Here is a 70898-nt window from a genome sequence, read left to right as displayed (position 1 = left end):
ACCATAATTATTTTGCTAATCAAGGCAAGTTTTTTTCAAATGTTGGATGCAATTTGACGTGAATTTTTTGCATGTTCCAATATTTACAGATCGTATATGACTGCTTAAATCAAATTCTTGCTGAACATAGTCTAATCATATTTCAACCAGATTCTAAAGATTAAGGAGAGTCACTGACCCCAAGTCAACCCTCACACGCTGCCTCATTTCTTGTGTATTAAACCTGGAAAGATCGTATCTGGGTTGCAAGAACAAACTTTAGATTTTGTTCCACTGAATTTTCAATTATATTAAAATGGTTATTTTTTTCAAATGGAGGAAGTAATATTTGAAGGGAGTAAGAAATTGAACTTTAAGATTAAGCCTTTTTGGCCACTTTTATGTCGTTTTAACATAAAACTACACGGAAAATTTCTTCTCGTTTTCATGTTCCTCGATATAGTGTTTCTTAACCCGTGATCTATGTAGAGCTTATGGTGCTTGCAAGGGCACTGGGAGTATTTTAAAGGAGAGAAACAGTAAATTGAATTTCCTTTCGCTTGTTAAACTGTTTTATTTATCCCATAACTACAAGATTTTGTACTTTTTCTATATTTTCAGTTTTCTAGTAGGGAGCAGGGGTTGAGCCCCTTTTATCTTCCCCAATGAGCATCATTGATTGCATGACAGCTTTTTTCAATGGCTAACGGTCATCAACTTATATTGTGATGGTTGTGCATGAGTCAAAATTTATCTGAATATCGTCACAAAAAATTGAGTGTCAACAAATATTGAGTGTCAAGAGTATACATATTTAATATCAACAATGCATAAAAATCTTCATTAAGAAACAAAACCCGTTATTCTCACTGTCTATCTCACTGAATGTAGTCATACCTGATATAAAAATTAACAATTACGGACACCTACAGCACCTGTAACGTGTTTGGTACTTGTCTATTATGTAAAACACACTCGAGCAGTGTAGTTTGGTTAATGCTAATGAAAAAATAAAATATAATGAAAATAAAATGCTTTAATAGCAAAATTATGAAAACTAAAACTTGGAAACATGCTCCCAGAACATAGTGTCACGTTTCCAAAAATGTTGCTTCTCGTAAGAGTACAAAGTCATGGTGTGTCCATTGACACAGTGTTTTGTTTCGGGCCAAAAATCCTTTATCTTAGAAAAATATAACTGCCTTGGCAAGTCCCATATCTTAATTTGAATATCCATGGTGAGTCACTATATTCTAACACTAGTCAAAGCAAACTAACCGGTGTCCCTCAAGAATTGCCTTAATAATGAACTTTTCTTTGTCTTTGAGATGGTCAGCCGACGCCAAAGCTCCCAATTTTTATTATTCACGAATGACCTTCTTAATTTTGCTATAAATTATTCTATTTTCTTAATATTTTCTTATCACCGAACTTCACTCTTCGAGTGTGTTTTATATAATAGCCAAGAACAAAATGTTTTTGAGGGGTTAAGCGAGTTTTGCTATGTTCAACTTTCAAACGCAATTTTATCATTGACCCAACAGAAAATAAGATTTGAGGCACACTCTTTTGAAATGAAAGAAAGGCAGGGGCTGGGAAGAGTATTTTTTCTTATTTGAATGATAAACCTCGCCAAAGATACAAAGAGATTACCAGAAAGGGCTTGGGAATTATGTTTATTGTTCCATTTTATCAGTCACGCACTCTAAGACGGGAGTTCTGCAATGGCTGAGAAAGAAGGAGGTGCTTAAGCCCTCATCAAATAAACATATCCAACCACTTTTTTTTACTTCTAACAATTGAAAAATACGGTTTTTGGTTTACAGCCTTTACTTGATTAAATAAAAAAACAAGTTTTTTTAACTGAAAGTAAGGAGCGATACTAAAACTTAAAACGAACAGAAATTACTCCGTACATGAAAGAGACTGCTCCCTCCTCAAAACCCCGCTCTTTACGCTAAAATTTGACTCCTTTCTCTCAACTCTACTTTTTAAAACAGTAAAAACTTTAGCCTAAAGAGCGGGGCGTTGAGGAGAGATCAGTCCCTTTCATGTACTGAGTAATTTCTGTTCGTTTTAAGTTTTAATATCACTCCTTACTTTCACTTAAAAAACTTGTTTTTTTATTTAATTTCTGAATGCTTTTGAAATAATGCATGACCCGATTTGGGGAAAAAAGGAGCGGGGAGTAGGCCTAGTTACCCTCCAATTTTTTGCTTATTTAAAAAGGCAACTAGAACTTTTATTTTTTACGAATGTTTTTATTAGTAAAAATATACGTAACTTACGAATTAACTTGGTTAACGAACTTCTATATTCGTATGTTTTTATTACGTATATGAGGGGGTTCATCCCCTCGTCAATACCTCCCTCTTTAAACTAAAGCTTAAATTTTGTCCCAATTCCTTAAGAATGACCGCTGAATCACAAAGACCGTAGAATAAACAGTAGAAATTAATAAAATTACTTTAGCGTAAAGAGCGAGGTATTAGGAGGAGGTGAACTCCTCATATGCATAGTAATTTCTGTTCATTTTAAGTTTTAATGCTGCTCCTTACTTTGAGTTGAAAAAACTTTTTCATATTCTATTTTTCATTGTTCTAAAAAAAAGGCTAAAAAATCCTGCGCCCCCTACATGAAAATGTTTTCCCCCTTGAGAAATACCTCCATGGAAAGTTCCCCTCGCGTAACCCCGTCCCCTCAACCCCTCCCCCAACCAAAAAATCCCTCTTAAAGCGTATGTACACTCTCCAATAACCATTACTATATGGAAACACTGGTCAAAGTTTGGAACTTGCTGCCCCTCCCACGGGGACTGTGGGGGAGTAAGTCATCCCCAAAGAAATAGTTAATAAGTTTTTCGACTATGTTGAATAAAATGGCTATCTCGAAATTTTGATCCGGTGACTTTGGGAAAAAGATGTCTGTGGGAGGGGGCTTAGGTGCCCTCCAATTTTTTTGGTCACTTAAAAAGGGCACTAGAACTTTTAATTTCCATTAGAATGAGCCCTCTCACGACATTCTAGGACAACTTGGACGATACGATTACCCCTGGGAAAAAAAACAACAAACAAATAAACACGCACCCGTGATCTGTCTTGTGGCAAAAAATGCAAAATTCCACGTTTGTGTAGATAGGAGCTTGAAACTTATTCAGTAGGGTTCTCTGATACGCTAAATCTGATGGTGTGATTTTCGTTAAGATTCTATTACTTTTAAGGGGTGTTTCCCCCTGTTTTCTAAAATGAGGTAAATTTTCTCACGCACGTAACTTTTGATGGGTAAGTCTAAATTTAATGAAACTTATATATTTAAAATTAGCATTAAATTTTGATTCGTTTGATGTAGCTATTGTTAGAAAAGTTCCGGTTTTTAGAGTTTCGGTTAATATTGAGCCGGGTCGCTCCTTGCTACAGTTCGTTACCACGAACTGTTTGATAATTTCAAACAAAATTCACCCTTCTGGGATTTGAGGAACAACATTTTCTTTTCTTATAATATTTGATAAGAATTCTTGTCCCTATCCTCTACTATTTTGTCAATTAACGCCCCACACTATGCAAAGGAAAAAAATTTACTGTACAAAGAGATTTAGTTGGAATTAACTATACTTTTGATACTAATTTATGTACTGAATGTCAATAGACCAACTGATCACTGTCTTGTCGTTCAGATGACCTGTTTCATAACATGGCAGGCAATTAATCAGACAGTACTCTTTTATGCAATTCGCTCTTGTGTTGGAGAAATTTTCGGTCATCCCTTTCATTGTGACAATCTTTCTAGAAAAGGTAACTAGAGGAAAATTTTTGACGAACTAAAGCTTGGCCACATTTCTGAGTCCAAAAGGAGTGAATAAAACCAAAATGTGCTGGAAGCATTGAATTGTAACATAAAGTTTCAAAACGCATCATGTTGTACCAGAACCTCTAAATTCTATCAAACACAGTACAATTATGTCGCGTTGGCAATGCTGCTGATTCAATTATATTCTTCTTTTGAAAGAGTAAAGGAAACGGATAAGTTCTCCCAGTTTTTACACTTCATTGCAAGTTTTGGTAGACAAGAAAAATAGAAGGATTTTTTAATTAGCTCCGTCAGACATTCTTCAGCATTGTAAGCCTTAGTCTGTAAAAGAAATAACATGGCTGATCAGCATCCGTGGAAGCTGGACTCTGCAGTGTATCAGAGCGTATCAGTATGACCTAAAAGTCATACAATCTAAACGAAAATCACACCATCAGATTCAGTGTATCAGAGAACCTTATTGTAGAAGTCTCAAGCTACTATGTACAAAAATGTGGAATTTCGCATTTTTTTTGCCAGAAGACTAATCACAGATGCGTGTTTATTTGTTGTTTTTTTTCCCCAGGGGTGATCGTATCGACTCAGTGATCCTAGAATGTCACAAAAGGGCTCATTCTAACGGAAATTAAAAGTTCTAGTACCCTTTTTAAGTGACCGAAAAAATTGGAGGGCACCTAGGCCCCCTCCCAAGCTCATTTTTCCCCAAAATCACCGAATCAAAATTCTGAGATAGCCATTTTATTCACCATAGTCGAAAAACCTAATAACTATGTCTTTGGGGACGACTTAATCCCCCGCAGTCCCCGTGGGAGGGGCTGCAAGTTACAAACTTTGACCTGTGTTTACACATAGTAGTGATTACTGGGAAGTGTACAAACTTTTTCAGGGGGATTTTTTTGGTTTGGGGGGGGGGGTTACGTGAGAGGATCTTTCCATGGAGGAACTTATCATGGGGGGAGAGACTTTCAATGAAGGGGGCGCATGATTTTCTAGCATTATTTAAAAAAAATGAAAAATATGAAAAGTCTTTTTCTACTAAAAAAGAGGACAAGAAATTATTACGCATATGAGGGGTTTACCTCATCGTAATACCTCGCTCTTTACGCTAAAGTATTTTTAGTAATTTCAACTATTTATTCTACGGCCTTTGTGGTTCAGGGGTCATTCTTAAGGAATTGGAACAAAATTTAAGCTTTAGTGTAAAGAGCGAGGTATCGACGAGGGGTGAGCCCCCTCATACACGCAATAAAAACATACGAATATAGAAGTTCGCTACGTAAGTTAATTCGTAAGTTACGTATACTTTTTACTTATGAAAAGTTCGTAAAAAATCAAAAGTTATAGTTACCTTTTTAAGTAATCAAAAAACTGGAGGGCAGCTAGGCCCCCTCCCTTGCTCCTTTTTCTCAAAATCTTCCGATTAAAACTATGAGAAAGCTATTTAGCCAAAAAAAAAAAAATTAATCTGCAAATTTCGTTTTAATTATTTATGTGCGGAGAGCCAAGATCAAAACATGCATTAATTCAAAAACGTCCAGAAATTAAACAAAAAAAAAACAAGTTTTTTTAACGGAAAGTAAGGAGCGGCATTAAAACTTAAAACGAACAGTAATTACTCCGTATATGAAAGGGGCTTTTCCTTCTCAACGCCTCGCTCTTTACGCTAAAGTTTCTTACTGTTTTAAAAAGTAGAGTTAAGAGAAAGAGTCAAACTTTAGTAGCGTAAGTAGCGAAGTTTTATGATTATGCGAGTACTTCAATATTCTTTAGAAGAGCCAGTGAGATCAACGTAAAGGAAGCTAAGTATCTACTCTATGAGAACCATCTTATTATAAACTTTGTTTTCTTTTTTATTCGCATAAAATCGGAGAACTCCGCCCGTGCCCTTATTCCCATTAACTCAATAAAAGAACTTTGAGTTTGAGGATGGTCTTTGCGCAATCATATGAAAAACCAATTCTGTACTTGACTGAAATTCATGTTTACTCAAGTCTACTTCATAAGTATATTGTAGACTAATATGTTTACATATATCTGATTGATTACCCAAAATCCTGGCACCAGCCAGCCTTAATTAGTTTCATGGCGCCGAAAAAAGAAAAGAAAAAAGGTTTGTACTCATAAAAAGTGATAGCCTTTTTAGCTCAGTCACTAAGGTATTTTCTTGTTTTATCAAATATTTAAACTTCGTAGGAACTGCCATAATAATAATAGAACTAGCCAAGTTTGGGATAGTTCGTAGACGCTTATTATGGCTTTGCTCTGTTTTTTTTTCTAACTTCTTTTTTTCTAACTTTTTTTTGCTGATGTCTATTTTCAAAAAAGGGGTGAAGAAGTGATGGTGCTCATTTCTCATAAATCATTATCTAGCTCTACTACTGTCTCAATCAAAACTCTGCTTACGGAAGGAATGGGGTTCAGAACGACGCAAATGGGGAATTTTTGAATTAAAATTAAATAGTTGTGGGCATCAAGTCATGGCTAATTGTAGAAAAAGCCAAGACAGATAGTCCAATTGAGTGAGAGGTAATTCTGGAATTAACCTCCCCCCACCTTATTAGGATTGCATAAAATTGATGTTAATTCATTTGTTAATAGATATGTCTATCTAATATCCGTTCACATGTCATTTACACAAATGGGGTTCATACAGGTCCTTTACAACTCGTTTCAGTACACGTGGAAAATGTGAAATTTGACGAATAATGATTAGTCAAGCCGTACTAATGATATAGCAAGATTTCCACTTCTTATTGAGTAACTAATGCTGTCGAGAAGTTCAAAATAACACAAGAAAACGTTTAAATTGTCTAAAAAACGCCGACTTGAAGCAATAGACGCGTTGGTTGCAGCATCTGTGAAATTTCTATGAGTGATCTGATCTTAAATTTAAGAATCAGCTTTGGCATTTATCTAAGAGTTAATATATCTCTTAATTAATACAATAGCTACAATATTCCTTCAAGAAGACCGATAAAACACACTTTTCAATTAAAAATTAAATTTAGCAGGGGATTAGTAAGGAGAAATGGAAACGATTTTTTGAATTATCCTTGAATCTGAATACATTTAGTACTTAAAGGGCTATTAGATACATTAAGTATATTATTAATGGGGTACCTTTCTTTTTCTGGAAAAAGGGCACCTCAAAGGACTGATAAAAGAAAAGGACTAAATAAATTTAAAGACCATATGCGAGCATTAAGAAAAAACACACTTAGTAACATAGAAGATGGGCCATAGAAGATAGCATGATCTATGATTAGAATTGGTGGGTCTTGGGATATTTTTTCACGTACTTTCAACTATTTCATCAGCTTCCTCCCCCTCACTCAACTCTGTGTAAGGACAAGCGTACTCGGGATTAAAAGTCACTGGTGTAAGTAACTAGTTTCGGTAATAGATTTGATTTACCTCGGCTGTTGGACAATTTCATTTGAAATTGATGAGACACATTTCCTTGTACCTGTTTGGCACCGATGATTTCAAGGTTGCCTAATAATAAGAGAGAAAAAAAAACGAGGAGTGATTTTTTGGTCAATCTCAAGGACTTTTCCCCTCTTCAAGCAATATTAGCAGAAAGTATACTCTTTTTTCTTTTAAACATGTGATCGTAAGACAAATGAATATAAGGTTCACATGTTTCCTATGCAAAAACTGTAGCCTACCAAAGAACTGATAACTATAAGAACCTGGCATTCATGGTTTTTACTGACTATAGTTCTTTTTAACACTCTTGCGTAGTTCCGTCAATAGTCGGCCGCCAAATCTTCAAAGCTGAATGTTTCAGAGAATTAGTCTTCACTGAAAATCATAAATCCGTATATCAGTATAAAATAATTCCTCATGTACAAGTAATATTGTTGCTACTGTGAATGTCCGAAATCTTGTTAATGTCAACATTCACCGGTGAATGTCCGAAATTCCCTTTTCTCTGCTTGGATATAGTCAGCTTTTTAAGTCTTATGCAAGCTTTGATGGTAAAAGTTCGGTTACAAATCTTAGAAATGGGTTAAAAACATAAACTAACCTAGTCTAACCTAACATGTTACCATCACAACTTGCATAAAACTGAAAAACTTGACTTGCAACGCTGACTAAATTTAAGGGGAAAACATGGTATTTCGGACGATCACCGGTGAATGTCGACATTCGCAAATTTCGGACACTCACCGTAAGATTGCGGCTAATGGTTGTTTGAACTAGCGGTAAGCGGGGTTTAGGCATGGGATTTTTCAAGTGAGGTTTTGCTGGCATAATACGTTCTCATATAATTTTTTTAGCACATTCTCAATATAAAGTATGAATCATTATGTTAAAACGAAAAATGATGAGATTTACTCTTCTGTCCTAGAAGATTTTCCAAGAACTAAAAAAAAACGATTAAATTTTTTTTTAAAAAACACGTGCCAACAGATGTGCTTAAAAGTAAAATAATTTTTCTCTGCAATTCAGATAAGATGAAATTTTAAAGACCGGAAATGGAGGTTCGGGTACGTATGACGTATCTGCTAACTATTTAAGGACAACTTTCTATATCATTATCGCCTCGCCATTCAATTTTAAACCCCACAAATTTTCCAAGTAGAAAGAAATCTAAATGTGCTTTTAGGGCATTTGGATAAAAAAAAAGATTTGTTCAAGTTTTTTGATGTTTTTGTTCATGATTTGTTAGTGTATTGCGAATCCGAGCCTCCATCTGTATCTTCTGTTGGGTTGAGTTAAATTAAACAACGAAATGTCCTACTGTTAATTAATCTATATACACGTGCTGACCTAAAGCAGCTCTAGAATAGTAGTTTGGTTTATGCACACTCCGAAAGGTAACTGAGAAACCAAGAAGCTTATACACGTGTTAAGATTACAAGTCCAGCAAACACTTGTAAAACCACTGTACAATCTATTATAGCTCTCTGGTGAGAGGTAGGAAATAAACTTAAAGAATGATGGGGGGAGACCAGCCCCCTTTTGCTATGAAAGGAATCGAGAATTTTTGAGCAGTACAAAAAATTCTGCAAAGTACAGCGTCTGAAGAAATGTGCGGAACTGATTTAAAACCACAAACACACTGCATAATAATGGGCTTCGGCAACACGCCTATCTAAAAATACATTTCTGAAGGAGGGTGTGTGTTAATTTATCAATGTCTTATGGTAACTCAATAAGGTGTAACCGATGGTTCTTGATACGGTGAATATACAACGAATTATATTAAAAAAAAACACACACACACACTTGATTGTTTAATTTCAACCCGTTTTACCTATTCTATTTGGCTTTGAATGTACTCATAATTAGTAGTTTTGTTTGTTTCTAAAAGAGGTTGCATCTCTCATTCCAAAATTTACGAAATAATTCGGATTTGGAGTTTTTCGTATCAAATTTGCTTTCGATTTAATTTGGAACCAAAGAAAAAGCCTTCATCTCTTCTCTAGTGCCAATCACACAAAGCTGGAGGATCACAGAAGGGTGGGGAGGTACTTGGAGGTTGAGACAGCCAATCTGTAAAAAGGTACCTCCTATACAGAACGTAATTCCTTACAGGATTTCAGGTTAACGCGCTGCAAACTACCTATCTCTTCTACTTAACGTATCTTTGAAGAATAAGTGAATTACTTAATTCAGGGCCCTTCCCCTAGGTCTCTACGGGTTATATCTCTGAAAAGGTGCTTTTGAACTTCTTAAAAACCTTAGACATTGAAGAGTTATGGCTCTTACGAAATTTTTAGCCAATACGGGATGCCCGGGGCAAACAAACTGTTATATCTCTGCAAAGGTGCTTTTGAAGTACCTTAGACCTTAGACTTACCTTAGGTATTTAAGAGATATGGCCCTCAAAAAATTTTGTCAGAAGCCAATGCGGCTACGGGGCGCCTGGGGCAGAGAAACCGAAGTGACTAGAGCTGGCTGCTCTCTAGTTACCCTATAACCAAAAATAGAGCCAGAAGTAGAACCCAGAGATAGAATCAGAATCGATTCTCGATTATATGAGCCTGTTTCCAAGATTATAAGCCCATCCGCTATGCAAAAACAGACTGAGAAAAAAAATACATGGTAGACAGGGCTCTTTGCACAGTCAACTGTACTGAAAACAGACAATTTGTTTTCATTGGTCAGATCTGTGAAGTTAGACAAACATTCTGTTTCTCGCTCTAAATTTCCAACAGTTCATTTCTTTTACTTTGTCTCTTACCGTCTTTTACTGAGTTACTGGTAATTCTTATTAAGTTTCCCAACACAACAATTAAATCCACCCAAGAAGTAGGGCTTATCCATGGAGTGGGAAAAACCTAATTTGCGTAATTTGAAAAAAAATAAGAGAAAGAGGATAAAGAAGAAGAAGAGAAATAGAAGCAGTCCATACTCAAAACCTAATTTTTGGTACGTCAAGAAAGAAAAAAAAGAAACCCTAAGACAATATACTCATAATTATAAAATAAAAAATCTCTAATACTGTGCGTAATTACATAAAAAAAAAGCTTTTTTCAAATGAACGTAAGCAGTAACATTAAAACTTAAAACAAGCAGAAATTATCCCATTATACCCTGGGGGTAGCCCCCCATCAATACCTCACAGTCTACGCTGAAGTTTGACCCTTTATCCCAATTCTCCTTTTTAAAGTAATAAAACATTTTACTATAAAGAGCGATGTACTGAAGAGGGGGCAGCCCCTTTCATGAATAATTTCTGCTTGTTTTAAGTTTTAATGATTTCCCTTGCTTTAAGTTGAAAAACTTATTTTTTATTTAATTTCTTTTATTTTTCAAATAATACCGGGAAATCCAGGACATGCCGCATGGTAGCAACGCGGTCATGACATTTTTATTTAATTTTTTCCAGGGGGGGGGGGTAGCTCCCCTCATATACGGAATAATTTCTGTTAGTTTAAAGTTTTAATGTTGCTCCTTACTTCCGGTTGACTATATTTTTATTTAATTTGTAAAGATTTTCATGTAATGTCAGGAAATCCCATTTCCGTGGTGTAAAATTTCTCCTGGAAAGTTCCCCCAACAAATTTTTCTTCCCATGATGAACTCTTCCCTTGGAAAATCCCATTTACAAAATCTCACATCAGAAACGCTCAAATTTTGGCTGTTAATCGTGATTTCTTGACATAGCAGGAACAACTCGTTAGTCAAGAATTACAACAATCGGCCTTAACAAAGACTTGCTCTTCTCATAATCATGTGGAAGACACGGGATTAAAAGGTCATGGCAAAGCAGGCCAAGATTAAAAAAAAAAAAACACCTGATACCGATACATCCAATACCGATACACTCAATACCTTTACATCCGATACGCCCAATGCCAACACGCTTTATACCCTTACGCCCGATAATTCTTACGTCCCTTTCCCCATGGTCCATGGAGAGCTATATCATCATCATAAGCATTGCTATCGGACCTTTGAACTATATTAAACAAAATTGCTATTTCGAAATTTTGATAAGACGATCTTGGGGAAGGGGAGGGGACAGCTACCCTCCCATCTTTCTGGTTACTTAAAAAAGCCACTTAAACTTTTAATTTCCGTTCGAATAAGTCTTCTTCCAATATTCTAGGACCAATAATTAGATACAATCACCCCCGAGGAAAACAACCAAAAAACAAATAAACAAGCATCCATGATCTCTCTTTTGGCAAAAAAAAAAAAAAAAAAAAAAAAGAAATTCCACATTTGAAGATGGCAGGTTTAAACTTCTACAGCAAGGTTCTTGGATACGCTAAATGTGATGGTATGATTTTCATTAAGATTATTTTACTTCTAGGGTGTGTTTCCCTCTTTTTTGAAAATTAGGCAAAAATTCTCAGGCTCGTAGCCTGTGATGGGCAAAATTAAACTTGATGGATCTTAAAATATATTCAGAATCAGCATAATAGGCCAAATACTTACATTTATAAATTAAATTTATATTAAAATTTAATATATAACAGACAATTTCTTTTACTGTATCTCTTACCGTCTTATATTAAGCTATTGGTAACTTTTACTAAGTTTCCCAACACAATAAATAAATCCTCCCAAGAAGTAGAGCTTATCCATGGAGTGGGAAACACTTAATTAGCATAATTTGAAAAAACTAGAGGAAGAGAAAAAAAAGAAGAAGAGAAATAGATGGTTCCTTACTGCAGTCTAGACTCGAAACCTAATTTTACGTACACCAAAAAAGAAAAAAGGAAACCCAAAAATTATATACTCGTCATTCTAATACAATATATCTATAATGCTGGCCATAATTAAATAAGAAAAACAAATTCTTTCAACTGAAGGTTAGCAGCAACATTAAAACTTAAAACGAGCAGAAATTATCCCATTCCACAAAAGAGGCTGCGCTCTCCTCAATACCTCACTTTTTACGCTAAATATTGACTATTTGCCTCCACTCTGATTTTAAAGTATTAAGAACCCTTTAGTGAAAAGAGCGAGGCATTGAGAAGGGGGCAGCCCCTTCCATGCAACGGAATAATTTCTGCTCGTGTTAAGCTTTAATATTGCTCCTTACACACAGTTGATAAAACTTGTTCTTTTATTTAATGTCTGATCGTTTTTCAAATAATGTCGGTAAATCCATGATAATGGTATCGACATGGTATCGACACTGCCATGATATTTTTATTCATTTTTTTTCTGAGTGGGGATGATCGCTTATCATATATAGAATAATTTCTGGTCGTTTTAAGTTTTGATGTTGCTTCTTACTTGCAGTTGAAAATTTTTTATTTAATTTGTTATGGTTTTTCAAATAATGCAAGGAAATCCCCTCCCCTGGTGTAAAATTTGTCCTGAAAAGCTCCCTCACACTAAATTTTCTTCCTATGAAAAATTCTTCCCTTGGAAAATCTCCCCTCCCTTGCAAAATCTCGCCTCAGAATCGCTCAAATTTTGGCGGTTATTCATGATTTCTTGGCATAGCTGGGAAAACAGCATTGGTCAAGAATTGTCATGATCAACCTTAACAAAGACCTGATATTCACATAGTCATATGGAAGGCAAAAGATTAGAAAGTCATGGCACAGAACACCATGGTTAAAAAACACCCGACACCGATACATCTAACACCGATACCGATACGTCTGATATCCCTTACAGCGCTTTCTCCAGGGACCATGGGGAGTCATATCATCATCAAAAGCATCGCTACTGGATCTTTGAACTACGTGCATTAGAATAACTGTCTCAAAATTTTTATCTGACGATCTTAGACTAGGGAGGGGGCTAGCTGCCCTCTCATCTTTTTGGTCACTTAAAAAACAACACTGGAACTTTTAATTTTCGTTCGAATGAATCTGCTCCCGATATTCCAGGACCATTAATTTGACACAATCATTCCTGGGGAAAACAATCCACAAGCAAGTAAACACGCATCCATGATCGTTCTTTTGGCAAAAACTTTTGGCAAGATTTCATATTATTGAAGATGGTAGCTTTAAACCTCTACAGCAAGATTCTCTGATGCGCTGAATATGATTGTATGATTTTCATTAAGATTATTTGACTTATAGGGTGCGCTTCCCTCTTTTTTGGAAAATTAAGCACATTTTTTAAGGTTCGTAGCCTTTGTTGGGTAGAATTAAACTTGATGAATCTTATTATATATTTGGAATCAGCACAATAGGCTGATCCTTTTAATACATCTACTGATATCAAAATTCCGTGTCTTAGAGTTTTGGTTATTATTGAGCCGTGTCGCTCCTTACTTACAGTTCGTTACCACGAGCTGTTTAAAAAATAAGAAAATTGGGAAGAAGAAAAGCATTTGAAGAGTTGGATGTTGTGAAGCTCAACTGTCTAAAAGAGACAATGCAACGAACCAGGACGACAAGCCATTGATCACGTAGTGCCCCGCCCCCGAATCTTCACCTTAAGTGCTGATAAGCACAGTGTCCTTAATTGAGGTGTTGGACTATGTACTTCCCTAATTTATTTAGGATACTCTATAATTTCTTGTAAATACCTTAATTAGACCGTGCTTTTAGCGAAATTGTCTTTCTTAGTATTTTTGTTGAACCATTTCTTATTTGGTCCCCCACTCTCTGGGTTTGAAAAAAAAAATCGCATCTCTTCTAAATTTTTGTAAACCGCCAAAGATGAGTAAGCGTGTGAATATATTTTTTTTTCCTACATGTGGTTTTTGAGGATACCCCCCATGAGCACCAGCAGGGAGACAATGACTTTTGGAAACAAGATGCCATTGAATGGCCGTCAACAAGATCCCATCAAGATCCCATCAATGGAAAAATGGGAGATATTACCCTCTCAAGCTCCAAAAGAATATCCTGACGGTATTTGATAACATCCTAACTGTTTAAATTTCCTAGTGACACACTTGACCCTCTCCAAATCTCCAAATTTTGTCCTGATAGGAAAGTGAAAGTAATATTTTGTGTTAGATAAATCTGCGATAAGAAGGGTTCTATCACTAAGCAGTAATTATATTCAGGCTCAATCCAACTGAAGGAAGGACAGAGATTAACTTATGCTTCCTTCTCCCTGAACCATCGTCTAAATATACCTGACTGTTAACAAAAAGTTAAAAAACCACTGATACTCCTCCATAATTGCCCATACAAAATTTTCCCCCGGGCAATTCCATCTTTGCTAAAATTTCCCTCCCCCCTGGAAATTCGGTTAAAAAAAAATCTCCTTAGCATACTATCATTATAAAAACGACTTGCTTTTTATTTAATTTCTGATCATTTTTCTGGTCATTGCGGAAATCTCTCTTATGTGGGAAAATTCCTTCCGGAGCCGCCTCCCTCCAAATAGAAAATTTTGGTCGCGCAAAATTTTCCACGGAGAATTTCTACCGGTGATAAAAATCCAATGATTATTTTTTTACAGCTGTATTACTCGATCTTTTATCTATAATGACTTTTAACCTGACTTAGTATTGTAGTAATTCAAAAGAGCCTATTTGACGTATCGTCAATTCGAAGGAAAAAGATAAAGGAAAAAAACCAATTGTATGACTTTTATATCTCCAATTTTTTTTGGATTTTATTAATATTTTTTTGTTGTTGATATTTTTTCGCTCCTGTTCTTTCCCGGCCACGGAGCCTTATGGGGGAGATTGTCTTGAAGCAATTTTTTGTTTATGGATTTTATTGTTAAATAAAGAACTCAGAACTCAGAAATCAGTTTGGTTGTTCTTGGCTCCAGTTTCAACACGGTACTGAATGTCAATGTAGGAAACAAAATGCATTTTAGAATAGAATACCAAGACTCGCGAGCGTCTTGAGAACAACATAAGATATGATGAAACAGCTTGAACCTATGGATGCAGCGAATGGAGCTGGCATTCATGCAAATTTATTTTTTGGAGGGGGGTGACTTCGGAAAAGTTTCAAAATAGATGAATTTAAAAATATAGGACAAATTGAAAATATTTGAAATTTTGGGAAGAAAGTACGGGCCCAGAGGACACTTCCTCCCCTGTGTGCTCAACCACTATAGAGTTCAGGTGGATGGGATGTAAATCTTAACTTTGGAAAAAACATCAAACAATGCCTCTTGAACAACTATTATCTTCTTAGAAAGATGGCTGATAATTTTTAAACTTTACTAAACATTGAGAAATTTTGAATATTCTTTTTCTATTTTTCGTCGTTCGTATTTAGTCACCTACTCTGGCAAGCCTAACTTTTCGTATGTGGTACTTGTTAAACATCCCGAAAAGACTCAAGAAGCAATAATAGGCTAATCAAAATAATTACTTAGAATAATCCTAATGAAGTATACCAAAATATGATGAAAATATTATACTTTATTAACAAAGTTGTTGAAACTACAGAAGAAAATTATGGAAAGCAGGTTGCTCAGAACGCATTATGTTAAATAGCTAACCAACTCTACATTAAATATTTAGTTTGAAGTATAAGTGCATCGTGGCTTTCTCATTGAGACTAGGCTAATTATAACCGAATGCGAACGACAAACCAGTTTTCCTCAGATCACACAGATCAAACTTCTTGAGCGTCTTAGGGTGTTTAACAAGTACCTAGTGTGCTACTAATTGAGTTTTTGCGTTTTTATTTTGTAATAAATTATTGCACCATTGCTGCTATTAAAGTAGGTATGTAATTTAAGTAGCTACCATATACAATTTCTAAGACAAAATACTTCAACTTAAGTTTTTTATTTTTATAAAAGTAGACATGTGCAATAAAACTTTTCCGAAATTCAGACTTTGGAATAATTCCAGGTACATTTATCTCCTAGCTTAATTGCTAAGACTATGTCCGTATCTCATCCAGTGCTTTAACAACATATACAATAACATCTAAGTAAAGCGTTATAACAACAATACACTGATTAATCAACTTTAAATGAATTATAAGACAAGTACGAAATAAAGGCCAGAAAATGTGTTTCATCGAAAAAATGATTCATGAAAAAAAGATGAATACATCATGCACACTAAATAATTCGAACACTTTGTACTCCGGGAGAGTTTACAATTAAAGTTTGTAGTTACAACATTCATTTACGCTTAAAATTGTTTCGAGAAGTCGTCCAATTTTTATACTTTTAGAGAGATTATGGGTAGCTTATTCAAACAAATGGTTCATATTGTCAGTGCTAGAGTTATATGAAAGTATAGAAATAAATTCAAAACCATTCAGTGAGAGGGATTTAGAACTGTATCCCAGAAGTTGTGCTTCGATCCTACATTTGCATAAAATCAAAATTTATAACTATTTAATGTACACAACCTGTGAAATATTGGAATACACAGAATATAGATTAAAATTAGACATTTGTATTTTAACAGCATAGGAAATATTATATTGATAAACTTAGAGTGTAACTTAGCTTATTCATTAGGAATTTCAGGAAGCTTTCAAATAATTTTCAAGGGGAGGAGAGACACTAGAACTGCCTTTGTCACTTCGATAATATTTAATTCGGGCTTTCTGTATGTTCATAGAGAAAAATATGAGATACCTGGGTTTCAATCTTCATATCATAAGAAAAGCAGTCGAGAAACGAATAAATTGAGACAAGTATAACGCACATTTTTATTTTCCAACCACCTTCAAATAAGTCTGCCGAAGCTAGACAAAAGAAGTTTGTAAAACAATAAATAAAGCCGGTTACAAATATATATATATGGGTTTATATTTTAGTGGTATTTTATATATTCTGGTTTATATTTTAGTCTACCACTCCCCCCGAAAAAGAATTCCCAAGAAACGTGGGGGTTTCTTTGTGTGTTTGAGTATAGAGGATGATAGTGTCCAGGTACATTTTAGGATGGACTCAACGATGTGATCTACCCATTTTGTATTAAACAATAAAAAGTGCTTCTTGTCAGTTTTCGGCATTAGTCCTTATTTCAACATTACCTCTATGAGCTCATAAGTCTTGATAAAATGTTCAATTGCTAAATCTCAAATGCAGTAACAAATGGAAATGGTTCAATTTGGCTTTTGGACGGCTAAGTTGTTCATAGTCATATAATCATAATGCTAATAGTATCTAAAAATTGAACTATCTTCTATCCTACAAAACTTTAGGAAACTCCATAAAAAGACAAAAAAATGCGCTTACTCACATCAAATATTCTACCAACTCAACATAATTTACTATCTAATGTACATGTTAAGTATACAAACAGCATTAACCATAGAGAATTCAAACTAATATGACCGTTTACTTCCGTTAATCCCATTGTCATAAAGAATACACTGCAAAATCTTCAATTTGTCATATGTAACGTTAACGTAAAATAGCATATTTAAATCATAGAAAAAAATGAATTCTCAATCAGAAATCTTCTTAGTTTGAATAATCAAGGGAATTAAATAAAGCAAATAAGGAAAGCTGACTTTCTTCACGGAAGAAAATAATTTATGCTGCACATTAGCCCTATTCCAATTCAATTTTAACACAGACCTGATGGCTAACCTTTGTGCAAAAATTCCTTCGGGTTTAAAATAGCATTTAATATGCACCACAACAATTACAACCACTCTGTAGACTGAGTTATTTTTCTTTTTAAATAAAACCTCATTGAAACTACCGCTTTTGGTAGCATCATATCCACAAAAAAAGATTCTAAGCTAGTCCCATAGTCTTTTCACTTAATGCAAAATATTTTCTACAAGTCAGTGTGTTGTTTTATCAAATTGCTTATTGTGAATAAACTGTTCTTAAATATAAAAACATAATAAGAAAACTACACAAATTTTTTTTATAACAAAAGTTGTTCACTAGGTTAACATCAAATTTGAACTGGAATACCACCAATTTCAAATTGTTTATTTCAGTTCAATCGTAACAGGAAACTTCTATGACAGTACTTCTGTTATACATTTGCACTGTTGCACATACAATACTTTCTTTTTTCGAAAAGGTGGATTCATCCCTGGACATTTGAGGGTGACAACTTTCCAATCCGCATGTCGTGGTTTGCAAAAAGCACAGGATTTGAAAGCATCGTCCCCAATTTGACTTTTAGATCTAACATTTCTGGGAATGTAAAAGGAATTACACTGGCCGTAGCAAAAATTGTTGACAAATGGTTGTGAACGGCAGCCTTCTTCTTTAATTCTTTGTACAACTGGCTGAGTTTTACACCAGTCACTTTTTAAGTAGTCCTTTTTTGTTACAAACAAGGCATCTTTGCTTGATTTTAGAAGGTCAGGGCCTTTAAGAAGACGTGTTCCGTTATACCCTTTCTTTGACCCTTCTAAGCTTAAGCTATGAGTCGCGTTGAACTTCAAATTTTTGGGCAGTACGTTATTGCTTTTTGGCTCCATGAAAGAAGGTAGTCCTTTATTTTTTCGATTTCTTCTGTTTTTCTGCCTTTTCTTATGCTTACGTTTATATACTTCATTTCGGAAATATTCCATAGCTTTATCTTGTCGTTGTAGCAGAAGTCTGGTATCTCTTTCGGTACGGGCCATTCTCAAAAGCTCGTCTGTGTCAATATGCTCAGCAATAGAGTCATCGTTTTGGCCCTGAGCTGCCTCGACCTCAAGTCTTCCCTTTTCAGCGTTGCTACTCCGAGGAGATGTCAAGCAAAAAGAGATGACACTTAGTAGACAAAAAACAGTCATAAGCAGACTGGAAGGTTGCCAGAACATCATCCTTGAGTCTGTAAGAGAAAGAGTTCAGTTAGAATTATCTCTGATGCCTCATTTGTTTCCAAAAATCCAAATCAAACGATGCGGAAATACTTTTATATAATGAGACACGAATTGCTTATCCAAGATACATAGATAAAATATGAGATCTAAGCATATGCCAAGGGTTTCCTAATGCAATTTCATGTGACAGAATTGACCTACAATCTAAAAAAAAAGAATGAAATTCCCATTTCTTCGCTGTTGCAATAGGACAATTTTAACTGTAAATTTGAATGATATCTATTCTAGAAATGTTTGTGGCAGTCTTTATAATTCTTCGTTTGGCTTATTGAAATGTAAATTTACCATATTAATATGTCAGTTGTGTGGGTTTTACGCTGGAAATACGAAGAGCAGGAATTTCAAAAAGTAAACGCACAAAAAATAAACGCACAAAAAATGGGCAATTATTCATCATGACGCTCATTTTACAAGATTTTTCTTAGGAATCGCTCACATTATGTTGACTCCAGCGGAAGCAAAAAAAAATTCCTGTGTCGGCCACCCCCCTCCTACCCCCCGGCGTAAGCTATCTCCTGGGGGCATATACGGTTCTTATGGAAGGGATGATCGTATAAACTTCAGAGAGGGCTTGATTGGAAATTGAAAGTTCTACTTCACTTTTTAAGAGTCAAAAGTGAACGGAGGGCAGCTAGCCCCCCATCCTTTTTCCCCAAATGTTTCAGATAAAAATTTTGAAATGAATATTTTGTTTAGAAATAGTTCAAGTCAGATAACAAAAGCCCCAGACTCGAAACAGCCTCCAGGGGCAGGTGTTGTAAGCTATGCCCTTGGGGCATATATGGTTCTTGTTGAAGGTATGCTCGTATAAACTTCAAATAGAGGTCGTTTGCTTGGAAATTGCCCCGCCCGTCCTCAAACAAAAACAACTTTTTTGAATTGGAATTTCCAAATTGGAATTTTTTCCAAGACAATTCCACTGTCTTGGAAAAAAAACTTCCCTATTGTTTCTAAAATGTTTTTTATATGGAAAGGCAGTGTGGTCTTCGTCGCTGTTTACCCCCCCCCTTCCGCGCCCTTTTTTCCAAAATATATCAAACAAAAAAATTTAGATAACCATTTTGTTAAGAATAGTTGAAAGGATAGATCACAAAAAAACCTAGTGTCGACAATATCCTCCAGGGCCCGGGGCAGGCGTTGTAAGTTATGGCCTAGGCGTATATGGTGCTTACGGAAGGGATACTCGTATATACGAGCATAGAACTAATTTGTTTGGACAGTGATAGTTCTTGTTCCATTTTTAAGTCTCAAAGAGATCGGATGGTAACTAGCCCCCCTCCCACCATGCCCTCTTCCCCCAAATGCATCAGATAAAAAATTTCAAATAACTATTTTGTTTGAAATAGTTAAAAGGTCAGATAACAAAAACTCTGGTGTCGACTCAACCCTCCAGGACCCGGCTGCAGGCGTTTTAAGTTATGCCCTGTGAGCCTGCATGGTTCTTATGGAAAGGATACTCGTATAAACTTCTGAGAGGGCTCATTTAATTGGAAATTTAAAGTTCTAGTTCACTTTTTAAGACTCAAAGTGATCGGAGGTCAGTTAGGAGGCTGAGGCTCCCCACACCCTTTTTTTTCAAAAAAATGCATCAGATAATGATTTTGAGATACCCATTTTGACAAAAATAGTTCAAAGGTCAGATAACGAAAATTCAGGTGTTGATACAACCCCCAGGGCCCATTGGCAAGTGTTGTAAGTTATGCCCTCGAGGCAAATAAGGTTCTTATAGAAGGAATGCGCTTATAGACTTCAGAGAGCATTTGATTGGAAATTAAAAGTTCTAGTTCAATTGTTCAGAGTCAAAAGAGGTCGGAGGTCAACTAGTCCCTCCCCCCTCAACGCCTTTTTCCCCAACCCCATCCGATAAAAATTTTGAGATGACTATTTCGTTAAAAATAGTTCAAACATCATATATTAAAACTTCAGGATCGACATAACCCCCCAAGGCACGCGGACAGGCGTTGTAAGTTGTGCCCTGGGGGTATATATGGTTCTTATAGAAGCAATCAAATATTGCAGTCAAAATGAACAAACATTTATTTAAAAAAAAAATCCGAAAAAAAGTTTTTCAAACAAAACTAAAGGCCATTTTAAACTTAAGATCAGCAGATACAAATACCTGTTAAAACTTAAACTCAAAATGACCACAAATTACATTTAAAGAATAAATGAAACCCAAAACGAACAGAAATTAAAAAAAAACAATCAAAGCAAAAAAACATACATCAAGTAATAATGTAAATAAATAAATAAATCTTAAAGCAAGTAATCCTTATATTGAACATGTAAATGAAGCTTAAAAAGAAAAAGTATAATTTGCTATTAAAGTATAAATAAAACCCAAAACGAACAGAAACTAAATATACAATCAATGCAAACAAACATACATTACATACCAATATAAATGAATAAATAAATCTTAAATCGAGTGAAACTTAAATTGAATATGCAAATACAGCTTGAAACGAACAAAAATCACTACAAACACGAGTTTAGGCATCGCCTCCTTTCCTCACTGTAAAAGTCTAGAAACTACTGCGTCATTGGCGCTTTACTGAAAACGAATTATATCACATATCATTTCTTTTGTGCTTAATATTGAAAATAAAAATTAAAATTACAGTAAAATTTTGAACTGATGAGTTTTCAGCAATTAATATCGTTATACATCATATATTCAGTTTAATTTATTAGTTCTTTCTAAAATTTTTCAAAATGAATATATCATCACAACAAACAAGAGTTTGGATACTGCCCCCTTTCTTAACTGTGAAAACTTAAAGCCTACTGCATCACTGGCGGTTCACTGAAAATGAATTATATTCAGTTCTCACAACATTGAAAATGAAAATTAAATTACAGGGAAATCAACTCTCGAACTGATTTTCAACAACTAATATCATTGTATATCAACTACTCAGTTTTGTTTTGTTTATACTTTCCAAGACTGTTCAAGACACATATAGTTTTCATTAAAGCGCCAATGACGCAGTAGGTTTTTGACTTTTACAGTGAGAGAAGGAGGCGATATCCAAACACTTTTTTTTAGTGATTTTTGTTCGTTTCAAGCTTGATTTGCATGTTCAATTTAAGCATTGCTCGCTTTAAGATTTATTCATTTATATTATTGCTTGTTGAATGTGTTTTCCTACAATTGTTTATTTTAATTTCTGTTTGTTTTGGGTTTCATTTATTCTTTAAATGTAATTTCTGGTCGTTTTGAGTTTGAATTTGAACAAGTATTTGTATCTGCTGATTTTATGTTCAAAATGGCCTTCACTTTTCTTTGAAAAACTTCTTTTCCGGGTTTTTTTTTTTGGACTAATTCTAATGAAACAGTCTTTGTGATTCAGGGGGTCATTTTTAAGAAATTGGAACAAAATTTGAATTTTAGTATAAAGAGCGAGGTATTGACGAAGGGGCGAACCCCCTAATATACGTAATAATTTCTGTTCATTGTTATGTTGCTCCTTATTTTCAGAATAAAAACTTTTTTTTATTTAATCCTTGTATAGATTAAGCTATTTGTCTCAAATATGCATTTGTTTAAAGATTGAAAGCACATATTGGTTGGTATAACTCTCGAAATATTAGGTAGGTGTAAGTCAAGCACAACCTCTTTTTGAAATGATGACATTTACATTAATTGTATACCAGCCCCACTGAGAGTATTTTACAATCAGATAAATTCGTTCAATATAAAAATCAAATAAATCATAAAAGTGAGCTGAAATCCCTAATAAGGTAATTCTAGGCTACTAACCTTTTTTAGATGTGTTTTTGAAGTTTAGGATTAAGCGAATGTTAAGTAATAAATTTATAACCTATCAATTTTACGGATACCATTAACATGAGGTGTTCAGAAGCCAAAACTGATAAAATCCGTTAAAAAAAAATTATAAAAGAAGATATTAAACTGACTTTGGTTTTAAGAAACCAATCGTTTAACGACGAAAATGTTCCAAAAGATTTAGGTATTTATATATGTGTCTAATTTCCGGAAATGCCCTTAAACATGTTTTAGTATGGACCTTTTCAAATAACATTAAACATAAATTTTTGATTTGATGGGAAAACTGTGTTTTTGCTAATTTACTATTTTCTGCAATTTCTATTGCTTTTGTGACTAGAGGAAGATATAAGCCAAATCAAGGTTTTACATATTTAAACACTTTAATTACCCCTATAAGCAAAATATGAATAAATGATATAAAATTGCCTATTATTTATCTAAAATAAATACCCTACCGTATTAAACAATTACAATTTATTTTATACCTCAAAATGAAACAATTTCTAAGGGCCGATATTCTACAATGCAGGAATATTGTCAACTACCATAGTGAACATTAAGAACAGAGAGTTATTGGACTCTAAAGCTCATACCCAACCGAGGCAAATACTCATCAAATCAATAAAAATGTACCAAAGAAATATAGTCCAATCATAATAAATAACTTAGAAGTAAAATCACAACATGAAAGATGAATTTGTCTTTGGGTCCCTTAATATGCTCTGGTGGTCCGTAAATTTACAGCGGTCCGTTATATACTCTATACCGACTGAACCAATCTGACACCTGAACGGATTCTTATGTAATACTGTCCACTAAAGAAAATTTGGGGGGGGGGGAGAGAAATGTGTTTTCTAAAATCTGCAAGGGGAGGCACATTCTTTTTCCATTTATTTCAGTGAAACTGCCACAAAAAAAAATTTCAATGAAAATACCAAGAGATATATTTTTACAAAAACCTAGAAGGAATGTTAATGGGCCAATCCCTCCCTCTTATTAGTGCTACTGCTTTTATTTCAGTTTGGTTACTAATCAACGGCTTTTGTGAAACGTTAAACTGAAAAATTTAAAGGTGTTCCCTAAAAAGAAAAGAAAAAACAATTAATCAGGCTGGCTCTATGCGGAAGAAAGTTCAGAATTCGCGCCAAATCGGAACCAGGAAGACCTTGGAGAAACTTTTATGCCGGAACTTATCTTCTGGAGATCAGCATTTTAATGACGTTCCTTGTCTCGATGTGGAACATTGGTTCAGGGAAAAAAGAAAAGAAAAAAAAAATATGTTAGGCCAGAAGTTTGGATCGTAAAAGGATTTTAATTAAAGTCGTTTTAATAGATAAGGATAAACATAAATCCGTTTCACCCTAACTCGGAATAGAGCTCAAGTCTACGAATGAGATTTAAGTTTCTTCTTCGAAAATCTTTGAATCAACTAAAATGAAATGTCGTTTCTAAAATATTTTATCACTTTAAATTGGAAAACAAATTGGATAGTTGTCCCGAAAAGATAGGGGGAGACAAAACCAACTAGGCACGTGCTTAGGCAAAAATATTTCAAATTCTCCTTGAAACTTCCTTCTAACTTAACTTTGGAGAAAATACTCCCCTATTACTCGCGCGAACAGGCATGCGTATTATTGTATGTATGTCTTAGCTAAGAACACTAAAAATACATAGAAATGAAAAGCAAGTTGCCTTTCCATCCACAAGAAGAGAAAAATAAATGCAAGAACAGCAAATCTTTCTAAAGAAAGTGGAAATAACCGAAAAAACTACTCAAGTTTTCGTTTTGTTTATATATATATATATATATATATATATATATATATATATATATATGTATACATTTACTTTCTTCTAAAAGTAATAAAATCAATTATATAGAAACTGGAAACAAACATTATGGTGATTTTTAGATTCAATGTCAACTTTGCATTAAAATTGGAACAATATAACGTTTTAAGTCCGACAGAAGCTCTTCTCTGTTCTTATGCTTTATTTTATTTGACCCAGTGACATGGCACTATTGTTTTAATTTCTCTCAGAAAAGAAAACTTGACCACGAGGCTCAGGACTCCTTCTAAAACTTTATGCTTTTCTCGATTTTTTTTTCGAGGATTTCCCATAGCTGTTATATCATTCACTTGCTTGTGCTCTTTTGACGATGAGTATGACTTGATGAGTTTCATTTTTATTTACTTAGTGAGTAGAGGTTGTCAATGTTATAGAAACTAGTGCCCTTGCTAAAGCTTCTGTGAACTAGGTTGGGTTTAAAAAGACTGGATGGTGCTGATGGTTTGGGAGTGGTGGTCCTCCCATCAGATTAGTCTAGTCTTCCGTCCCTAGCTAAACATGGCAAAATTCAATTGTGGTCTCCTCATCGTGGTAGTCAGGTAAAAACGGCCGGAGCCGACTATCCCAATTCTTGCTAGGCCAAACCACAGAGGATGCCATCAGAGAGTGGAGACCTGCATGGTTAAATGTCAAAGACCTGCATGGTTAAATGGTTAAAGTCAATGCAAAGAGTCCAACCCATACTATGACCTTCCTGGCAAGCGATTGTTGAAGGTTTCACCTTCTCCGAAAAATTGACAGGCCTAAGCTACGGCATCCCCAGCAAGCGATGCGTCGAAGATTTCGTCAGCGTCTTCTCTGAATAATTGGCAAGCTGAGATACTCCTTTGGAAACATAGACAACTCCTCAGTATAGGGTGCTGGAACGTCTGTTAGATGAAATGTCTGGTGACCCAGTCGTTTGTCACTGAGGAATTGTTGCGTTACAATACAGACATCACGTGTGCTTCAGAAACTCAAATCAACGGCATTGTAGAAGATTCAGAGATTAGAACTCCTCAGGACGAGTCTTCTTTCTCCTTTTTCAAAACCGGATCCCTTGATGGATCTGCGTATAGTGGAGTGGGCATCATTTTAAGCACCCTCGCATCGAGGTCACTTCTTGAATGGGAACCTATCACACGTAGAGTAGCAAGAGTGTGATTCAATGGCCACCTATTCAACATGTCTGTTATTTTAGTTTTTAAATTTACCAACCAGAGAGACGTACCGGAGAGCGAAGCAGATCTTTTTCACCAACTTCTAACTTGTATGCTAGAGAAAGTCCCGAAAAGAAACCTCGTTTTTATCGGAGGCGACTTTAACGCCTGAATCGGACGAAAAGTATCCAATATTGAGTCTGCAATTGGCCAATTCGGTCTTGGAGCTAGATGTAGCATGGGATTAAGACTTCTTCACTTTGCCATGACAAATGATTTGGTCATTACCAATACCCTTATTCAAACACAAGCCTTGCCATAAAGCCACATCCCAAGAGATGGTAGACCAAAAAGCCAGATTGATTACATCCTCATGTCCTACCGTTGGAAAATAATGGCTACATTTAGTAGACTGTATATTGGAGCTGATACTGGCTCGAAAAATGGGTCAAATCATCTTCTAGTCAAGTTAGATCTTAAGTTGCGACTAGCAGCGCGCCCCAAGACGAAATCTTCACAAAGATTTGACATCAATCGCTTCGATGATACTAATATATGACAAGCATTCCGCTTGGAGATGTCTAATTACTTTGAAGCTCTCAAAGTGCAAGTGACCTCCTAGCAAACCCAATCTACGAGGCTGCAGAAGCTACGATAGGATACCGCAAAACCCTCTCCAAAAAATGGATGTCAACACGCACAGTTCAGCTGTCTGAGCTCAAGCAACAGATATCAGACAGAAAATCAGATTTATCATGTCTAAGGAGAATCATTCGTATTAAACTCCGTGATCGAGTCAGCAATGATGCTCCACAAAATCTCCACTCCACAAAATCTGCCATCAGCGGTTTGATTTGGCCAGCATAATTAAACAAAGAAGACTCGGATGGTTCGGCCACAGACTTCGCCACCCAAACCATACCTTCGTCAATAAGACCCCAGATGTGGGCAAAAGCGACATGTGGGACAGAAGAAAACGTGCCTCGTCTGCACCAAGGCTGGCATAGACCCAATCGGTGGCTTCAAGAAGTATGGAAGAAGATGAGAAAAGTCCTGACTCGAATTGATTAAGGCACTCGAAACAACCGAGATTCCTGGCTTACTGTAATGACGAAGCTACTGAACGTCAGGGAGAGCTGAGATACTTGAGTCCTGCTACAAGTACAAGCAAGTCATATGCATCGTATATTGCATATTAGCATTGTAAATAAATTGTGGTTTATTATAGAGATGTTCATAACAGAAAATTTGATCAAATGTAAAATTTTTATAGAAATATTTCTTTAAAATAATATCAAGCTCTATGGGGAGAACCACGAAAAGTGACATTCCAGATATAAATCTAGCCTGAATGGAACTAATAGTGACATCTTTAATACTCACAAAACTGAGAAATAAGGTATAAGCAAATATCTTGCATTAACTGGTAATTTAAGATCCTACCATGTATCTAAACACTGATTTACCCTTTGACAGAAATAGATAACGGTATTTCGAAAGTATTAAGGCCAATTTCCACTGGGCATTTTCCGTCAAAGTCAAACAGAAATATACGCCTTTCCACGAATTTTCAATTTGACATTTTCGAAAAGAAAGCGAAATCCTTATGAATATGAGCTAAGAAATACATGGATATGCCAACTAGTATTGACTATTTCACTGAAGTGAATTTTATTGAAAAAAAATTAGCCATTTTTCGAAAAATACTAATCAAATTATTAAACAACAGATACCTTAATGTTATTTTCAAATTTGGTATACTTCAAGAATTTCTTTAAGATCTATTTCTTTGAAGTTGAAACTTTTATTGATTTTTCAGTTTGACAAATTATAAAAAAAATAAAATCGTTTAACCTTCTCAGTAAAGCTTTTTTGGGTTGAATGTTCATATTTGTCATGAAAAACTGAAGTCGTAAGATCAAAAAGTAGCAAAACGGACAATTTTTAGCAAGTTAGTTTTCAGAATTTGTATAAAAAAAATGTGATACAAATGCACAACATAAATTGTTTTCTTTGTAATTTTCGTTTTCTTACAACCGTTGTCTTTAAATCATGCTCGTGCGTTTGAATTATACAATCTTATCAAATTAACAGTCCATAGAATTATCGAACAATTACTTGCATTAATAGTCTAAATGGCGCCATAGCCGAATCAGTTTCTCTAATACAAACAATGGAAGTAATTTAGGCGTTCAATTCAAGGTGGGACGAAAACTTATCCGGAGATGGAGTACGTCGCGCCGGCTGACAAATCACTTAAAGTGCTTACTGAATATTAATTTAATCCGACAAAATTTTCTTTATTTACACAAAGCAGTCCATTTTTTAGCCTTTAAAAGCTAAGGCGCCGGGAAGAAGTGTTTTATTTACTCTGTCTGCAATTCCTTACTGTGTCAACTTGTTTGATTTACAAAACCAGAACTATATTGTTTTTTAAAACAATTTTCTGTTTTCAAACCTTTGTTAGTGTCCTAAAAATCACAACATCGACATGGTTTTGATGCCAAAATTACATTTTGATGCGTCTTGAAAACTCTTCTCTGCTGAGCGGGTTATTGATCTTGGGAGCTGATTGATATATAAGATCTCAAAAACAATTCAGTAATCTTTCAGGAACAATATGCGTCTTCAATTTAGAACATAAAGCAAAATTAAAACACAAAACCCCTTATTCAACAAGCAGAAATCTTTTTTGACTTAAAATCAGCGTTGCATACCCTCATTCTTGTCACAATGAAGCTGAAGGCATTGGCGAATTCAATCAAAAGCTTTTATCAATGCTAGGTCCTACAGCCTTGAAAAAAAGTTAATAAAGTCAACTTATGATATATGCTCAGCTATCTTGGAAAAACTGGTAATCATAAGACAGAGAATGCTGCAAAAGTATTCTAAAACTCCAAAGTGCGAGGCAACATAGCTTTCTCGCTAGTCCCACTCAATCAATATAGATTAAAAGAACAATCTTGTTCTTCTGTAAGAAATCTTGAGGCATCTACAGTAATATCAAAATACAGATCCAAAAAAAAAACAGATCCAGACTTTCAAATCCAGCCATGAGTTTCCAAAGATTCTAAAGCTCCATTAAGGATGCAGTACTTGTAACCTCTCAGAAATATTTGTTCTTGGGACCTCATATTTAGAGGAAGAAGGTGTCCATTCTTAACAGTGGAGTAACCTGAAAGTCATTTTTCAGATTTTTGCGTCTCATGCAGCGTAATAGCTTTGTAGCTTAACGCCCTTCAAACCACTATAAGTGACCAACTCATACTTTCTTTAAGAAAGGGTGAAAATAAAGTGGAGAATGTCTTTACAAAGGATAAACTGTGAACAAATATTTATTTATTCATTTTTTTGAACATTTTCCTCTTCACAATATTTTTTACAAAATATTGAAACTTTAAAGCGGGAGTCCAACTGAATACCCTTCAAATTACAGAACCTAAATAGCTTGTCATTTGAAAATTCCAATATTTTATACTTTGTATTCCTCAAAGTTTTTTTCATATGACTGTCTCATTTAAACAACTATGAAAGTGGACAGTTAAAAAAAAGTATAAAAACTGCACAAAATCAGCTGAATTTAAGGAGAAAAATATGATAAGAATTGTAGATAAAAATTTACATATATTTGTATTAAAAAAGAATAAGAACGTTGAAAAATATTCATTATAAACGTAGCAAGATTTCAATTTGGAAAATAAATTTAGAGAATATTGCTACCAACTGACAGTTCGGCACTGGAGAAAACTAAGGATATTCAAAGTGACAACACGAGATACCTCAAAAAGTGGTGCCAAATCTTATACGGTAGAGGGCAATAAGGAATTTTTACGATAAAAAAAAAAAAAAAAAAAAAAAAAAAAAAAAAAAAAAAAAAAAATGAAGAATCAGAAAGAGACGTTTTTCAAAATTTAAAGTAAAACCTGTTTTATTCTATTCCTTTTAGTGAAATTACCGAAAATGGGTTTTTTAAGCACCTAGCCCCCTCCCCACGATTGGTGTCCCGTATCTCAAGCTATTCCATAAAGGTGGCTATAAGTGACTTAAATCCAAAATAAATGATGAAACTGTCTCAAGAAAGGTATACGATTCATACCCCTGATGGCAAAAAGGGACTATTTTTAATATAATATAAAACCCATTAAGCTTATGAAAACTGAATCAAATTGTGAAAACTAGAGGGCAAGTAAAGGTCGTTTACTAATGTTTTTCATGTATCATATACAAGCACTTGCAGCTTTAGCTTAGTTACAAACGGAGAGGGGAACCATTTAAGAGTTTATTTTTCTAATAAAACATTACTGCGGAATGAAACATTACTGCGGAATGAAAGAAGTTTTATTTCGACTTACGGAGAGCTGGTTTAAGTTGTTGAAGTTGATAAATTATTGAACGATGGCATTCTGAACCGTCGATTTGAGGTATATCAAACTGTAAAGCTATAATGCAAGCTGTAGCTGTTTGTTAAGGCTTGTGATGTGTCATCAAAAGCCTTTGATGAGAAAGAAAGAAAGAAAGAGAGAGGCAAGTAGAGAAAGAGGGAGAGGAAGAGAGGGCAGGGAGCTTTGAAATGTTATTTTACTGATTTTTTTTCATGTCAATTTATACAAATGCAATTTTTGGACCTTTTTTTTGTGTCCAAACTTGCCAACAACCTATTTATGGGCTTAGCCTTGTAATAACTATAAAAGACCAATTTCACTGTGGCATACTTTAAACGAGTTTGACTCCCACTGAGATAGAATCTCGGACTTTCTCACACAGTTTAAAGTCCAAAAGTGTTGAAACTTCACAAATGTGTATTTATTTTCAAGGTCTTCTTAGTCTCTTGTTTAGAACTCCTAAACTTCTTGAAAGGACATTGCTATATTGAATGTTTGTCTGTTTTCTTCAATTTTAAAGCAGTTCCCATTATCCCTGCTTGAATCAACATGCCTGGCATTCTAAGAATGCCAAGCATGTCACGGTTGTTCTTTTATCACGTGAAGTTTAAATTAACCCTAGTGAATATCTCACGATATCTTCTCATTTAAGAAAAAGACAATGTTTAAATGTTTATATTTCCTTAAATTTGGCAACATTTACTTAAGAAAGATGATGTTTTTGCGATTCGTTAGCCATAAAATCAATGGAAAATGTAAAGCTAAACGAAGTGAAAAGAGTTTCTAAAAATTTGCAAGATATTTCATGATGTGACCTGCTCAGCAAACCAATTAAGTCTATAGCACAAAAAAAAAGAGAAAATTAAATAAAATATACTTATTTCTGGTTCTGATTTTAGCTCATCAGTTTAAATAATGATTTTAATTAAATTCTGGTACTGACTAAGTTAAATTGGTGTAAAAAAAAAAATATATGGTTTGATGGTAAAAGGGTTTAATCATTTTTTGGTATTGCCCTTATTTTTAGTGAATATTCCAATGAAAATTTAAATTACAGATTTAATTGAGAAAACTTAACCCCTCCCCATATCTTTACTTTGATACATTATTTTTAAGTTTCATAATTTCTTAGCCGTTTTTTCTAAAAGGTATAGATAACCATATAGTTTGTTTTAAATTTCTTTGATATTTGTGTTTAAGCTTTCGAGTATTTCAAACAGGAAATATTTTCCCTGGGGAAGAAAGTTTGTGGGAGAATTTTCCAAGGGTTATTTTACAAAGAGGGGGACTCTTATTCCAATTAAAATGCCCTTGTGTTTCAGTAGTTGTTCTTACAGAATTGGGGAAAAAGTCAAACTTTAGCGTATTAAACAACGATGGTTGAGGAAGGGGTAATACTCAACCATAAAACAAAATCATATACGGAGTAATTTCTGTCTCATTTCTATAATTTCTATTTTTCAGTTTGAATGTCATTCCTTACTTTCGGTTGGAAAAACTTTTTTTTAATTCAATTTCAATCTAAGACCTTTATTTTGCAATCAATCGATACCCGAGATTCAGTTTTATTTTTCGGTTAAAAAATACATCAAAATACGTTAGAAACGTATAAAAACGAGTCTTCTAAACAAGTACATATTATTCTCTAAGAACATCATAATTCTGATTCAGTAAATCAATACGTCTAAAACTAATGAATCTAATGGTATAAGCATCTTGTTCTTTCGATGCAAGTTAAAGCTGTAGGCTTGTCCAAAAAACTCACAGAAAAGCCTTGCCGAAAAACACCACAGAGATTTCAAATTCAGAATATTCAATATTTATCATGTAAGTACCACCTGAATTTGTTTTCTTCTTAGAAAGAAATAGAGAGAATAAAATAGAAGGCAAAAACAGCATAAAAACATTAATCAGTCCGCGGCAGACCACCCGGTAACGAGTATTCAAAATAAAAGTCAAAATCCCAAAATGAGACCCTGGCTTATACAAATTTAATCAAAATCAAAATTAGGTAATCAAATTAAAGAAAAGTCAAATAAGGGTGAACACTATAAAAGCCTATTAATCTTTATGCATTAAAAAGGAAAACATGAAATTGCTGAGACGCGATACATTCCGAGCAATTTAGATAATGCACATTGCTTATATCCTGAGGAACTGTGAAACTAAGTTTGGAAACCAGAATAGTTAAAGTGACCTTAAAAAACTGACAATGACAAAAAAAAAAAAAAAAAAAAAAAAAAAACCAACCCAAAGCATGGAATCTAATGTATCAGACAGTATTTTCACCGGTGGATAGCGCAATAAACTAAATACATACCAAGAATCGTAGCTACGTAATTCATTTCCCAAAGTATAGTTGAAAAAACGTTTGGAAAAAGAAATATAAGTATGTGATGGCACGAGTGGCATAATATAAGTGTCATCATGTGTCACATGCCATACGAAGATGGCATGTGATGTGTCACATACCATCCTCGAATTTGAATGACAATAAATTACAGAAAGACTAATAAGTATGAACAAAACTTTTATCTTAAAGTAACTTTTACTGCTTAGACTTTTAATCCGGGTCTCCAACTCTCTAAAATTAATAACTTAGTTTAAATAAGTAAAAATAAGTAAAAAAGACAGATACACAATTTAGCTTCGTTGAGTCATTCACTTCATTGCTAATAATCAGTTTAGCATATTTTTGGGGGGAGGGAGTATCCTCCTCGCAATATAGCCATTATACCTATAGTATTATGTTAAAACGAAAAGTTGTTGAATCACTTTAAGCGATTCATGCAAACCAATTTAAGATCAACGAATACCTTTAGACTGAAATGATAATAAATGGGACTCCGAACTTGTTTAACTGCTGATGTGATACTAGGTCAGAACTAATAATTGCCTTATAGGGAATGGGAATTTATATTAGGGATTTGCAGGTCTAACGCATGCCTAGAAAAATGAAATTATAATAGTTCAGGATTGGTGATTTCGTTTATTTTCTATGAAGAGTGAATTGAATTAGGAAAGATTTTATTGCATAGTCAGCTAAGACTTCCGGGAGAAAATGTTTTCTTAGAAATGATTGCTACGGATCCGGAAATAGGTTTCTTTATCTAAATCAAAACCCAATAGAAGTTTTTGCTTTTTACTAGGTGGGTAAACAAGTAAAAAAAAAAAAAAAACGAACAAAAGTCTTTATTCACCATCAATTAAGTTTTGTGTTTTACTGATTTTCTAACTAAATACCATTGGAAAAAATTTGCAAGAGTTGCCTTAAAAAATGTTTTGCTAGACAGGTGGACAGTTTACGGAGCCTATTTTTGCTAAGCCAATAGGTAAGAGGAACACTACATTAAAATAATCACGGGCTTGAGGGCTTTTTTGACGGTTAAAAAAAACAAAAACAAACTAGACTACTGACTATTTTTAGCCAAAGAGAAAAAGAGAGATTACTGACCTATGGTTCTTTGTCAAAAAGTGTGTTTTAATGCCGTTGATCTATTTTTGTGACGTCACAGTTCTTTTTTTGAGCCAATCATGTTTCTTTAAGCTTATGTTAGAAAGGGAAGCCCGACAAGCCCAATATTTTATATTCGTTCTGATATATATTTTTTGTTATGCCAAATTTTGGGCTAGTAAAAAGAACATAGAATGTATTATTTTTTTATGCGAAATTTTAAATAAGCAAAAAGAACGAAAAGCTTTCGAGTCACAACGTTTCTTACAAGTAAGCTTTCGGTTTCTCTTTGCTTCAATTAATACCCTGTGGTAAAATTGTCGCATGGTACACTTTATGGTGTGAATAGCGTCCTGATTTACTAGATTAAATGCCGCTAATCTTAGTTTAATCTTCCCTAGGTGCAGGCACCAATGTTTCACTGAGTCATTTGAAGGCAATTGGAAACTAAAAATGATTTAAAGATTTACGACTGACCATGTCCACAGGACTTGCAGGTAAGTGGGCGACTGAGACTGTTCATATTACATGAGCTTTGCCTACTGGGAAAGCCCACTGGAATTGCAATGGGGGAGAAAGAGGTTCTTGGATTGACTCAGGGCGAACAATCTCCACTGGACTTAAAGGCAAATCGGGTGACTTAGATATTTTCAAGCACTTTGAGTTTTGCTTACTGGGAAAGCCCAGCAGAATTGCAGTGGGAGGCTAAGATTCTTAGGTTGACTTATGACTGACTCAATGTCCACCGGATTTGTAGGCAATCGGGTGACTGAGTTTTTTCAAACACTCTGAGTTTTGTGTGATGGAAAAGCCCATGGAATCAGAATAGATTGATGACATAGATTTTAGGTTGAAAACTTATGGCAAACGAGTCGACTATTCACAGGGCGAATGGGTTACCTTGATCTTTAATATTGTAGTGGCTTCGTCTTGAAAAAAGTTATTTGAAAAAAAAGGGCTTTGAGATTTCTTTGAAACATTTTCCTTTCAGTGTTTTCAGTAGCTTAAGTAGCTCTTCAAACAGCAAAAGGGGGTTGGTCCTCCTCAAACCTCGCTTTTTACGCTAAAGTTTGAATTTTGTTCCTGTTCTCTAAGAACGACTCCTGAAATTTAAGGTTTGTTTAATTAGAACAACAAAAAGTTTTTTTTTTAAGTACTAAGAAACCTTAGCGTAAAGAGCGAGCTGCTGAGGAAGAGTAACCCCTCACATAGGTAATAATTTCTATTTATTTTAAGTTTTAATGTTGCTCCTTACTTTCAGTTGAAAAAAATTGTTTCTTTTATTTAATATGCATTAAGAAACATAGCGTCTTATTCAAGTGGAGTAGTGTAAGGGATAGTGAAGATTTTTTTAGCTATAAATATTTATTTCTAATGAATACTCCTATCCTGAATGATAAACAAGGGCACATGTGGAGAATATGGAAACATTTGGCTGCATTTAGTTTTGAAGAGCATTAAGCCTCCATAATTAAATTTTCTTTGTGTTCCTGAAAACGAGGAGAGAACAACAACCGAAAAATCATGTAATGATTAATAAGAAAAAAAATATACCACCACAATAAAAGGTGAATTCGTGAAAATTAGCGCTGTAATAATTGAACATTCCAATAAATATGCCTCCAAGGAAGAACCCTCAAGGACAGAACCCTCAAAACCTGTGACGCAAAAGGCGCAAATATGCAATTAGAAGTTGATTACATTTAAGTTCTACGGTGGAAAAAGGAACTTGTTTGAGCTTGGGTATTCAGTGGCTGGAAACTGTAAGGGATCACTTTCAGGTCAAAATGAGCACTCATTTTGCTGTCGGAGAGAGGGAAATAGATAACTCAAAAATGAACCAAAACTTTTCTATGATCAACTTAAAACATCCTAATTTTTTGGATCAAGATGAGCCAGATTAAAAATTGATTTTTAAAACAAGGTCATCTCCCCTTCTCAAATAAAAATAGGCTCCAAAAAAAAGACCAAAAAACCCTTTTCCCGGTCAGTTGAAATTTATATCTAGAGGTCCTATTCATGAATAAATGAAATCCAAAACAAAGAAAACTTAAAATGTATAGTCACACCCAACATAAAGCCAACAAATGCTGAGTAAATCAATCCTGGAACAAACGACAAGTAAAAAGACCAGTCAAATCAAACTTGAAACGAATATAAATCATAGTCGAGCTGCTGCCCCCCAAAACTTTCTAAAGGCCAGAGCGTCATTTCCGCTTCGCCGAAAAAAAAAATTTCGAAAATATTTCTTATTACGATTATAACAGCAAAAATTTAAAAATCGATTAGACTACCAGGAACTGTTCATTGTACAGTAAATAATCAGTCTACTGTCAATAATCCTTTCCAATAATGGTGACCTTTTTTGTAAATGTTTTGATAAATAAAAAAACATAAGTTGCAATTAAAAATAGGTGACATTTTAATTAGAACGCAACTGACCTTCAAAAAGCTTAGAGGGAATAAGAGAGAGAGAGAGAGAGGGGGTGGGGTAGCAAACCCTTTTTGTAAAATTTGATTTATCTTTTGACATTTTTGCTGTTGTATAGTGTTGATGTCATGAAAAATAAAAACGGACTTCTCGAACTATAGATCTTTTTCTCCGTCAATTGCAAATAACCCGCTTGCCTTTGGAGAGTTTACGTGACATTTTAATTAGAACGGAACTGATTTTCAAAAAGCTTAGAGGGAATAAAAGAAGGGGGGGGTATCAAACCCCTTTTTGTAGAATTTAATTTATCTTTTGACATTTTTGTTGTTGTATAGTTGTTGATGCCATGACAAATAAAAACGGCCTTCTCGAATCAGAGATCGTTTTCAAACAGTTCGTGGTAACGAACTGTAGTAAGGAGCGACCCGGCTCAATAGTAAACAAAACTCTAAAAAACGGAATTTTGATGCTAAGAGATACATCAAAGAATCGGATTTTATGCTGATTCTAAAAATATAAGATTCTAAAATTTATGTCTTTGTCATCAAAAGTTACGAGCCTGAGAAAATTTGCCTTATTTTGGAAAATAGGGGAAAACACCCCCTGGAAGTCATAAAATCTTAACGAAAATCACATCATCGAATTCGGCGTATCAGAGAACCCTATAGCAAAACTTTCAAACTCCTATCTACAAAAATGTGGAATTTCGTATTTTTTGCCAGAAGACAAATCACGGGTGCGTGTTTATTTGTTTATTTATTTTTTTTTTCCCAGGGGTCATCGTATCGACCAAGTGGTCCTAGAATTTTGCAAGAGGGCGCATTCTAACGGAAATGAAAAGCTCGAGTGCCCTTTTTAAGTGACCAAAAAATTGGAGGGCACCTAGGCCCCCTCCCACGCTCATTTCTTTCCTAAAGTCAACGGATCAAAATTTTGAGATATCCATTTTGTTCCGCATAGTCGAAAACCATAATAACTATGTATTTGGGGATGACTTACTCTCCCACAGTCCCTGGGGGAGGGGCTGCAAGTTACAAACTTTGACCAGTGTTTACATACATTAATGGTTATTGGGAAGTGTACAGACGTTTTCAGGGGGATTTTTTTGGTTTGGGGGGTGGGACTGAGGGGAGGGGGCTTTTTTGGAGGATCTTTCCTTGAAGAAATATGTCATGGGGGAACAGAAATTCAATGAAAAGGGCGCAGGATTTTCTAGCATTACTATAAAAATAATGAAAAAATAAACATGAAAACGTTTTTTCAATTGAAAGTAAGGAGCAGCATTGAAACTAAAAATGAACAGAGATTATTACGCATATAAGGGGTTCTAAAAATATTTTAGCATAAAGAGCGAGGTATTTAGGAGGAGATAAATACCTCGCTCTTTATGCTAAAGTATTTTTAGTAATTTCAACTATTTATTGTACGGCCTTTCTGATTCAGGGGTCATTCTTAAAGAACTGGGACACAACTTACGATTTAGTGTAAAGAGCGAGGAATGGACGAGGGTACAAACCCCCTCGTATACAAAATAAAAATATAAGAATATAAAAGTTTGTTACGTAAGTTAATTCTTAAGTTACGTACATTTTTTACTAATAAAAACGCTCGTTAAAAATTAAAAGTTCTAGTTGCCTTTTTAAGTAACTGAAAAATTAGAGGGCAACTAGGCCTCCTTCCCCGCCCCTTATTTCTCAAAATCGGCTGATCGAAACTAAGAGAAAGCCATTTAGCGAAAAAAAGAATTAATATACAAATTGTATTTTAATAATTTATGTGCGGAGAGCCAAACTCAAACATGCATTAATTAAAAAACGTTCAGAAATTAAATAAAAAACTAGTTTCTTATAACTGAAAGTAAGGTGCGACATTAAAACTTAAAACGAACAGAAATTACTCCGTATATGAAATGGGTTGTCCCTTCCGCAATCCCTCGCTCTTTACGCTAAAGTTTGACTCTTTGCCACAATTCTACTTTTTAAAACAATTAAAATTTTTACTGTAAAGAGTGAGGGATTGCGGAGGGGACAACCCATTTCATTTACGGAGTAATTTCTGTTCGTTTTGAGTTTTAATGTCGCACCTTACTTTCAGTTAAAAAAACTAGTTCTTTTTTATTTATCTCCGTAAAGCGCAAATAACCCGCTGGCCTTTGGAGAGTTTACGGGGTAATAACCCCACTCTTACATTTGGCAATTTCTTTATGTTCAAAGTTCAAATTTATTATTCACTTTAATTTTTGTTCGTTTTAGGATTTATTTGTTCATCAATAGTAGTATCAGTTCGCATTTCGCCTTGCGTGATTATTCGTCCTGATATCTTATTGTTTTGGGTTTTACTTATTAATTGGTAATTAATTACCAATTAATTACCTTTTTTACATGTTTTGGTTTGAATTATTATTTCTCTTTGACAAACCTCTTTTTGGCAAAACTTTTAATAAATTCAATTTCTTATTGAGGTCTTCCATGAACGGGTGTTGTGGCTTTTGACGAAGCTTTTTTTTATCACTGTTAAAAAAAGTATATTTTTCTATCACTGTTAGAAATTCTTTCGGGAAAATGCTTTGCCCTATCTCTCTAGTGTTACTTTTTTAAAGCTGGGTTAAAATCATGTTTTTGATGAAAAATACAATTAATTAAAAATTTGTATTTGTGAACTTTGAAGTAAAAGCGTCATTTCTGAAATAAATGTTAAGGTATCTAGGCACGGGTGAATCTCCAGCATTTTGATTGGGGGGCAATTGGGATCCATCTCTGGATAGTCAAGGGGTATGGGATATATAACAATTTTTTCTCTACGTTATTAGGGGGCAATTGTCCCCTCCCCCAGCTAAACCCTTGTATCTAGGTCTCATTCAGTTTCCAGAAGAAAAGATTTTTATTCATCGAATATAGCTCTTCTGAAAGGAGGTTAAACTTTAGAGACTTTTGGATACCTCCAAATTAGCATGCTATTTTATGGCTACACTAAAAAGTCGACTCAATGCATCGTCTCGCAAAACTCTCTACTTTTGAGAAACTTACTAAACTAGAACACTAAAGCAGGTGAACAAAAGACTTAAAGCCAAATTAGCCTAAAACAACAAATGAAGAACAAAATCTTGAAAACAACAAGTGAGTCGATTGCCAGTTGGAAGAACAATAATTAAACGATTATTTTGCCTGTATTAAATAAGGTGTCCTCAGCATAGAGGAGGAAGAATTACAAAAATAACATAAATAAAGAAGGAAAAGCAAAGAGGAATAAAAAGAAAAGAGTCAAACCGAATATATCTGATTGCTACTCCCTGACACAGCCCATGGAAGTCGAATATACAGCGAAAGAGCTACTTCCCTGAACAACAACAGAAAAACAACTGCATTATTAGTTTTTTTGGTCTTTCTCCATGCTAAGGACACCTTGCTAGATATAGACGATATGTTCATATAATTAATCTCTTTCTCTTCCTACTGACCATAGACCGTGTGTTGTTTACATGATTTTCATATTTGTTTTTTACTAACGCCGGTTTTTGAAGGGAAGAAAGTGGGATATATTTTTTTTTAATCTTAAGAACAGATGAACTTTATGAAAACATTATCCCAAATTGTAGAAATTACGAGGTTTCAGAAAGAAGGGGGAGAGGCTCTCTTCTTTGAATCTGTCTACGCTAAAGTGTTTCTTGTGTTTTTTATGGATAATCTAGATTCTAGTATATTTTATTTGTTGCTGTTGTTACAACTAAAACTAAAAAACATACCAGATTCAGCTTGATCGCTATTCCATAATCCTTGAAAAGTTCAGTAATACCAAGAGGCTCTTTCCTTCTAAGTGATAAGTTCTATAGGCACTGATCCCTTTTAGTATCGTTTGAACCCTGGCACGGCGATAGCTCAACATGATTAGCCTAACTGATTAAAAGACATTATTAGTATTGGCGCCAAAGAAAATCAGTAAACACTCGAAACTTAGAACTAAGTTTGAATACCGTTTCATTCAAGTCTCAGTTAAAGACTCCTTTGGCTCCGCCCATTTAATGCTCCTATGTAATCTTGGGCTTTTGAAGTAATTACATTAAGATTCTTTGCATGTAGTTTGTAATTAAGCAAATTGAAAAGCACCTTGGCTTAATTTAACGGATTGTTTACGCATGTTGTATTTACATACTGGGATTTTTTTTTCCCTATTTTCCCTATATATTATTCAAAAATGAAAGAATCGGCAAATAAATTTCAGCTTTACTGGAAAACAAAACTTTGTGGAAAGGGCAAAACTATTTGAGTTATCAATTAGAGAAAGTAATCAAGACTGTCAATTGTGTCAGAGACAATCCGAATCATAAATTATTGCTTATAAAATGTTGATAAAACCAAAAGAATCCAAATGCACGTAAAAAGTGACGAGGAAACTTAAAGTGAAGAGAAGTAATAAACATGTAAAGCGAACAGAAGTAAGAAACGTGTAAAGTAAAAGTGACATGTTTAAGAAGGGTCACCCCCCCCCCCAAAGGCTCTGGTCATTACACTAAAATCGCATTAGTACTTTTCTGAAAGAATTTCGGAGTATACCAGATTTAGCCAGTTGGTGATTGCAGCCTGTCGGTAATTTCAAAACGTTTGAACTGATCGCTTTTGGACAGAAGCAAACACAATTCAATGAGTCTTTTCATTCTGCAACACAGTAACAAATAACAGGTTTGGACTTTTTATCTTAATTGCTCTAATGATAGAGCATTTATTCTTGAAGCACAGACATAAAAAGTAAAACTTTAACCGAAAATGATGTGGTTGAGGCGGGCAACATTCACTTATTTACAGGACAAATTTCGGTCATGTTTTATTTTTATACTATATTTTCAGAATAATCTTGTTTTGGCAAGCCAATTCCAAAAGGATTTTTTACTGTCCGTATCTCATAATCAGTGGCATAGCTAAGATATTTTAAGAGTTGCTTATTTGGGTAGGAATTGCTTCAGCTATTACAAAAACTATTGTACAAGAACGCTACAATTAAATTTGTAGTTTTTTGTATATCAAAGTAGAAGGGGATGTCCTTGGACAACTTAGACAAGCTTTAGTTCCCCAAACGCACTCATTTTGAACGAATAGCAAAGACGGGTCTAGGGGCGTACCCCCCCTCCAAAAAACACCACTGAAAAATACTTCTATCGGAAAATTGCCCCGGAAAATACCTCCCCGTGGAAAACTTCCCCCTCCATCCCCGATAATTCTCTCCTTGGAAAATTTCCCAACAAACAAAACTGAGCAGTCGAAGAGAAAGTACATTCTAGGTACCTCATAATGTCGATCAGATGTCCTAAGGGATAACAAAAGTACCATATGTCAAAAACAGTTGAAAGACAAGGGCTGGTTGGCCTCCAATTACTTTCAACTTATAAGAAAAATGACTAGAACTTGTCACTTTCTGATCGAATGATCATTCTCCGAAGTTCCAACGACCATGAGATGGAAGTTAGGATGAGGAAGAGGCAGTCCCCCTCAGAAACAGAATAAATTCTGATCACTTTGAGGTTTAATATTATTCTTTGCCCTCCCCCACCCCCGCCTCTTCCTTAGAAGAAACTGTGTATAACACATTTTGGATGCGTTTATTACAGTTTTTGTGCCTCTCCCTTCCAAAAAATGAGCCTCCCCCTCCAAATAAAAAGTCATATCTAGGGTCCTGGGATTAAATATCAGTTTCCATCTTCACTCTCCGCCCGTTTCGCCCTTAGAGCTAATTCTGTATTTATCTGAAGGCGAAATGAAAGTTGAGATGTTTTGTCTTTAAAATGCACCCTTTAAGGCATCTCCCTCCCTCTCTAACTAAAAAACAATAAGAGAACCCCATTGTAGAGGTTTAAAGCTCTTATATTAGGAACTTATTCAACAAAACTAATACCGAAAATTTTGACTAAATTATCAGTTCTTGTCCAAAATTTTATTTTCAACCCAATATTTGAATTATAAAGCACGAAATTGAAAAAGGGGGAAGCTACCAGCCAATTTACAATTATTAGTTCATACGCTTTAACAGCGATAAATCGTGTGTTTATTGGGCTGGTAGCCCACATCATATCTTGGTTAAGCCTGTTCAATGATTGGGAAAATGATCAGAAATTAAGTAAAAAAACATTTTGTTTCAACTGAAAGTAAAGATTGGCATTAAAACTTGAAACAAACAGAAATTATTCTTTTATGGGAAACGGGGTCAACCCCCTCGAAACGTTATTCTTCATGCTAAAGTTGGACTTTTTGTCATAATTCTTTAAAAATGACTGCTGAAACACAAGGGCCGTTGAACTAAAATAATAGTTTTTTTTTAAGACACTATAGTAGGTAACAACTCATTCAGTAGTAACTGGTTGAAAAGCAGGCTAAATCTTAGAAAAAGGCACTATAACTTTTAATTTCCAACTGAATGAGCCCCCCCCCCCAAAGTTTGTTCGACCATCCTTCACATAGCAACCTTAGATCTTAGCAATGAGGAATTTACATAACTTACAGACCTTACCCCAGGGCTGTAAGGGGGGGGGGTGTTCACCAAACCCGGATGCATGTTTTTTTTTACTTCTGGACTATTTTGAAGAAAATAGCTATCTAAAAATTTTGATCAGATGTGTTTGAGGAAAAAAGTCTAGCTTTTGGCTTTTTGCCTTCCGATTACTTTTGGCTCTTAAAAAAGGCAATAGAACTTTTAATTTGAATTTAATGAGCCCCCTTCAAAGTTTATGCGACCTCCACTTCTATATGAAATGCCTCTGGGAAAACAGTTAATAAACAAATATTAATACATTGAACCCTTATGGCTTTTTACTATAAACGATGCCATAGGATTGCCTCTGATTTAAACAGCCGATTAGAAGTTTTCATTTCCCTTCTAATTGACATCTGTAATTATCCAGGGGGAAAATAGGAGTGAATTTTCTGCCGGAAGGACTGTTTTCCACGGAGGTATTTTCCATGGGGAGTTTTTTCAGTGAGAGGTATTTTCCGGGAGGGTATTTCCTGGGGAGGCATTTTCCCTGGAGGGGTCCTCCCTCCCCGACTCTCGGTATAGACACATTGCCTAACTACAGTTTCTTGATAATAATATTTCCTAAATAAAATTCTCAGAATGGGTCCAAGGCAGGCTTAGTGTTTGCTTTTTCGAATAGAACTCCTGAAAGACATGATCCATTGGACAGCATATAAATCTAAGACTAGTTACTATCTATTCTATATAGTTTTCAGTTATTGAAAACTGACTGATATGTTATTGAAAAAACTGATATGGATTTTACTTATTATACTTTGAATAAAACTTTTTCGTTACTTTAACAGAGGGATATAAGGACTGAAAAGCTATTGGAAAAACTCAAAAATTAAACAGCTTGCAGAGAATAATAGGGACAACAATTAAAAATCCCTTTAAATAATTTTGTATTTTATTTATGCCGTACATACTGCAGTAAAATATCTTTTTCTTAACTATGAATCAATACCTGAACACTGTCCTATAGAGTCAAGGATGAAATACTGTGGTTCTAAATAGGCTTGAGGTGGATTTTCAAGTATAGGTGTGAGGGGGTTTTTCAAGTATAGGCATTATATGGATTTTATTCAATATCTAGCCTGCATTGGATGGTACAACCTGTATGTGTGCCTAAAAGTGACTCTAGTGGCCATAAATGCACATGTAAAAAAAAAAAAAAAGTGAAAATCAAGAACAACCTGAACTCGAAGGAAAACAAAAAAAATTAAAAAATTTAAAATTAATACGATTTTAGCTCATTAAATTAGGGATATTTCTTTTTTAAAGTTCCCTGCTATGTTTCTTAGCATAACGTGTAACAAACACTTGGTGAATGACATTAGTGAGTTCGCAATCTGTCTCTATTAATTCAAGTTTGATTTTCCTTACTCGTTTATTCTTGTTTAACTGTAGCCCTTAACCGTGTATCGTATGATTGTAGCACTAGTAAGGTCACTAAACTTTGATCTCGTGCCCAGTAAGTGCAATACAGGCACAAAACTATCATTCAAGAATCAATTGCTTCACAAGGGTACAATACTGTTTACACCTGTTCCCAAGCGATGAAAGATTATCACCATTTGTCATCGGCTGGGCGCTATGGTGACTAGCCAGCACGCGCCGGTAACGCTTCCATTAACAACGCGAGTTGACACTTTTCCGTTGGAAAGGTCTCTCAATGTAAGCAGTATCCGTACAGAAAAACCTTATACCTCTAGTAGTTCCGAATATAATCCTTTTTATAATAGCAGAGATGTTATAATAATCTGACAAGGGATGGCTGGATCTAGTCCCTTCCCTCCGTTTTTGTAAATATACAGAGTAAGCCTTATTGATTACACGTCGATTATAGTGGTGCATTATACATTTAAAAATAAAAATAGCGACGAAGTCCTGGTTTAACTTCGTTGAAGTAAGGATGCTACGGCTGTTTTAAAAAAGTTTTCAACATTATTAGTTTTAATTTTCACATTTTAATGTAAGTTTATTTGTATATACATATTTTTTTCTCTCTCTTTCTCGTAATGTCCTGAAGACGGCCCTTGGACATAGGGCCGAAATATTCACAGAATTGATTTCCACTGTCTTGAAAAGATTTTCCCCTATTGTTTCAACTTTGTATTTGTTTATTATACATTTAGAAATCCATTTCATAGACGAATCATCTGAACCCTATACCCAGCGGAGCACCTGGGTATACCCCTGGAGAGGTTTGCAAAATATTGCTGCATAAAATAAAATGTACTTTAGATTATTTTTTTAAGTTGTGAAATAAAATTAGATCTCCGAAAGATTTTAAAATCAGTTTATCTTAATTATTCGACGGAAATGAAGAGTTGTAGAACCTACAGTGACAACGCTGTATCATGTTTAAGAAAAATAACTAATGCAGGTGTATTTTAAAAATATACCGTAACGCTGAAGAATGACGCAAATATTTATCATAGAACGAATATTGCATATTTGAATTTTGATATTTACCGAAAAAACCTGTACTTTTCTTAGTAAAACTAGAAAAATTAACACTCGTTTAAAAGAAATTCGCTACAACTTCCATCTCAAAAAACGTATATGAAATATTTGAAGTTTATTGTCTCTAGCAGAGTCAACACTAAAGGTTAATTAAAACAAAAAATGGGATAAATACTATTTATGAAAACCTCTCTCTTATCCATTTATAAGATTTCTGTACAAAGAAACCAGTCTCTAGACTTTAAAATTATCAAATCTCTGAGAGGCTGGTGAAACGTCCTAGAAGTTACCACTTTTAAAAAACCAGAATTCTTGAAGGTTAGTGTTGTCTTAATTTTTTTCAAAATTGACTGTAAACCCTTTTAACAGCAGTAATTGTTGATGACGAGCTATTTTGCAACTGAAAGCTGATTAAAGAATCCTCGTCCTCACGCCATCAACTGGTCGCAGCTTTCACTTGAATTGCAGAATTACAGCTACATTGACAATTGTAGCTGCTAAGTAGTTTGATCTTACAGCCTTCGTTTTAAAAGACGAGCCTCATCACCACTTGACTGCAACGTTTATACCGATTCCGGAGTCTGGTGATGCAGTCTTTCCACGAATACATAACTTTAAAACCAATGCAAGCAGGAATACTATAGAATAATTTCTCTACAGTGAGCAGGAATAACTAAGATAATTTGAATGAGAAATCAGAATTGAAAATCGCTAGAGAATTTAGGGGAGCCATTTGTAGGGTAATTGGTAAAATTATGGTTTATAGTCTTAGAACTAGAGATTCGGTGACGTCTTCTGCATCAGTCACGGCTGATGCATGAATACTCTTCATTAGGTAGGAAGGTATTATTCTCTCGGTGCAAATACGTTGCTTTAAGACTAGATTTTGCCAAATTCCCCAATGTCATATAGTTCAATCTCGGAAGGATTTACTCGAACAAGTGGTGGAGCTGCAAAAATAAGACTTGCTAGTCTAAGCATAGGGCTAAAAAAAAGGGGTTCCTTTCTTTATTTATTTTTCCTACTTTAAGGGTTCCTCGTTTAAATACTAAATATATTTTAATCCAGTAGTGGATCAGTATCATAAAAGTATTTATTAGTTTATCCACACACAATCTACTAATAGGCCGTTCAACCTCGGAATGCGTAGGCTCCTGCAAAGCTCGTATGCAAGACATACTTGAAGGTGAAGGAAAAACATTTAAAGTATACAAGACGGTAACCATTAACAAATTGATATACTTTGAGATATCTTGGAAACCTGGACCCTAAGACTCCCCTACGTAGGTCCTTCTCAATGAAACAGCTACAAAGGATGTAAATCACGAATGCTAGGTAGATGGAATAATCTCACGTATTAGTGTCATGTATCAGGATATCTTAGGGGACAAAAATAAAACTAGAGTCAAGATCAATATTTCTACATCGGCAAGATGACGTAAAGAAAAGTAAGATCCTCAAATTCTCATACCTTGTTTTTATCAATCAACCCCATAATTTCTATGCTACTTACACATCATAGTTGGTATATAAATATAGCAACATTTATAACTATTGAACTAATGAATAGACAATCAGAGGAATACAAAGTGGATGGCTATTAAAGTAGTCCCACGAAAACAAAAGAAAAAAAAAATACTTTAATACGAGAAATATAGTTCCAACTAAAAGAACTATAATCCAAAATTGTAATTAAACTTTCTTGAGTAATGCAAATAAAAAAAAGGCTAAAAACTAAAAGCAATTGTTTTCAAGCAATAGGAAACGAAACGGAACGGAAAGCGAACCTAGAAAACAAACAAAATGAAGAATCATCAAAAATAACAAACAGATAAAACATGAAAAGCTAAAATTGAATAGCTATAAATTCTAATTCCAAAATTGAGCCACTCGCCCAAAAACTACAGTTAGACAAAGAACAATACCAGATTAGTGGTAATGTAAATAGGATTGTTCTTACACTAATTAATTCTATCGAGAGAAGTTATTTTTGTATGCAAAAGTGGGTCGAAACAAAATCCGAAAGAAATTCAGTGATGAAAAAGTTCACCCCTAAAAGACCTCAAAAACCCCATTTAGACCCAGTATAATAACTAAAAATTTCTTTCTTGTGTTCTGCTCTAAACTTTGTCATAACTCATTATGAATTAGGATTTTTATAAATATAAACAGAAGTAAATGTAGTAGCACTGTAACGAGCGATGAGTGTTCGGCATATCTTCGGCTCTGGCCACTTTGTATGAGAGGGATAGTCATAAAAGGGGACTTATTTGATTGAAAATTGCAATTTACTGCGCTCTTTTAAGGGCAAAAAGTGATTGAAGGGTGATCAAGCCCCCTTGCCTCTCCCATCATAAGCTTCCCGGCGTCCCCGAAGTCCCCATTGGCATTGGATCCTAATGAATCGGTGCGGAAATGATCAAAGCCCTGGCTCAGTATGAAAACAATCCAGGTCGTTGCTCAATACAACAATAGGCTAAGTTCTAACTCGGTTCAAAAAGATTCAAATCCAAGCTGTGACCTGACTTTGTGTAACAAGAGCTAAGAGCTCAGATGGGACTTGTGACTAGGCAAGAAGAGCTAAGAGCCTTAGCTCTAAAATTCTAAGAATCAATAGATTGATTTAAAAGGAAAATCAGAGGCTTAATGCCGGTCAGGATTTAAAATAAGAGCTCTGAGTCACGATGTCCTTCTAAATATCAAAATTCATTAAGATCCGATCACCCACTCGTAAGTTATAAATACCTAATTTTTTCTAACTTTTCCTCTCCCTTTAGCCCCCAGACGGTCGAATCTCGGAAAATGACTTTATCAAGTCAATTTGTGCAGCTCCCTGACACGCCTACCAATTTTCATCGCCCTAGCACGTCCAGAAGCACCAAACTCGCCAAATCACTGAACCCCTCCCCCGAACTCCCCCAAAGAGAGCATATCCGGTACGGTTACGTCAATCACGTATCAAGGACATTTGCTTATTCTATCCACCAAGCTTCATCCCGATTTCTTCACTCCAAGTGTTTTCCAAGATTACCCCCTCCAACTCCCCCCAATGTCAAAAGATCTGGTCGGGATTTGAAACAAGAGCTCTGAGACATGAATTCCTTCTATATATCAAATTTCATTAAGTTCCGATCACCTATCCTACTAAATATCAAATTTCATTGAGATCTGGTCACCCTTTCGTAAGTTACAAATACCTCATTTTTCTAAATTACCACCCCCACCCCCCAACTCCACCAAAGAGAGCAGATACTGTCCGGTTATGTCAGTCACGTATCTTAGACAGGTTTTTATTCTTCCCATCCAGTTTCATCCTGATCTCTCCACTTAAAGTATTTTCTAAGATTTCCGCCCCGCCCCCCAACTGCCCCCCCCCAGTAACGCTGGATCCGGTTGAGATTTAAAATAAGAGATCTGAGTTACGAGGTCCTTCTAAATGTGAAGTTTCATGAAGATCCGATCACTCCTTCGTAAGTTAAAAATACACCATTTTTTCTAATTTTCAGAATTAACCCCCCCCCCATAGACCGGATCCGTTCCAATTATGTAAATCACGTATCTAAGACTTTTGCTTATTTTTCCCACCGAGTTTCATCCCGATCCCTCCAATCTAAGCGTTTTCCATGATTTTAGGTTCCCCCACCCCAAACTCCCCTCAATGTTGCCAAATCTGGTCGGAATTTAAAATATGAGCTTTGAGACACGATATCCTTCTAAATATTAAATTTCATTGAGATCCGATCACCCGTTCGTAAGTTAAAAATACCTCACTTTTTCTAAATTTTCAAAATTACCCCCCCCCCCCCAACTACTCCAAAGAGAACGGATCCATTCCGGTTATGTCAATCATGTATCTAGGACTTGTGCTTATTTTCCCCACCAAGTTTCATCCCGATCCCTCCACTCTAGGTGTTTTCCAAGAATTTAGGTTTCCCCCTTCCAACTCCCCCCCCCAGTGTCACCAGATCCATTCGGGATTTAAATTAACAGCTCTGAGACACGATATCCTTCCAAACATCAAATTTTATTAACATCTGATCAACCGTTCGTAAGTTAAAAATACTTCATTTTTTCTATTCTTTCCGAATTAACGGGCCCCCACTCCTCCCCAGATGGTCAAATCGGGAAAAAAATATTTCTAATTTGATCTGGTCTGGTCCCTGATACGCCTGCCAAATTTCATCGTCCTAGCTTGCCTGGAAGTGCCTAAAGTAGCAAAACCGGGACCGACAGACCAACAGACTGACAGAATTTGCTATTGCTATATGTCACTTGGTTAATATCAAGTGCCATAAAAACCTGTTATATTCCAAAAGGTTCAGAGACACGCTAATTCAGAATTGGATGTGAAAATCAAACAGTTCGTTGTAGTAAGGAGCGACCCGGCTCAATAGTAAACGAAACTCTAAAAAAACGGAATTTTGATGCTAAAAGATACATCAAAAGAATCGGATTTTCATGCTGATTTTAAACGTATAAGTTTCATCAAATTTAATCTTTGTCATCAAAAGTTACGAGCCTGAGAAAATTTGCCTCATTTTGGAAATAGGAGGAAACACCCCCTAAAAGTCCTAAAATCTTAACGAAAATCACACCATCGCATTCAGCGTATCAGAGAACCCTATAGCAAAAATTTCATGCTCCTATCTACAAAAATGTGGAATTTCATATTTTTTGCCAGAAGACATATCACAGGCTGTTTATTTGTTGTTTTTTTTCCCCAGGGGTCATCGTATCGACCAAGTGGTCCTAGAATGTCGCAAGAGGGCTCATTCTAACGGAAATGAAACGTTCTAGTGCCTTTTTTAAGTGACCAAAAAATTGGAGGGCACCTAGGCCCCCTCCCACGCTCATTTTTTCCCAAAGTAAACGGATCAAAATTTTGAGATAGCCATTTTGTTCCGCATAGTCGAAAACCATAATAACTATGTCTTTGGGGATGACTTACTCCCCCACAGTCCCTGGGAGAGGGGCTGCAAGTTACAAACTTTGACCAGTGTTTACATACAGTAATGGTTATTGGGAAGCATACAGACGTTTTCAGTGGGATTTTTTTTTGGTTTGGGGATGGGGTTGAAGGGAGGGGGCTATGTGGGAGGATCTTTCATTGGAGGAATATGTCATGGGGGAAGAGAAATTCAATGAAAAGGGCGCAGGATTTTCTAGCATTACTATAAGAAAAAACAATGAAAAAATAAACATGAAAAAGTTTTTTCAATTGAAAGTAAGGAGTAGCATTAAAACTTAAAACGAACAGAGATTATTACGCATATGAGGGGTTCTAAAAATACTTTAGCATAGAGAGAGAGGTATTTAGGAGAAGATAAACACCTCGCTCTTTATGCTAAAGTATTTTTAATAATTTAAACTATTTATTCTACGGCCTTTCTGATTCAGGGGTTATTCTTACAGAATTGGGACAAAACTTAAGATTTAGTGTAAAGAGCGAGGTATTAACGAGGGGACAAACCCCCTCATATACACAATAAAAATATAAGAATATAAAAGTTTGTTACGTAAGTTAATTCTTAAGTTACGTATATTTTTTACTAATAAAAACGTTCGTTAAAAATTAAAAGTTCTAGTTGCCTTTTTAAGTAACCGAAAAACTGGAGGGCAACAGGGCTCCTTCCCCACCCCTTATTTCTCAAAATTGTCTGATCAAAAATAAGAGAAAGCCATTTAGCCAAAAAAAGAATTAATATGCAAACTTCATTTTAATAATTTATGTGCGAAGAGCCAAAATCAAAATGCATTAATTCAAAAATGTTCAGAAATTAAATAACAAAAACAAGTTTCTTTAACTGAAAGTAAGGAGCGACATTAAAACTTAAAACGAACAGAAATTACTCCGTATATGAAATGGGTTGTCCCCTCTGTAATCCCTCGCTCTTTACGCTAAAGTTTGACTCTTTGCCACAGCTCTACTTTTTATAACAATTAAATACAATTAAAAGACAAAGTTTATGGTCTTTGGGAGATCTGAGCAAGGAGTTGCTAAAATGGGAATTGATGAGCTAGTTTTATCTGCAAGTTGGATCAAAAGGGTGAAGACATATAGTTATATGGGAATTATACTTCCTTAGTCCTTATCTTTCCGCAGTCATTCTGATCATATGCGTACAAAACTAGCCCAAAATTCAGATTGTTTACATTGAGTAAAACAAGTTTTTCCTTTTCCAATTACTAACATTCTTTACTATTCATATTAAAATTTTACTTTGGATAATATAGAATTATGTATTTATATTCGTTCCCACTTCATTTTTAACCTTTCCAGGCAATACAGAATAAAGGTGCAAAAATTCTTGACCCTTTTTCTCATCGCCTTGCAAGACTTGAAATTCTCTGAGAACCAGAAACTCTCTTCTTGTTTCTTATTTTATTAAATTTTAGTCAGCCTGAACTTATCACTTTGACATTATGATATTCAGTCTCCGGAATATTGCTTTTATGATTCACATATTCTTTCGTCACATATCCCTCTCCCTCGTTCTCTCCTACTTCGGCTCCACTTGAAACATATCAAATTAAAATCAAGTTCTTTCAATTGAAAGTAAAGAGCAGCATTAAAACTTAAAACGAGCAGAAATTGTCCTGTTTTATGGTGCGAGCTACCTCCTCCTCAATATCTCACTCTTAAGCTAAAGTTCGACTCTTCTTCACAATTCTACTTTCTAAAGTAATAAAACTTTAGTGCAAAGAGTGAGGTATTGAGATGAGGGGCGGCCCTTGGATGTAAGGAATAATTTCTGCTCGTTATAAGTTTTAATGCTGCTCCTTAAGTTCAGTTGCAAAATATTTTCTATTGATTCAATTTCTGATAGTTTTTAAATTAATGCCAGGAAATCCACAATACACAAAATGGTAGCGACACTGCCACGATGTTTTTACTCAATTTTTTCGGGGAGGGCAGCTCCCCCCCTCATATATGGAGTGGTTTCTAGTTTTAATGCTGCTCCTTACTTCTAATTAATTTTTTTATTTCATTGTTACGGTTTTTCAAATAATGCTAGGAAATCCCCTCCTCTTGCTGTAAAGATTCACCTGAAAGGCTTCCCCACAAAATTTCTTCTCATGGAAAACTCTTCTTGTGGAACGTCTCGTGCAAAATATCAATTGAAAATACCTAAAATTTTGGCGGTTTGTCGTGATTTCTAGGCATAGTAGGAAAAATATCATTTGTTAAGAATTACTGTGATCAGTCTTAACAAAGACAGGCTCTTCACATTATCGTATAAAAGGGAAAAAAAAAAAAACATTATGAAAAATGCCTGATACCTATACGCCAGATACTGATACGCCCAATACAAGTTAAAGGCCTTTCCTCAGTGACCTTGGATCGTATCATGATAAAAAGCATTGTTATTGGAACTTTCAACCATTTTGAAATTTTAATCTGACGACTTTGGAGAGAGGAGAGTGGGAAGAGGGCTAGCTGCCCTTCAATATTTTTGATCACTTAAAAAGGCCACTAGAACTTTTAATTTCCGTTCGAATGAGGCCTCTACTGATATGCTAGGTATATTAGTTCGATACAGTCACCTCAGAAATCGATATCTGGGATTTATAGTGGACAATAAACTCAGCTAGAAAAAACAGTGATGTGATTTCATGTAAAGTGTCAAGAGGTGCTGGGATGTTGCGTAAACTTAAATATTTTTTCTGACTATAGTGCTGCTTTCATTGTACCATTCGTTAGCATCTTCTTATATTAATTATGGATGTATGATATGGGCGAGTGATTTTTACACAAATCATAAGAAAGTAGGTCTCTTAGATCAAATTAGAGATATGAAGATATGCATTTTGTTTTTTCAGTGCTTGAATAATTTAGGATCTGAAGTTTTAAGAATTTATTTTAAACATTTTATATGGTAAATTTATTTTACCATGAGTATTTTAACCGACATGGAAATTATCTGATTAATGAGGTGAGGAGTACAACGCGATTGGAACATGTGACAAGACACATAGGTTCGACAATGTAGAATGCACTCCATGAGTATCTGAGATGAGGGAGTCTGAGAGTCTTCCACAGCTTAAGCGCCAAAAAAAAATGCATTTTTTCAAGGATAAACGATCAAGATGGCGAATAGAAGCGTCTTGAATGAGAGTGGGCTATCAGAATTTTTCAGGCCTGAGTAATTATTTTATATATATATATATATATATATATATATATATATATATATATATATATATATATATATTTTATATACGTATTAATATATATATATATATATATATATATATATATATATATATATATATATATATATATGTTCGTTTTTGTGTATATATTTTGTGTATTTAATGAGTTAGTATTATTGATGATTGAAGTAAAATGAATGTAGTCACTGTTACAGGCCAGAACGGTCTTTTTGCGACTAATTGATATGTATGTGATATAAAGGTTTTAAATAAAAATCTACCTACCTACCTGGGAAAACATTCAAAAAATAAATTAACACGTATCCATGATCATTCTTTTGGCAAAAATACAAAATTCCACATTTTTGAAGATCGGAGCGTGCAAATTCGATAGTAGAGCTCTATAAACGCTGAATTACATTGTGTGATTTTTAGGGGGTATTTAAGATTCCTTGAATTTTAGGGGGCATTTCCCTCTTTTCTTGAAAATTGGGCAAATTTTCTCAGGCTCTTAACCTTTGACTGGTAAAATTAAACTTGATGACACTTATATTTGGAATCAGTATAGTAAGCCAATTTTTTCTAAATATCTATGAATGTCGGAATTCCTCTCTTAGAGTTTCAATCACTATTAAACCATACCACTACCTACTTACAGTTTATTACACGAACCGTTTGAAAATGAAGAACAATGCCAAGAAGAGATTTTTGAAAAGTTGGATGGTGTGAAGCTCAAAAGTCAAAAAGAGACCCTGTAACGAACTAGGATAGCTAGAGTGCTATAACGAACCACTGATCAAGTATCCCCCCTCCCTCACTCTTCCTCTTAGGTGCTGATAGGTACAGTTGTGGAAGTGGTGGATTTTGTACCTCCCTAATTTATTTTTCCAACTCCATAAATTTTGTAGATCAAACAGTTCGTGGTAACGAGCTGTAGTAAGGAGCGACCCGGCTCAATAGTAACCGAAACTTTAAAAAATAGAATTTTGATACCAATAGTTAGATCAAAAGAATCGCATTTTAATGCTGATTTTAAATATATAAGTTTCATCAAAATCAGTTATACCCATCAAAAGTTACGAGCCTGAGAAAATTTGCATTATTTTAGAAAATAGGGGTAAACACCCCCTAAAAGTCATTCAATCTTAACGAAAATCACACCATCAGCTTCAGCGTATCAGAGAACCTTATTGTAGGAGTTTCAAGCTCCTATCTAAAAAAATGTGGAATTTCGTATTTTTTGCCAGAAGACAGATCACTCATTCTAACGGAAATTAAAAGTTCTAGTACCCTTTTAAGTGACCAAAAAACTGGAGGGCACCTAGGCCCCCTCCCATGCTCATGTTTTCCCAAAAGTCACCGGATCAAAATTCTGAGATAGCCATTTTATTCACTATAGTCGAAAAACCTAATAACCATGTCTTTAGGGACGACTTACTCCCCCGCAGTCCCCGTGGGAGGGCCTGCAAGTTACATACTTTGACCTGTGTTTATATTTAGTAATGGTTACTGGGAAGTGTACAGACGTTTTCAGGGGGATTTTTTTGTTTAGGGGTGGGGATTTGAGGGGGGGCGCAGGATTTTCTAGCATTATTTGAATAAACGATAAAAAAAATATGAAAAGTTTTTTCTACTGAAAATAAGGAGCAGCATTAAAACTTAAAACGAACAAAATTTTTTACGCATTTGAGGGGCTTACCTCCTCGTTGTACCTCACTCTTTACGCTAAAGTATTTTTAGTAATTTCAACTATTTATTCTACGGCATTTGTGATTCAAAGCTCATTGTCCCAAGGTATTGGGACAAAATTTAAGCTTTAGGGTAAAGAGCGAGGTATCGACGAGGGTTGAACCCCCTCATACACGCAATAAAAACATACAAATATAGAATTCCGTTACGTAAATTAATTCGTAAGTTACGCATATTTTTTACCAATGAAAACGTTTGTATAAAAATTAAAAGTTGTAGTTGCTTTTTTAAGTAATCAAAAAATTAGAGGGCAACTAGGCCTCCTCCCTCGCTCCTTTTTTCTCAAAATATTCCGATTAATTGCAATTAATTAATATGCAAATTTTGTTTTAATTATTTATGTGCGGAGTGCCAAGATCAAAACATGCATTAGTTCAAAAACGTCCAGAAATTAAATAAAAAAAAAAACAAGTTTTTTTAAATGAAAGTAAGGAGCAACATCAAAACTTAAAACGAACAGAAATTACTCCGTATATGAAAGGGGATTTTCCTCCTCAACGCCCCTCTCTTTATGCTAAAGTTTCTTACTGTTCTAAAAATAGAGTTAAGAGAAAGATTCAAACTTTAGCGTAAAGAGCGGGGCGTTGAGGAGGAAAAGCCCCTTTTATATACGGAGTAATCACTAAATAAAAGCATTCATTCATTCTCACTAAACTTCGTATGTTTACGTTTAACCTGTATTTTGTTACGTTTAAGTTACGTATATTTTTTACTAATAATAATTTTCGTTAAAAATTAAAAGTTCTAGTTGCCTTTTTAAGTAACCGAAAAATTGGAGGGTAACTAGGCCTCCTTCCCCGCCCTTTATTTCTCAAAATCGTCTGATCAAAACTAAGAGAAAGCCATTTAGCCAAAAAAAGAATTAATATGCAAATTTCATTTTAATAATTTAAGTGCGGAGAGCTAAAATCAAACATGCATTAATACAAAAAACGTTCAGAAATTAAATAAAAAAAACAAAAACAGTTTTTTTAAAAACTGAAAGTAAGGAGCGACATTAAAACTTAAAACGAACAGAAATTACTCCGTGTATGAAAGGAGAGGATCCCTTCTCAACACCCCGCTCTTTACGCCAAAGTCTTTTACTGTTTAATAAAGTAGAATTGAAAGAAAGAGTCAAACTTTAGCGTAAAGAGCGGGGCGTTGAGAAGGGATCATCCCTTTCATACACGGAGTAATTTCTGTTCGTTTTAAGTTTTAATGTCGCTCCTTACTTTCAGTTGAAAAAAACTAGTTTATTTATTTATTTAATAACTCAATTAGACCGAGCTTTTTACTAAAATTGTCATTCTTTGTATTTTATTGAATAATATCGAACTTGGCCGCCCCCCTAAATTTGAAGAAAATATTTTTAATCTCCTCTAAATTTTCGTATGCTACCACAGGTGGGAAAGCATTCGAGTAAAGTTTTTTTTCACCAGGCAAATTTTGAGGAAACCCCCTATGAACGCCAGTAGGGGGCAATGACCATGAGGAACAAGATGCCATCAAAAATCGCATACAAATGGAAAAATGAGAGATATCACCCTCAAGAGCTAGAAAAAATTTCGAAAAATTGAAAAATGAGAGATATCACCCTCACGAGCAAGAAAACATTTCATGGTAGCATTTGTTCTTGTCTAAACTATCTAAATTTATGTGACACGGTTGACCCCTCTAACCGCCGGTCCAAACTTATGTATTAAACAAAACCTGAAATAAGAAGGGTGTAATCTCTCAGCTTTACTTATATTCAGACATAATCAAACGGTCTGGGGAGGGACAGTCTCCATCACCAGACCGTCGTCTAAATTTACATGAATGTTGACAAAAAGCTAAAAAAAAATTAGCGTAAAAATATGGTTTTGATACATTGAGGACTGATCCCTCTCCCTACTACATAATAAGCCAGAGTTAGTCCTTCATAATTGCTGATGCCAAAATTTCTTCCCAGACAATTTCATCTTTTCTGAAAATTCCCTCCCCCGGGAAAAAACTGGTTCTGATTTCTAATGGTTTTTCAGGTTATGGCAGAAATCCTCCTTATGTAGAAAAATTTCTCGGAGATCCCCTCAAACAGAAAATTTATACCCCACAAATTTCCAGATGAAGACATTTTCTCGACCATTATTCCCCTATGGGAGATCTCTTACGGTGATAATTTCCAGATAGAGAATTTTTCCTGTGGATATTACACCCCCTTACGAAAAAGCCCTCAGAGAATTCAACCCTACCAAAAATACCTCTGAACAATCCCCCTTGACGTCCCCAAACCTAAAATGGAGTCGCCAACGAGAAAGAAAGATAATTAAACCGAATTTTGTATATGAATTCTGGCAAGTTTCCCCTTGTAAAATATTGTCTGGAAAATTCATCCCAAGAAAATTACCTCCCAACAGAAAATCCTCTTCGTAGAAAATAATCCTTCGCGTAGAAAATAATCCTCCCTACGGAAAATCTCTCTCTCTCCGAAAAACAGCTCTAGCCCTTCCACTACTCAATACTACATGTAAACAGTGGTTAAAGTTCACAGTTTGAAGCCACCCCCTCTTGTTCTGTGGAGGTCAATTCATTCTAAAAGATACAATTATTTGATCTTTGACTAATTTGACCATCTCGAAATTTTGATCGGATGACTTTTGGGAAAATTGGCGCGGGATAGGGCTAGCTACTATCCAATATTTTTGGCTACTTCAGAAGGACACTAGAACTTTTAATTTCGGATAAAATCTCCCACAAAAATTTTCTACCATGGAAAACTCTTCTCGCGGAATTTTCCATTCCCTGCCAAATTTCAATTGAAAATCGCTCAAATTTGGCGGTTAATCGTACTTTCTTGGCAGAGTCGGTAACACAGTATTGATTAAGAAGTACTATAATCAGCTTTAACAAAGGCAGCCTCTTCACATAATCGTATAGAAGGCAAAAAACTATTATAAAAAATGCCCGATACCAATACGCCAGATGCCAATTCGCCCAATACAACTTAAAGCCCTTTCTCCAGGGACCATGAGTCGCAACATCATCAAAAGCATTGTTATTAGAACTTTAAGCTATTCTGAACAAAATGGTTATATCGTAATTTTGATCTCACTACTTTAGGGAGAGGGGAGGGGGAAGGGGGCTAGCTGCCCTTCAATATTTTTGATCACGTAAAAAGAGCACAAGAACTTGCAATTTCCATTAGAATAGTCCGTATACCTTTACGCTAGGTCCATTAGCTTAATACAGTCATCCTTGGGGAAAACATCCGAAAAACAAATAAACGCAAAAAAACAAAATCCCACATTTTGAAGATTTGAGCCTGCACATTCGGCAGTAGAATTCTATAAACGCTGAGTTTTTTGGTGTATTTTATGGGGGTATTTAAGATTTCTTGACTTTTAGGGGATATTCCCCTCTTTCTTTTGACAATCAGGCAAATTTTCTGGGGCTCTTGGCCTTTGACCAGTAGAATTAAACTTGACGAATCTAATATATTTGGAACTACCATAATAGGACAATTTTTTCTATACATCTATGGATGTCGAAGTTCCTCTCTTAGATTTTCAGTTACTATTGAAACTTGCCGCTGCCTAATTAGAGTTCATTACACGAACCGTTTGAAAATGAAGAAAATTGCCAAGAAGAGGATTTGAAGAGTTGGATGATGTTGAATCTTAATTATCAAAAAGAACCACTGCAACGAACCAGGATAACTATTATGCTACAGCAGACCACTGATCACGTATACCCCCTCCCCGATTCTCCCTCTTAGGTGCTCATAAGCAATGTGGTGTAAGTGGTTAACTATGTGCATCCCTAATTTATTTTGTCCACCCAATAAATTTTTCGTAAATAACTCAATTAGACCATGTTTTTACAGAAATTGTCATTCTTTGTATTTTTATTGAATATTGGCAAATTTATCAGTGACATGATACTGAACTGTTTGTCAGGCTACAGTTTCACTGAGTGCTGCTGAGATTAAGTCATAACAAAGGGTTTGAATAATTAACTCTTCAGTTTTATCTTTAAAAGTTTGCTACATCGAGAAACACTCTTGAACACTCTCTGGCTCTTTAAATTTTGCATCAACTGGACAATGGTCGGTACGACCTCAACACCCCAAGGAGCATATGTATCTCCAGACTTTACTATTACAGATATAAAAAATACGGATGGTGTAGCCATACTCCCTGATTTAGCTATAAAATCACAAAAGATGCTCAGAGAAAGTGCCAAATATGTTGCAACTTTTGGTCTCATGATAAAAAATTTCAAAATCTATTACATGGTAAAATTTTCCTTCGCGCGATAAAGCTTGAAACAGTAGCAAATTTATTGTATATTCGTTTATTGATGGACATACATGGTAGCTACAAACTTGACATTCAACATAGAATATCACCAGAAATGACAGTTCATACCAACTGACAAAACAATATTGGGGCGAGCATTAAATTCACGTCACTAAAATCTGAATTTATGGAGCAGTGGTCAGATCAGTTCTATTATATGGAAGCAAAGCATGAGCTATGAAAGCTATTGATGTTGAAGCTCTAAAAGTCTTTAGCCATGGGTGGTTACGGAAAATTTTAGATCTCCATCTTACTAATAAGGTTTTTAATAAGGAAATGAGAAAATAACTCTTCCAGAAGGACGATATAGGTTAAATTACGCATATAAAAAAGACTTGATCACATGGTTTGGGCACATTTATCGTCAGCCCAAAGAATGCCCGAAAACAAAGCTACTGGTCTGCGTTTAACTGTCCTCTGGAGGAAAATGCCCCGAGATTCATCATAAAACCTGGCTAGCCATATTCAGAGCCGATACTTAGCATTTGGGTGGCTTTCGTTGATTCTGATGGAGATGGGAATCGTCTTGGTTACAGATTGTTGACTGAAAATACAACTTATCTTCTAGGTGCCAGGGAGAGCTTCTGTGGTCTACAGGTAGAGTTATGTAAGTATAAAACAACAAAATGTCAACTAAAACCTTTAGATGATTTGATTTAATGGCATACTCTTTAGCTGGCTTACAAAGCAAATAATGATACGACAAATAAGAAAATATTATACACAAAAAATTTAGGTCTTGTCCACACTATATATTCCATAAAACTAAAGTAAAGTAATGAAAAACACCTTTAGAAACTGCCGAAACCTTTTTTTGCTGCAATTGGTAGCTTTTCCCCAACAAGATATGGATTTTCAACCTGCAAGGTATAAATATTGAAGTATTCAATTGAAAAAAACATGCATAATTATAGAAATAAAATGGTGAATCCGTTAAAGAAAAATAAAGAATGAAATAAAAAAGAAAAAATTAGGCTACAAAATGTAGCTCTACATTACTAGTAAGTTGCATTGATTCTACAAAAAAAAGAGGACTGGGAGGGAGAGAAATAGAGAGCAGCTGAGAGTGAAAAAGACAGAGAGGAGGATGGAGGGAGAGTTATGTAAGAACAGGGAAAGATTGTCTTAACGGTACATGGGTCAATCCACCATTTTCTCAAAGAAACAAAACACATCGTTTGGTCATGAGTTACTGTTGCAACAAGAAGCAAAGTTTGAAAAAAGCGGCAGAAGATTCGTGAATTCTATGTAATTTTTCCAAGTTTTTTTGAAATTTTTGAGTACCAAAAAAAGGCTTCTAACGTGAGAGTGGGGAGTTCTGAACTGAAAAATATGTCAAGGGTGGTAAGAGCAGAGGTTGGAAAAAAATTTTCTTTCCAACGTAGAGAAATACCTTTTACCCGAATATTTCAGACCTATGCCTTTTTCATGTATTTCCGTCTTCTAGGTGTGTGTGTACAGGGAAGGTGGCCTCCAATAAGTCCCATTTTCCTCGGATTTTTGGTTAACAGAGCTGAAGAGAGTCTAAAATTAAAGGTATTAAGCTTTCGATTTTGACAGCAATGCCATCTATTACCTCAATATGCAAAACAGAACGTTGGAAAAGAAAAAAAAAATTGTATCACGAACTTTTCTACTTCAAAACTGAGCATTAAAACGTTAGAATGATGTCATCTCGGTTGATTTGAGTGGCTGTTTTACTCGCATATAATGGATTTGCTAACTTTCTCCCTACACCACGATAGCTTATTTGGGAAATTTTACATCCTCCCACACAGCTTTGAATTTATGATGTGTTACGTCATTTCATCAATTAAAATTATTTATATTTATTGTAAATCATGATATTTTATTTTAAAAAATACAAAAGGATCGAAATCATTATTTGTTTTTACACCAATTTAAGCATTTGACTTTTTCAGTAAATCAGATCCTCTGACGCTGATGGCAAGAGATGCAGAAGACATAAAACTTACAGAACATACATGAACTAATGTCGGGCAGAGAAGGTCGAGGGAGAAAAGGAATGCATGGTGGCTGTTTCTTCTTAGTCCAGGGTAGTCTAGGTCTCCACAGTTTTTACTTAAATATTTACAAATTTGTTGAAAATTCCCCGAACAAGAATCTTGGATGCACCTTTGATTTGAACTCATTTGAAAGAACTTAGATTTGATATTTTTCAGCCTAGAAAATATGTTGAAAATTTCAACTTGACACAAATTTAGTACATAATACTTTTTGAATCACAACGAGTAAGCAATGATAAATTAATTCCTACCCTTTTTTCAAAGAACTTCTTTGCTGCCAATGTCTTATGCTCATTTGGGATTTGTTTTATTTCTGCCATTATCCTCCTAAGAGCAGAATTAACTGGTTTTTGGAAACTAATTGGCTGATTTTCTGAACCCCTTGTCGAACAATCAAACATGTGTTCGTTATCACACATGCAGTCTTGCGCAGCTTGGTATGCTCTGCTAAAAGCTGCTGAGTTCTCAAACTGTTCGATGCATCCATCTTTTTCTGTAATAAAAAGAAAAAAGCTAAAGTCACTATCATCTGAAATGACCTTAAGCTGTATTTCCATTCTCCCCAGAGTGCTCGTGCTGAAAATGTGTATACTAAAGATTATAAAAAAAAATGGATCATGATAAATTCATTTGTCTATTCTGAATTTTTGGCTAGATAAATGTAAGAAAGTTACCAATTTTTTGCTGTAAACTGCGTATTTGGATAGTTATTGCCACTTTAAAGATTTTTCCTTTCATTTTTTCTTTTGACAAATTCGTGTGAAATGAGCAAGCCCCCTTTCACATGAAATAGTGAAATTCAAGGATTTTTTTTTTATTTCTTTATGGAATTAACAATTTTGACTTAGTCACATGTAGAATAGGAAGTTAAGATCTTTCCTAGAGGCCCAATTCTCTTACCTCCTATCAAAATTCTCTAAGTTCTCTCATCATCCTGAAAATCAAAAATCCAAGAAAATTTTATTACACTATTTTTTCAATTTGGATGACGCTCCCCTCCACAGGTCTAATGCCGAAGAAAAGTCTCTTATATATTCCTAAAAACTTGGTGTTTTGGTACATACTTTTGTTATTTGAATTTTTGGGAAGATAAAAACTGAAAAAAAAATAAATTTGCCGCTTTAAGCTGCTCAATTGCGTCCTTTTCTCTTTTATTTCTAAAATGATTTTGAAACTCAGAGGATTTTTCTAGGAGGCGGAGCAATGGACTCAGCAACAGTACGAAAAAGCATATATCAAGATATATTTTTAGTTTATTTATGGTATTAATAATTTTTTATTCCGCTATAGGCGGAATAGAACGTCAAGGATCTTCCTAAAATGCCTCCCTGAAAAACCTCCCTTTCTCCCTGAAAAACCGACTTTCCCTGAAAAAAGTTTTTTACTTTCAAGTCCAGAAGAATTTAAATGTTTAAGATGTAAATTGTAGAATAATTTGTTTATTTTTAAGGTTATGTCTGAGCTGCTTAAAAAAAATTCTGCATACGGCCTTACATGAATTTTCATGAGAACAGTCATGCGATTGTCATTTGAACATTTGAAATTTTATAAATTGTCATACAAGTTGAAGGAAAAGTTTGCAAAAACTTCCCATTGGTAGGAGGCGAAAAAAGAACTGGTAATAACCTGAAGCTTCTACCCGTAGCAAGAAACAGGCAGTGGGAACATTTTTCCTATATCAAACAGTTTGCAGTAACGAACTGTAGTAAGGAGTGACCCGGCTCAATAGTAACCGAAACTCTAAAAAACGAAATTTTGATACCAATAGTTACATCAAAAGAATTGAATTTTAATGTTGATTTTAAATATATAAGTTTCATCAAGTTTAGTATTACCCATCAAAAGTTACGAGCCTAAGAAAATTTGCCTTATTTTAGAAAATAGGGGGAAACACCCCCTAAAAGTAATACAATCTTAACGAAAATCGTACCATCAGATTCAGCGTATCAGAGAACACTATTGTAGGAGTTTCAAACTCCTATCTACAAAAATGTGGAATTTCGCATTTTTTGCCAGAAGACAGATCACGATGCGTGTTTTTTTTTTTTTTTTTGTTGTTGTTGTTGTTTTTTTCCCAGAGGTGCTTGTATCGATTCAGTGGTCCTAGAATGTCGCGAGAGGGTTCATTCTAACGGAAATTAAAAGTTCTAGTGCCCTTTTTAAGTGAACAAAAAATTGGAGGGGACCTAGGCCCCCTCCCACGCTAGCTTTTTCCCCAAAGTCACCGGATCAAAATTCCGAGATAGCCATTTTATTCACCATAGTCAAAAAACCTAATAACTATGTCTTTAGGGATGATTTACTACCCACAGTCCCCGTGGGAGGGGCTGCAAGTTACAAACTTTGACCGTTGTTTATATCTACTAATGGCTACTGGGAAGTGTACAGACTTTTTCAGGGTGATTGTTTCAGTTTGGTAGGGGGGAATGAAGGAATTTGTCATGGAGGAAGAGAATTTCAATGAAGGGGACGCAGGACTTTCTAGCATTATTTAAAAAAACAATGAAAAAATAAATATGAAAAGTTTTTTTTCAACTGAAAGTAAGGAGCAGCATTAAAACTTAAAATGAACAGAAATTATCATACATATGAGGGGTTCACCTCCTCTTATTACCTTGCTGTTTACGCTAAGGTATTTTTAGTAATTTCAACTATTTATTCTACGGCCTTTGTGATTCAGGGGTCATTCTTAAGGCATTGGGACAACATTCGAGTTTTAGTGTAAAGAGCGAGGTATTGACGAGGGGGCGAACCCCCTTATATATGTAATAAAAACATACGAATATAGAAGTTTGTTACGTAAGTTAATTCGTAACTTACGTATATCTTTTACTAATGAAAACGTTCGTAAAAAATTAAAAGTTCTAGTTGCCTTTTTAAGTAATGAAAAAATTGGAGGGCAACTAAGGCACCTCCCTCGCTCCTTTTTTTCTTAAGATCTTCCGATTAAAACTAGGAGAAAGCCATTTAGCCAAAAAAAAAATATTATTTTCAAATTTCGTTTTAATTATTTATGTGCGGTAGCGCCAAAATCAAAACATGCATTAATTCTAAAACATTAAAACTTAATGAAACATTAAAACATTGAAACTTATAACGAACAGAAATCACTCCGTATATGAAAGGGGCTTTTCCTCCTCAACTCCCCGCTCTTTAAGCTAAAGTTTGACTCTTTCTCTTAACTACATTTTTTTTAAAACAGTACAAACTTTAGCGTAAAGAGCGGGGCGTTGAGGAGGAAAAGCCCCTTTCATATACGGAATACTTTCTGTTCGTTTTAAGTTTTAATGTCGCTCATTACTTTCCGTTAAAAAACTTGTTTTTTATAGACTTTATCGTCAAAGCCAATGAGTAAATCACAGTATTTTAAATCACAACCACTCAGAGACTATGAACATTTAATGGCACTTTTAGAAATATACCCAACGAGCCCCCTCCTGCATACTATGCACGAGATCTACCACTGATCTATGATGACAAATGCAATATATTCTATGTAGTCTGTAAATTCTTGCACATTCCTTTACTGTCGAAAAATTCTTTGTCTTCATATATTTTTTTGTTTATTCATTTGAGTAATATATTATTTTTGCTGATGGCATACTGAATAGAGAATGATTTACTAAGCAATTGGTAAAAGGCCTGTAATTACACCAATGCTAAATTATCCATCCGAGCTCCAAATGCTAATGTTGTAAATTCATAAAATCTTGACTATACAAAATGCGAATTAGAACACTCCCTTTTACTATAGAAATTTTCAGTTGCTTACTATGTTAAGGAAAGCTAATATGCTTAAAATTGGCATTTTGTTCATTCTATCTTTTATTTACCCTTGAATTACTTTGGTCCAATTTATTGGATGAACCCATAGCCTTGAAGAAATTTTGCTAAAAATCAATAGAAGCCCTGAAATAGTCTAATTGAATTAGGAACTCATTGAAGTGAATATCCAAATATTTCATAGGCTATTCAGTCGTCGTATGTTCTTTGCTAATGGAATTGCACGTGGTATAATTTCAGGTATTTGTTTCTAAATCATCAAATCTCTACAATTACAACAATTTGGGTAACAATAGTTTAGGGACATTGAATAATCTCTTGAATTATTTTAAAAAATCTTGAATTCAAAGTGCCTTGAATAACTTCAATAATATTCTTTTTAGTTTTGAAAATAGTTTCCCATAAGGCAGTGGGAAGTGGGGAAGTGGTGTAGTTTCATATGGTATACATCCACTCAAGTAAGGGAAAAAATACGTGGAAGCTATTCTTAGTCATTATAGCAGAGAATAATTGATTTAGGCAATAAATCACATTTAGTAAGGGAGATGAACACCCCTGACCATCAGCCTACTCACGTCATTGACAAACTCACACATTTAGTTTATCGAATAAGGCCAATTTATTAGCCAGGAGCTAATTTTTGAGTGAGAAGGGTATAGTAAATAATTTCTGAGGTTTAAAACTGAAAAATCTTTTTTAATTAATCTAACCAACAGCACGCATTTGTATCTAGTTTTCTGAACTTCTGATGTTTGTGGAAATTTCTAGTTTATTTAGAGCTCTCCAACTGAGTGGTAGTAAGCTAGAATTGAAATCCTTCGTCAGTGTGGACAGGGTTGCAAGTCCTAGTATCGCTGGCTATTTGGTTTGTATGGGGGGTCAGTGGTGTCACTCTGTAAGATCAGCCAGATTCGAACCAGCTCTAAATGGTTACCTGGAGGAATCGAGGGAAGATAAATAGGAAATTTGTGCAAAAGCACAGGATTACTGGCCCAAAACCCCCCGTGGGTGTCCCGGCTGAAGGGTTGTCAGCTCCCTCAGTAGAGACTGTTCAATCCAGTGCTGTATTCTTTCTTTTATTCTTTTATTCCTGTTTCTACATTCTCAGATTTTTCCTCGTAGGATTTTTTTTCAAAAATACTTTTGCCTGGATCAATACCGTTTTATTCATGATTGCGTTTGACTTTGTAGATATATATGGAAATTATCTTGAAAATTGAGGAGTTTTCGGTAACATGCATACACTTCAACCAGCAATAGTGAATTGAGGCCCAAGTTTTGACTTACTTTGGTGAATCTACCAATGTTAATAGATAGAGTGGAGTACATTTCAACCAAATTTGGGAAAGTTGCATTTAAATTTACCTCATACTGCTTCCAAAAAGTCTATTGGGTAAATTTGTTTCGAAGAGATCTTATATCTTGTGACAATTTGGGGTAAATACTTGCCAAGGGAGAGGAAGACATAAATGTTAAAACGAACTATAAGTGATACACTACAGTGAGAGTCGCTCCTCACTGTAAGTAAGGAGCGACCCAGCTCAATTAACCAAAACACTGATTTCAAATATATACGTTTCAGCAAGTTTAATTTTACCCATCAAAATTTACAAGCTTGAGAAAATTTATCTTATTTTTGAAAAAAAAGTGAAACACACCTTGAAAGCTATAGAATCTTAATGAAAATCACAAAATTAGATTCTACGTATTAGAAAACCCTCTTGTAGAGGTTTCAAGTACTTATCTGCAAAAATTTTGGATTTTGTAATTTTTGCCACAAGAGGGATCACGAATGCGTTTTTGTTTGTTTTTTAATATTTTTTTTCAGGCGTGATTATATCGAATTAGCGATCCTAGAACATCCAAAGAGGGCTCATTCGAGTGGAAATAAAAGGCATAGTGCCCTTTTTAAGTGACCAAGAAAATTAAAGGGCAGATAAACCTCCTCCCGTGCTCATTTTTCCTCCAATTCACCAAATCAAAATTCAGTGATAGCCATTTTGTTCAGCATAGTCGTAAAATCTAAAAGCTATTTCTTTGAGGATGACTTAATCCCCCACAGTCCCCAGGGGAAGGGCTTCAAGCAATGAATTTTGCCCATTGTTTACATATAGTAAAGGTTATTGGGAAGTATACAGACGCTTTCAGCGAGGATTTTTCTGGTTGGGAGGGTGAGGTCAGCGGAGGGGTATAAGTGGAAGAATCTGTTCATGGAGGAATCGTTCATAGGGGAAGAAATTTTACATTAAGGGGGTTCCGGATTTCCCAGTATTATTTAAAAAAGATAAATAGATAAAGAACAAATTAAATAGTTTTTTTTAACTGAAAGAAAGGAGCAACTTTAAAACTTAAAACGAACAAAAACTACTACGTATTTGAGGGGGTTTTTCCCCTCGTCAATGCCTCACTCTTTAGGCTGCGAACCCCTGCGTATGTGTAATAATTTCTTTTTGTCTCAAGTTTTAATGTTGCTCCTTACTTTCAGTCGAAAAAACTTCTTTTTTTTATTTATTTTTTTTTTTTATTAAAGGCTGAAAATAATATAGTAGAAAAGAGCGTTATACAGTGTTACTTTTAAATTTCAGAGGCATGGGAGGTCGAGGACCAATAAACCAAAAAAAGAAACAAGGAGAGGGAAAAAAAGAAGAAAATCCACCAAACGAAAATCTCATCGAAGAGAAAAAAGAAGAAACCAAACAGGACGGCTCGATTTACAATTGGCTACACTCTCAAGAGGGCTTTGGTTGGCTACAGATCTTTGTAATTACAAATTCCGTTATCATTCTTCTCACTCAGTCGGGTCCAAGTATCTTAACCGTAATTAGTGCTCTAAAAGAATCAATTTTTAGGGAATAAAATGGCAAACGGATTTCTAATGGCACGTAATGTCGGCTTGATTGGTATTGTTATCTATTACTCTATGCTTATAATGGAATTTGTAGACAAACACTTCTATCGTAAACTGCAAGACTATGTCAAGACAGAGCAAGTTAAGCTCTTACAGCTAAATGAAGGACTGGGTCGTTGCAGAGATGATTTAGATGTTTGTCCAGCAGAAAATATTTACCAATAAATTATTTCTAAAGAATTTACCTTTTTTACCATAAGGAAAACAGTTTATTACTTCCAGTTTAGTATATGGCACTTCAGATACTATTGTATCTCTTGGTACCTTAGAATAATGTAGTTCAAATCTGTTTTCCCTTTTTTTTCATTTTTGAATTTTCCATAGAAAACATAAATAAAAATTGAGCCATATACAGGAGGACCATTATACTGAGATCTCTAATACAAAAATTAGACAAATAAAAAGCATGGGCCTAGTTTTTAAAGCTCTTTCTTTTATCAAGTCATTTCAATTCCTCTATATATATATTTTTTTTTTAGTCAAAAGAAAACCCAAGCAAGGGAACAAAACCGCTTGTGTTGTCGTCTGCACAATTTTTATAAAATATTTTTTCAAGAATAGTTTTTATGGTAAAATTTTGAAAATTGGTTTCTATAATTATTTTTCATATAGTTCAGATGAAATAATTTTTTCAAGATAATTGGAAACTTAATTATACACCTGTATTATTTTGATCTTTCGTAACTAGGCCTAAGCATGAAAAATCATTAAAATGATAAAAAAGTGTAAGTACGTCCTGATGATAAACGTCAACCTGCGCAAATCTTCAAGAGCGTGTAAATTTGACACTGAGTAAAGAACTGGAAATTTGGGCCTGGAGATCAAGAGCTAACGGTTGAAGTAGTCAAGAAGTCTAAGGTCTTTTCATAACTGAAGTGATTGTGAAGCAAGTAAATTGGTAATTAGAACGCAAAAAATTGCAACCTGGGACCGAAAATGTCCTGCGAGTCGGAAACTCATTCCGAGAAAAACGTCGTTAAAGATTTTAAACGTTCAGTTTCAATCGTTCTGTAGTCCATTTAACAAAATTATATTATCTTGTTTTTTGCTTTTGCTGGTAATGATAATGAAAAAAAGTGGAATAGAATAACTTTACTCTTGGCATACATTGCTTCCAGGGAAAGTGTGTACATGTTGGTTTGGATGAAAACTGAATTTTCTGGTGCTAAGTAGCAGAGGGTCGTACCACTAATACGTGTTCTCCACATAAACTACTTGGGAGAGCGCAAAAAACGACAGATTTTTATGTTTGTTTATATATGCTGAAAATAATAATATAGTTGAAGAAAAAAGATTTGGTATTAGAAATAGAAAAACACGGATAATCCATAAAAAAATCATTTAAGTAAGGAATTGAATAGCAGATATTCCTAGAAAATACTCTAAATATGTGGATTTTGCAGATAAAATGGGTTTACGCCTGCGTGGGAAGAAGCTACTACAACTAATAAGCATGAAATTTAGATTCTTGGTGGTAAAAAGCGCTGATTTATTTTGTGATTTAGTGACTTCTTATTTTGAAATTTAGGACCAACTCAACGGAGGTATAGGTTACATAAGGCATCCGTTTTCCTTTCAAATTTAGACTTACCTGTGTATCCTAAAGGACAAGGATTAGGAGGATTACAGTAGGCAGGTAGATTAGTATCTGATCTTGGTTTTGAGTAGTCTTCGAACTGAAAACCTTCATCATTACCTGAAAGAAAGTTTCAAGGCCGATTCAGTCTTAAACTTCAAGCAAAAATCGTATAAGTAATCGGCTTAAATCCCTTAAAATCTATGACAGCGATTATCATGATTTTGAATTTGTGTTCTTAACCTGACTAAATAAATGATAAAGGTGCATACTCTACGATTAGATATAAATATGCATCTCCTCTATTAATTATCGCAGTGACGAATCATAGAAAAAGAAAAGTAAAAAATCAAATAATTCAGAGCAATTTAAAGTAACCTAAATTTAACTCAAAGAAGAAAAGGTATAAAGAAAAAAATTGTTGCTCCCGGTACCTATAATAATAAAACTAAATAAAGTAATAATAATAAATTAAAAGTAATAAAATTATGAAAATAAAATCAATTTGAAATAACACATATTTGATTATCTTTAGAATAGGCATATGAAAGAATTAAAGGACCAAATCCATACTGCAAACAACTGAAAAAATACGAAACTAAAAATTCTTTGCTCCTATTTGTTTCAGTGCATGATCCATTATTGTTTGATGTTCCTTTACGTGACATAAAAAAAACTTCAAGTTTTTTTACTTCAAGGCCAAACCAAAATATTGAAGAAACACACAAAATGAATATTGCGAGAAAACAACTGCCTCTCTTCTTCAGCACGAACAGAATAATATAATCAAAGAAAATCCCGAAGAAAAAATCGAAAACCAAACACGGAAAATCAACTAAACCAATTAAAAACAAAATTAAAAATTAAAATGTAAATAAAATTCAATAAAAGCCAAATATAATAAGAAAACCAAATACCTAACAACCATAACGTGAGTCATTCGCCAATATCCGTGATTTGCACACGATCCAAAAAATTCTGAACCTTACTATCCGTCGATGGCAGTTCAGAATCTTTTGGATTTTGTGCAAATCCCGGATATTGGCGAATGACTCACTTTATGATTGTAATGTATTTGGTTTTATTTCTTATAAATTCTGGCTTTTATTGAATTTTGTTTATCTATTAATTTTTGTGTTTTTTTAAATTAAGTTTGTTGACTTTCCGCGTTTGTTTTTTGATTTTTTCTTTAGCATTTTCCTTGATTACATTATTTTGTCCACGCTGAAGAACATAGACGGTTGTTCTCTCGAAATATTCATTTTATATGTTCTTCAGTATTTTCTTCTGACCTTTAAATCCCCATTTTGGTCTTTTTTTCTTTATGTTTTCGCCTGTCAATTTACTTTAAGAAATTATCTTCCTTTATGTACTTATATATTGGTTATTTTTCACTTGATTTTATTGTGGGTTTTGTCGATTTG

The 70898-nt window shown here is 34.7% G+C and overlaps 2 protein-coding genes and 1 long non-coding RNA gene across 4 annotated transcripts in view; 1 reads left to right on the top strand and 2 right to left on the bottom strand.

Moving 5' to 3' along the window:
• Positions 1–15909: 15909 nt before the first annotated feature.
• On the bottom strand, positions 15910–39980 carry LOC136030138 (gremlin-1-like). Of its 2 annotated transcripts, none has more exons than XM_065708833.1 (2): positions 39734–39980; positions 15910–18889 (listed from the first exon to the last, which is right to left on the bottom strand). In XM_065708833.1, the coding sequence occupies exon 2, from the start codon at positions 18879–18881 to the stop codon at positions 18081–18083; it is 801 nt and encodes a 266-aa protein (XP_065564905.1). In that variant the 5' UTR covers positions 18882–18889; positions 39734–39980; the 3' UTR covers positions 15910–18080. The 2 variants fall into 2 exon arrangements, with proteins under 2 accessions (XP_065564905.1, XP_065564906.1); XM_065708834.1 differs by lacking the exon at positions 39734–39980 and adding an exon at positions 32923–32985.
• Positions 39981–59821: 19841 nt separating this feature from the next.
• The window catches only part of LOC136030139 (neuroendocrine protein 7B2-like), a gene marked incomplete at its 5' end in the record, with an annotated part of 17059 nt that continues 5982 nt past the window's right edge, over positions 59822–70898 (bottom strand). Inside the window, 3 exon segments of the mRNA XM_065708835.1 lie at positions 59822–60040; positions 61459–61700; positions 69490–69594. Coding sequence (XP_065564907.1) covers positions 59972–60040; positions 61459–61700; positions 69490–69594 — 416 coding nt within the window.
• Positions 65099–68078, top strand: LOC136030140 (uncharacterized). The gene is made up of 2 exons (XR_010618193.1): positions 65099–65230; positions 67576–68078. It is a non-coding gene; the product is annotated as an uncharacterized LOC136030140 (long non-coding RNA).

Source organism: Artemia franciscana, chromosome 8, assembly GCF_032884065.1.
Source record: "Artemia franciscana chromosome 8, ASM3288406v1, whole genome shotgun sequence".
In the NCBI taxonomy this organism is placed as follows: Eukaryota; Metazoa; Arthropoda; class Branchiopoda; order Anostraca; family Artemiidae; genus Artemia; species Artemia franciscana.
This window is presented reverse-complemented; position numbering and strand designations above follow the sequence as displayed.

Excerpts from the sequence above, each read along its gene's own strand:
- LOC136030138 (XM_065708833.1), bottom strand. The coding sequence starts at position 18,881 with ATGATGTTCTGGCAACCTTCCAGTCTGCTTATGACTGTTTTTTGTCTA.